We start from the raw sequence: 72,089 nt of genomic DNA, 5'->3' as shown, positions 1-72,089 counted from the left end.
ATGCCTGATAAGAATAAATTGAATATTATTGAAGCTAACAATAGGCGTAGTGGTCTGTAGTACCAACAAACAATGCCATCAATTATTTCAATAACGATCTTTCTCTGTCACATCATTATCAATGGTTAAAATGTATTGCTCTTTAGCGTTTTTAAATATCGTCGAGAGCTAGTCATAAACATCCTGAAATATCTAGATAAGAAAGCATCGCGGTAAAAGTAGTAAATATAAACCATGCAGCTATAAACATAAATATAATGTTCATGACATTGTCGACACGATAAGGCATTAAAATTGATCGAAATGCAATAAATATAACAATTAATAGATAATTTCCGACTCTGTGACTGTCGCCGTACAAAGTTGGATATATGCGACAATGCGCCCTTCGATCGGTATTCCGTTTTAACATGAACGTTTAGGTGCGAAGAAAACATTGTTGACGCCATTATATACTAAAATGCCTATATTAACCCGCCATTGGTGACGTGAATTTGACTTACAGCGTTGGTGACCCCGGTCTCACGCACCGGGGTTTTTGACTACGAGTTTATCTGTAATTTACGGTTCATGCTACTTTTCATTGGGATAGTCTATATAAAATTTGATCTTTTATTGTCAATAAAACATAGGTATTTAATAAATCAAATCTCTGTTATTAGCATAAGACAACATCTTTGAAATAACTAAAATTGTCAAGTATTTTAACAAAGTTTTTTTAAAACTCAAAAATAAAGCATCAATCTTAATTATTTAACAGTAAAATTAGGCTTAGTCAGTCTTATGACACTGAAAACATAAAATGAAGTAACATAAATGGTAATACTTCGACCAAAAAAAAAAAATATACAATACTAAAATCACTCATCTTCAACAGCCAAACAACTAGAGCAAGTTATTGGTACTACGTGCGATCTGGTTCGAAATTATCTGGTTCGAAGTCACTTCCAGATTCACTTTCCGATGACGTTTGTAATCTGTCCTCATCAGATACTGCTTCTTGCAAAAGAGCCTCGAGACGACACTGATTACTTTCGTAAGACATGCTGAAACAGTGTTCACAATTTGAACAAAAAACACGGAATTTCTTGTAAAATATCGATCAAATCTAGCAAAACGCTTACAAATAATAGAATTATATGATTAAACTATAAATTACAACAACAGCTATATCAAAATAAGTAAAATAAAAAAAATACACAATGACCATTTTACTTACTTAGTTGGTGACGCCGGTCTCACGCACCGGGTTGGGGCCAAAACTCAGTAACGTGCGCCCGCGTCGCTGTCGTGGGGTAGGGGTAGGGTAGGGGGCGCGAAATTAGGCAGCTACTCGAAACCACAGTGCAATTCGATAAACGGTGACGAAAATATTTAAGTTTCTTTAACTGCCCGGTCTCACAGACATATGAGGTCACCAATGGCGGGTTAATGCGTAATCTGATAGTAAAATGGAAAATTTTATGACTACAAAGCTGCTACATTATGGCATACCTACATTAGAATCCTACGAATAGATTCAGCTGGAAATAGATTAAAATTGTATTTATCGATTTTATAATCGAACCCTAACAAATTAAGAATACTATACTAACAGTGATGTTTCAGAGAAAATTTTGTAGGGTTAATGTGATAGTAGAAATCATTAAAATTGACTATTCACACGTTTTCGAAGGGGCATTTTAAGAAAAAATATCCGAGATAGGTATCCGAATTTACTGATACCAAAGAATTTGACTATTTCTTATTTATATTAAATGTTCATTAAACACAATATGTTTTTACTCAAAAAAGACACGTAAGTAGATTGCATACGAGTTACATTTGCAAGACACTATTCGGTATATAAGTCTGTAGTCCACTGAAACTTTATTCACGTAGGACGTGCAAATAAACACAGTATTTTTATCGCCACAAAGTACAAACCTTTATATAGTGGCCGTCGATTTCTTCTCTTTATCTTCAAGCGGTGTTCGCTTTATCATATATAAAAGTATTTTAGTGTCAAAGGACTATACAACAACGTGGTTTAAGGCAACCATTAAATTACTATAATTGCAATTTTACAGTCTACTGTCACAATCACAAACTATTCGTATATTTGATACATGTAATTTTAATTTTCGTTTAAATTTGTATTAGTCAAAAATTGTTCACTCTTTCAGTACTCTCAGGCGAAAATACGTAAGTAGGTACTTTTACTTGAATTAGGGAAAAATCCCGATTCGATAAGCAGCCATAAAACACTGACCCCAACATCATAAAAATCATGTCAATTCGGGTAAACGAATCCAGCCTTTAAAAACAGGTATCGTGTCTCTAAAAAGCTTGTTTTTCTCATGATTCGTAACGGTTGCATTGTTTTATGACGGTAGAAGGGTTACCAAGTTACGTAATATAACAATAAACGGTTTGAGGACAATAAATTTTAATAGAGCAGAAATTTATGAGCAATTTGCGGAGACATTTACAGCTGATGAACGAAAAACTTAACTTTCCGTGTCCCAATTTCTTATAAACATAAATTTTATCGGGCTTTGTTTTATTCGAGTTAAAGAAAACTGTTATTTTTTTGGCGGATCGAGAATCATTAACACGCAATTTATAGAAAACTTTTTATCATGTTTATCGAGCACAATTGTTTTGAATGGTGTGCCACGAAAGAGCTACTGCCACTTAAAAATATGAATAAGTAGGAAGGCATTATCTACCTGTAGGTAATGTACTAAAAATTGACTGTCACATATTGAAAATCACGTACTTGCTGGTCTCATATTGCGCTACGTGTTCTTTTTGGTCAAAATAATAATATATATTAATAATATATCCCCATTCATACCAACAAATATTATATAGTCATACCTAGTCTTAAAAATGATACCGACCGTCTTTTCATTAAGCTGGGAAAATAAAAACAATACAAATGAAAAGGGTATCGAATACTGTTCGCATATTCGACGTAGAAAATTTCCTATTATGATCCCTTCCCTAAAGCAACTACTGTATAGGGCCACATTTGTATAGCGATCGTCTGCCACACGGATTATAGGCATGAGACACTATGTATCGATAAACTCATTTTAATCCCGCGCGTTGAACAACTTTAATTCTTTTTGCAAGAAGTAAGTATTATTCTACCTTCGAAAAATGATAGGGAATAGAGCTAAAAGATGGATTAGTATCCAACATCAAAAACATAATAATTTTCTTATTTACACTTTTTATTTATACATTATGTACATGGTATGACACACATACGAATTTTCTAGCGATATATGCAATATAACAGTAGAGCTCATCGATACAGAAGGTATAAACGAAGTCACTATTGAAAGTCGCACACGTGCCTTTAAAAGCAAAGTGCGCACGTAGCTTCGGACTCGTTTATACGAAGCTTAAGGTATGTATTTTTAGACATAGTTTTATTCGCGACCAAGAGTGGAAATTTCAATAAAAATGCAAATTTTTCCTGAACAATTTTCTTCTCACTACCGTGGCGTCCGTTATTGAGTTCCATTGCATTATGCTAAGGCTGCCTTCGTTATAACGTAAATGTACTGTAATTTGGATTATCTCCATGTGGAAAATGTTTGGAAATTTGTTTGCGAACAATTTCGTTTCGTAATATTTATTTGGATAATCTTTCGCATGTATGAATTGCAGCAGCGTTGGAGGCAAAGATAATGAGAAATTGCGAGTCATAATATTTAAATTTGTTTCCATTACAACACTAACGATGGTATGAGCTTCAAATTTACAATTGGATATTCTATGCAAACACTAAACAACATCGTAAACAACTTTTAATCGATGTAATCTACGAGCTAAAAGATTTGCATTGTATTTAAAAGTTTCCGCCTGGTTGTTACGCGTGGGGCAAAAGAGGGTGGATTAAGGACGCTCGGAACGAGGAAAGAATACACAATTAGTTTTTCTCCTACCTGCTTCAAATACCAAAGCAAATATAAGTTGACCTATGATTTCATAAAGCGAACCAATATCCAATATAAACTTTAATACGGCTAAAAATCGGATCGCTTGCAGTGGGCGGATTAAGCTGGGGAATTTAAAGCGAAAAGGAAATTTGATAAAACCGGAACCAAGGACCCGGATCGATGAGCGGAACTTGGATCGTCTTTGTTCAAAAATCTTATAATTAGACATTTAGTATTCATGCTTGTTACAGCGAGAACCCTATTCTATTGTCATGCACAGGAAAGTTAATAGGTAGCTGGTAGTTTTTCAATCAACACTATATTGCTTATACTCGTATAGTAGTTATGAGCTATAAAAATTCATGATTACTTTTTATCTTGATTGTTGACGTTGATTTGTTATCTGTACGACCGCGACATACTGTATAGACGAGATACCAAAATAATTCAGCTCCTTATTTGGCGAATTTCAGATCTTAAATATCCTGTTATAAACAGTTTAAGCAAATATAAATCTTCTCCTCAAAGATATTACAAAAACCTTATTATAGTTGACACTGTGATATACAGAACTTGAAATTCCATGGGGATCCAAAAAGCATGCATATTTATGTTAAATTTAACCTTAATAATACCACTCTTTCTCATAAATACATGCTTCATGAGAACATTACGCGTTGAAGTGAACAAGCTTCCCTGTGTTTGTGTTTAATATTCCACAATATTCTCCTACCGCAAATATTATTCGGTGCGCTTTGAAAAAACGACTATATGTTTTGCATAACGTTGAAATTAACTGAGGCTGCGCGTCGTTGATAAATATAGCGTTACGGGTGGAGGCGCAAAGTAATAATGCTATCTAAATGACAAAGAAAATTCCCTATATATACGCATAAATGTTATGAAATGTGAATTTGAACAACTATATCGTAAAGCTGGATGGGGAATCATGTAATATAGGGAAATTTTGCTTCGTAAAATATAATGCTTTTTTTGTTTACGTTCCTTCTTTATCTACTTAGTTTATAATTTTCTTTTCCCTTACTTATATTTGATTTCATTCTTCATGAGTAAATTTCTGGTTTGAAACATTGTATAATTAAGGCAAGATTTACTTACCAACGACTGTAAATAAGCTTTCTGTACCGTATATACATAATATAGCAGGTAAAATTTCTTAATGCCTCGGAAGCGTTTCGGGCGCACCCTCTGTAATAAGCCAAATTCGTCCGTAGGGAGGATCTACAAGTGATTTAAAGAGATTGTCAGTTAATGATCCCACGTCGGCCACAAATTCAGCCCTTTCTCGGTACCTTCCGAGCTAATGGCCTCTTTATCTTCTTAGCCCACCGGGTACCGACCGATATTGGAGGCAGAATATAAAGTGTATCGACAACGACGCCTCGCTCTACCTCATTAAGCTTTTAACTTGTCAAACGTAACGGGAAATAAAAACGTACCGTTTTATTTGCATAGATAACTTAAATAGGATAGGCAGATTTAATTTTAATTCTTATTACTCTATTACAGGGTTGAATTACTTTGTGTTGATAATAATCAAATATGTTTATAGCTCCTTTAGTGAACATCGATACACAAATTGTATGATCGGCAATAAAGCGGAAACCATGCCTACGTAATCTAGTTATCTCTGATATTGTATATTAGCGGTGGAATACACTTATCTGAACAACACGACCCGTCGCGCCATTTTTCTGGGGCGCCTTACGCCAAAATATTGTTACTACCATGGCCGTAGCTACGAAAATATATACACCATTAAGTATTTTGTTTATGGGACCTGCTGTATAGATATCGTAATTCGCTCTGAAGTTTCCAATACCAACTTTATGTTATCTAAATTATTATCGAAGTACATAATAAATTTAAGTACCTAAATACACAAAGCATATTGTACCTACATTCCGAAGTCATTGAGACACATAAAAATAAAAAGATATAATGTGAGTCAGTTGCGAATTAAACCACAAAAATAATTACCTATCCAATATAAAATGCCTGGAGCTTAAGTACTTAACTTATGGCTTAAATATCTACATAACAGGTTCGCTACGAAGGTATCCGCGATCGGTCTATTGTATATGAATAGGAGACGTGTTCCGTACAATTTATTTGTGTCTGATCGAGCGTGTAAGATCGCCTTATTTGTTCGTCGTTCTTCCCACACCTTACCTGTTTCCAGTCTAAACGATTGTTAGAAAAAAGGCACATAAGTCGATCCAACAGAACGCTTTCGTTCGCGCGGCATCCAATAAAGTAATTCGATTCAAACGTCGTATATGAACGTTCTATGGCTTTTATGATCTGAATTAATGTCATAATTGCGGCAGTTTTGGATAAAATAAATCGATAAGACTGACTTAAATAATACCGCCCGCAGTTAACAACATAGAAATATTTTTCATCCAACGTAACTTGGCCCGTGCACATTCGTTGATCTCTATGCATTAAATATTGGTTACGTATGATTAAGGGTCTACGAAAATGGTTAACTAGTATCGAAATAAGTTATATAAGGCCATTTAAAATACATTTTTGTAAGCGATATATTTGATTCATGACAAGACGTTCGAGAAACGCATATTTTAATAATTCGTTTTAATCTTTTCGGATACCTACCTTTAAATCTATTTACTATTAATAGCACACGAGATATTGAAAACAAATATTTTAAGATGATGGCAGTCTGATGAAAATTTGCATAAGCTTTCTAGTTTCCAATTTATCTAATTTATTGCTGATATCAAGCTTGTTAAGTACGTGTTTAAAGGTTATTAGGAAGTTAAAAAACCATGCAAATAGCAATAAATTTACTTTCATTCTATTTTAATTTGGGTGGTAATATTCAAGAGTATATAAATGGTAATTTGAATCCATCGCAGCAATATGTGTTTCAATTTAGTTTCTAGTCTCTCCGGTAATATAAAACGAGAGCCTATCCAGATTAAAAAGAACCATGAAGCTTCCTTCTTCAGTATACGGCACGTAGCTATAAAATTCAAATGAATAGTCAAGCTGGGATCTTTTAAAGTTGGTGGAAGCGTTGTACATTTCTAGAGTATGTAGTAGGTAGGATGTACAATACATACCCTCGTATGTATGTGTAGTTAGGGAGGTAGACAGCGTTTTGCGAAATTGCAAGGAAGCGGTACCCAGGGGAGAGCGTCTGGACTAAACACCTCGTTTTTATTGTTTCTGTCTTATCTGTATCCCTATGAAAGCAATGTATACCTACTTATAAATATTTTTCAATGTACAGTACAGTGTATACTATTTAACCTTTATATAATATAAACATTTTTATTTTCTTTCTTTCTTTCTATTTATTATCGTCTTTTATAAAGAAATTTCACATTTAAAATTTTAATAAATTATATACTTACCTAATATGCAGCCAAAAGATATTACATTGCTTGATAATAAGAAAATATAACTATATTTTCTATGAAGTTAACATTTTCATCGTTTATCTATAACCCTAAGTAATTTATACCACTCTGGTAATATGCAATTCTGTATAGCTACATTGTACAATCTTAATGAAATTGGGTGTTTTATATTTAATGGAAGGAACTGCTCACAATTTGTACATAGGTACTCTCTACGCAGTCTTTAAAGACTTCTTCACCCCAAAATCATTAATAAATACACTGAGAAAACGTAACGGCTATAAATAAACAAGTTGCTGCTATTTACAACCAAGTAACTTGCTTCGGAGGGAGCCTGCAAAGTTTGTTGCTAAAATTACACAAGTCAACTTTGTTAACGTATGTTGGTAATATAAACCCACTAAGGTGGTCAAAAAATACGTATTAAAGGTTTGTTGCTTTTAACCTATTCACTCAGTAAACTTAACTAACCTGTTTACTATAATGAATCGTGTTACTCTGTTAACAATACCCAACGTGCTCTGCTGTTTTTAGCAAAGTAATTCAGTGAGTTCAAATATTTTGCTTTGTAAAACTAGCTAAGTAACACGATAATGTTAATCATATTTATTGGGTAGGGACAGCCAATCTACTTTGTTACTTCTACTCAATTAAAAATTTGTATACGTAGCCAAGTTACTGGGTACTGTCAATCGTGTTCATTGGGTAACTATAACTAAATATACTCTTTCTAGTCAATTAAGATTGGTATATTTAGCCAAGTTACTTTGTATTCTTAGGCGGGTTTATTAGGTAACCATAGCTAAAATACTTTGTTGCAAGTACTGAAACTGAAATAAAAACATGCACATTAATGAAATTAGCTTTATTCAGTACACGATACAATCATTTCAAGTAACATATATCTACTACTTACACTTAAATACTACTTTTAAAAATAGTACACAATTTACAATGTCAAGAAACGATACTGGTGTTCTGTGTTTTAATTTTCACAATAAGTCAAAAGTTTAGGCAAAAATTATAGAATAAGTAATCTTTTTGATCTAATAATTTTATTACAACCCAACAAGTAAAACCGTAATTTTTTTAAACATTTGAATTTAATCTCATTGAATCATAATTCACATTCGTTGTCGGGAAAATGATCATAAATGCTAAAACTTAAACATTTTTTGCACAAAAAAAAATTAAAGTAGGTACAATAAGCTCTTTACATAGGTATTGTTCGTTTTCTATTATAAAATGTTCTGGTTGAACCTCGTTACAAAATGTGAAAAAACCACACCCAAAACACTTTTTAGATAAAATGAAATGTGTCTTCACCCAAGGCCATTTTAAGTATTCCAGCAACTGATTCCAGGAAATGATTTTTATCCAAAAAATTGTCAACATCTAAGATCATAGACATGTTTGATGTGAAGATATTATATCGGAACTATATCGTATCTTATGTAATTTACATATTAAAGTAATAGGTATATGACAATATCTTGCTTGATATGAAGTAACTTACTAATTCAAATATTTTTGGCTTGATTGTGGGAAAGCTTTCAGTGATTTCGGTATATTGTCCTTTGGTTTTCAAAATCTTTTTCTAGCTGTAAACAAATAAAAAAAACGTATGTAAGTATACAAAAGTAATTAAACTAAAGCAGACAAAAAATTAAAAAAATACTGAACTCACCAGAAGGTATCCTTTGGGTTTTTTACGAGCCGCATATTCATTGTATTGAGGTATTGGAGCTATGGGTAACTCTTTTGCAGCAATTAGCCTCGTCTCTGTAGTTTCTTGCCACTTTAGTTCTACGGCTGTCCATGGCTCAGAGGAGTTTTTGAGCCATAATAGTTTGTCTTCTGCATCTTGCTCTTCTATAATAGTTTGATTAAAATTCATAATGATGATGAAAAGTTATTGTTTTTAATGTAAATTTGAATCTGCCTTGTAGGTGCTGAGGCGGCGCTTCAACAGACACGTTCGTCACTCGACTATGATTTGATAGAAATGGCTGACCTTGTGGGTTATGCAGCCAATTCCTTGTTTAATTTTTATCAAGTTACTCGGTCAAAAGTAGTATTCTCTCCATTGTTAATTGCCGAGCTGTGCTTATCTCCCAATACATAAGTTACTTGTTTGTTTTTAAATAAGAAACACGGTTATATATGCATCATAGCAAGTTATTTAATTCTAGCCAAATAATACTATGTCTAAATTTAAATGATTTACTTGTCATTCAATGATAATATAAGCTTGTTTATTTTTAACCGAACTCTGTGCAAATAGTAACCAACTATGGTTAAGACTAAAATTAAATAACTTACTTATCATTAAATAATAACGTAAGTTTGTCTATTTTGAACCTAATTCGGTAAAGGTAATATTGACCGAGTCGGTAATTTTGAAATAAATAAGTACTTTTTTAATAATAGCTAAGAATATTTAGCAATACTTGCTTGTATAATACTAGCAAAGCTTTAATGCACATTTTAAATATGTCTTGATTGAATGCAGCAGAAAATTTTTTAACCGAGCTAAATTGGTACTTTGCTAAAACAAAATTTTCTCAGTGTACCATCAAAACACGTACTCGAACCCAAAGTACAACCATTAACAGAATCGCAAGACATTATCTCGGTCCAGTTATACCCACTTTAATAGCGTGCTCCATAATTATTGTCCATGCAATTGTACATTCCTCTTCATAACGCTTTATCACATTAGCAATGCGAAATATCTGTATGAAATATGTTCATAACGTCCGAATCTTCCCTTTGTGCCTACTCTCATTACTCCTAAAATATAAAGGTGGCTATGAAAGGGGAAGAGTATTGGGGTCGATTTTAAAAGGGAGGGTTTTAATGTTTGGTCATCGCTCCCGCTTGACCGAAAGGGTAATTTCGAGGCAGACAACGAACGCATTTGCATCACAATGAGAGTCGGATCTCGAGGCGAGGGCTTCCGTTGTGTGGATAAGCTGCATTCATATACAAACGCGGTATATAAGCCGTCTGGTAAACTTGCTACTCGAGTATATTAATTATTCCCATAATAGCTGCTGCAACCAGAGTTTTTAATTGTGGCGTTGTCTTATCTAAGTTTTCTCATTTTATAAATAATTTAATGTCTGACGAAATTGCAAAAAGCTGGTAAAATGTACTCTCTTTTATACGTTATACATACAAGAGAAAAATAAGGAAATTTTCAGCATGATTTACGGCAGCAAGAAGATATAAATATCAACTAAATTAATTGGATATTGATGTCATCTTGTTACGAGTAATCTACGATGAAACATCTCATGTTTCTATTTATAGTGGGTACGATTTGAGAAATAATGTTGTCTTTCGTATTGCTTATTAATGAATACAGGTGTGATTGTAACGGAATTTAAGTTTAATAATATTACCAGTGTAAAAATTTGCATAATTAATTGAATTAAATCTCTACAAGATAAATACACACTTAATAAAATGACCGGTATATGGTACTTAAGGAAAAAGCTTTGGGTATTTTAGTATGGAAAATTTTAGAATAACAAATGTAGGCATCGCTGGATGCAACGGGCATTTGCAATGAGACGTAATAGACTGATATATTACTAAGCCGGTACAATGCATGCAGACGCGGATGCAATTGTCCCTTGCAAATGAACGTGGGCCACGTCAGGGACACAACACATATGAATATTTATATCGGGGCACTGTATTACATTATGGATCGTGAGATAATGGACATTGCAACTGAATTACATTATGTTCCTCCCAACGATTCCATGCAAATTTGATTTACAAGTTATCAATTTGTTGATTCGTTTCGTGTCATATTTATCCTTGTAACAACTGTCACATCCGATAAAAAATACTTCAAATTTTGTAAAACAAATAATAAAACACATAAAGAAACAATAGAGCCTCACAACAATACCAGAATGACATTAACTTTTAAAATAAAGGACTTAAAAAAGTAACAAAGATGCACATACAATAAGCTATTCAATCCTTTCCTCAAAATATGTCCGACGGACACTTCCTTATTGCCTCGTAAATCTAAGCGCCATACAATATCATAAATAACATTTTTTAATTGTCACACTTTAAGTCTACGTTGCTTAAAAACAGACCGAAAAATTCATTCAGAATTCGGAATCAAACAGGACTACTAGTTTACGAATTACGAGCAAACTGAGCGAAAATATTGTGTGAGTATTTTTTCATTTGTCATTGTTAATGCTTATAATATATAAAAAACAAATCACATTGTAATATATATATAGGTATAGTATGTACTATTAGTGGTATACCTACCTATAGGCATGTAGATTGTAGGTACGGTCTGTCACATGAAATGTAACATTTTTTTAATAGATGGTAGAGAATGCAGGTGTTTGTAAATAAAAATGTTCGTCTATTATGAAAAATATATTGGTAGATAATTAACGACAACAGAAATATCGTGAGCATAATATTTTAAAAGCTGTCAGTGCAACGTGTTGCCAGGCACAAACCCGCCGCTTTATAATTCCAAACTTGACGGCAAATTGGGGGAAACTTGCTCTATAACGTTCACCAGTTAAAATTACTTCTAAACTATTCCATACCTACACTACTAAGTAATTAAAAACGAATATATTTCTATCGATCACGGCGCCGAACGAATCGACAATTGTCGGTAATAACCATAGAAGTTAATAACTTAATCATCTATGTGTGAAAAACAAAATATCTGCATTTATTAAGGCATTAAATTAGAAATGGCTATAAGGTTGATTATTCTATGCACGATTCATGAATAATAATTTCATAAAGATACATTTTAATAATTGGAAACCGTCTGTGAAAACAAAAGACGGGCGGGTTAAATTTATGACAATGATCGATTTTGAGGTTTTTACAGTGATATTATAATTAAGTATAAAACAAAATAATCCGAATCGTTAAGGTTTTTTTGGGTTCGCAATTTAAGTTTCAGCGATAAATAACTAAACGGTAATCGAAGCTTTCAATCTACTCGCTTTTCTGTTATTTACTACCTAATTCTTCTGCGTTTTTAGATCAAAGAATATTAGCTTTAACTATATAGATCCTTAATTGCAGCAATTATTATAGAAATCAATTTAAATACCTACATCCATAATTAGTAGCAGGTCTATACCGGCAATTATGCAATGTAAACACTACTTGCAAATCTGGAGACGAAATCAAAAATTATGTTTGTTTTTAATATGGGATAGAGAAAATATAATATAGCCATATTATATGTATGTACCTACGTATATAAAGATTCCATGCTGATCGTAAAAGGTCGATATGATGCGGTGTTACAGTTACATTGACCCATTGAAAACTTATCTACCTTATAGGTAGGTATATTATGTGTAGATATGAATATTTATCACTTGATACAGAAAATATCTGAAGAATGTAGGCCAATAAGTCAAGCATTAAGGTATTAAGTGTAAATTATTGTTTTGTTTTTTGTAATAAAAATTCATGGCAAAGTAAACGAAATGAGACTATTAATTGTTTACTTTGATAAAATATGTATAAGGGCACATATAAAACCAAATTCTTGCTATTAATTAATTCATTGGATAGACTCCAGAACGTCTTTGGGATTGCGAAAGTCCATTGTTTATTCACGATACATTAAGTTTTTCACCGTTCCAGACATCCATTAAAATTCCACTTGAAATTGAAACTGAAACTTCAACAAGTCTCCAGATTTGTAAAATGGCGTCTACAAAAATTAAGTCGATCGTATAAAAGAGAAGTAATTTAATAGGATTGAACTTTGTCGTCGTCTACTGCTGACACTTAATTACATTAGGGCTACGTAATTGAAATATTTTTGCACGTTTCTATTCCAATAATGTAAAGTATCTTATGATATTACCTACGAATAGCTTTAATAATATAGACCTGTTTTTATATGAGTTCTTTTTGTTATATCTACTTACTTCTCATTAATTTTAGTACCTGTGTAATACTAGAAACGATTCATAATAATTTTTAATAAATGTTTAACGTAAAAATAATCGTAGAGTCGGTAGGTCACATAACACATCAGTTTTATTTTATCAACAAAGTCAATCTCTAAATATAACTGTAGCGTGTACATAATTGATTGTAATTATTATTGCTTTATTCAGAGCCTTATCGTTCTATTTGGGTACATGTAATTAACGTTGTATCGATAATTATATGAATAATTAACTAACAGTGGGTACTTTGAAAGAAAGCGACGTTAATACAGGTCAAACTGTCAAACGTTTCTTAATGGCTGCTTAAGTTTAGGGCCAGTAATTAAGGTCGTTGGCAACCTTCACGTAAAACATTATCTGTTTTAGAACTTTTCTAATTTCTACAGTTACTTTAAGTTTAATTACTTCGTGTCATTAATGTAAATTGGCAATCGGCATTGTTTGACTGAATACATTTAAAGTATTGACCGTTTTTTAATTAAATTAACGCAGGCCTTTGTTTCATTAAATGCCGTAATATTATTATAGTATTAACGTGAAAATTTAACGTTTGCACAAAACAAAACGAACACGCAAAACAATCCGCATAATAAAATGTACCTATACCTATATGAAAATAAAACAAACATAACGTAGTCCAGCTAAGCCCTTCACATGGCTAAGTCGTAAAGGACCGGAGTAAAATAAGTAAAAATAAAGGTCCAGAAGCGAGAGATGTTCAAAAGAAACTTTTGCTTTTTAACCAGTTGGTCGCCAACTTTAAATTGGTTTGTACCGTCTACGACCCTCACTGGCAGAATGGGAAAACTAGTACGTGAACTTTTGTCCTCATCTGAACATTTGCTACATGACATTGTATACAATATCCCTTTCGTGCGCTTCGTTATCTATTTCGAATTATATAACATCAGCGAAACTATACTTAATCAGCACGTATTCGTATTAAGAACTGTTTTTGTAGATACGTCCTTAAATTAGTAAATAGATGCAAAGAATTGATTATATTTTAAAAGAAATACGACAGTTTCGCAAGCCCTAATTATCCCTATATGCGCACCGTTTTTATTTAATCTTGGACAAAGATTTAAGAAAATAATAATCTATTCAATTAATTACTATAATTATCAAAATTGACATAGGATTGGTAAACAGATCACAGAATTCTATTTACAGTTGTTAATAGAGTCGTAATTTTCATTCGCAAAGACTAATATAGCTGAATGCATAAGAACGTGCACATAATTTGTTTGCTTAATACCGTGCCCGGTATCGATTTTCTTGTGAAACAGCAATGCACTTGGCGTGGTGTGCCTTTTGCCTACGTTGGAAGGCTATATTTCTCCTACTTTACGATTAGAATTTTTACTGAATATGAGAACAAAGAATTACTTTCCATTTATGTATCATTGCCCTTTTATCGTATAAAAATAGTTCTAGGCTACATAACATCTGTCGAGTTAAACGTAAAGGTGAAGGCTAAGGTTTTTTACTTTCATATTATCAATAAATGCATTTAATTATAATATACTTTGGTACAAATCATATTTATTGCAACAAAAACGTCGGACGTAGAGTTTCTTCCGAAGCTCGTGTACACAAATCACTCATTCGCACGCATACGATTTATTAATAGCCATTGATAGTAACAATGTAAGAATGACGTCTATAAAATCTAGAGGAAACTTAAATCATGTTTGATCTAAATTTAATTTTATTACTAATAAAATTCGCGGGAGACAATCCAAGGCCGTAAATGCTATAAAATTATTTACATAAGTAAACCCTTGCCGTGTTATATTGTTTATACCGTATATTAATAATGATTTATTGTTGTTATATCTGTTTAATGTGTGTACACATGGGTTATAAAATATTTTATGGGACACTTTACGACGGTGTAACCTCAGAAATGCTTTTATTGATATCCAAGCGCCGCCCCAAATTGAGCTCGTTAGCGAACGTGATAGTCTTTTAAATTATTAAATATAATAAACATTAGCCGATATCAATTATCATTACATTACACGATACAGTATTCTGTATATTACGTACATATTTTGCAACACATTATCTAAATCTTATCTATATTAATAAATTGCTTAACTTAGCATATGATTCTAATGAAGCGACAAGTTTTATAAAATTAACATCATACTTTGCAAAGAATACTAATTTAATATGCAACACTTAACAACGGATTTTAAAGATGCAATAAAAAAATCAAGCGTAGCATAAATTGTCAACTATATTACCTATACCTTTATTTTTATACACTAGAGGATATTCGGATATTCGGCTATCTTGCTTTTGATTTCTACACACTTTCCTTGGTAATTGAACTCATATCACACACAAAAACTAAGCACTTAAACTTTTAAACGTTCTGTTTTGCAACTCGAGGCGCACTGAGAGAATTCGCGTTTTACCCCTTAATACCTGTGATTATAGCCTTCACTACGCTTCATTGTTCAGTAATTACCTTAACAGTTAAGTTTTTACAAACTTTCATGCATGTATCGTCGTTGTTCCAAAGAAATTTATGCCGTATTTACTTTAACATTCGGTTAAAAATCGCCTTGGAGTGATATGAGGTTTCGTGGTGCAATGACAGAAATATTTATTACACCTCAAAGGGTTGAGTAATAGGGTGATGGTTTTATGGTTTTTCGTTGTGCAATTTTCTTGCATTGTATGCCATCGCGGTATATAGTGCGATCACAAACTGCACAAATTTGATCCTTTAATATAAAATATCCTTTGATATTTTTAAAGAATTTAACTTTGACAGTATGATTCATTGTTTCTTTCCCATTAAATTACGCAACTAATTAAACTTACAGCTCTATAAAAGTTAATTTAACATAAAATACGTTTTCATGATAAACTTCGAGATTTATAGGTTCATGGAGTTGAATCATTTAATGCAAAATTTTTACATTTACAAGAGATGGTGATGTAATGGAAAATTTATAATTCAGCTGAGGCAGATAAAATTAAAAACAGATTTTGTTTCTGTATCATGAACAAAATATCTATCATCATCGCAAAAATATCTCATTACTAGCAAAGTATCAAATCGCTAGTACGCAATATATCTTTGTTTTGGCCTGCAATTAACCACTAGACCGACAATAAAGTGCATTACGGACAGCGCATCGACAAAGCAGCTATTGTTCTGTCACACAACCCTTTCTCTCGAACCGGGAAATCTCTAAACATCTTAAAGATGCTGTAAAACAGGAACAACGGAAAGTATACATATTGTTTGTGCAACGGTGATTAGTAAGGTACGGTACCTGACAAATGCGAGGTGAATAAAGTGTAAATAAAGGTAATGTTCCCGTTATGTTTAATTTTATTGTGAGAAAAAAAATTTTTTAGTAATACGTGAATTGTTGCAGTGAGCATTTTATGATATTTTTTCATTTGTTCATAAATGCTTGTGTTCATATGGGACTATAAATGTCAATTAATAGATAAATTTCGCCAGACACGTAACTGAAACTCCAATATTATCTACGATTGCCGAAAAGAAAACTGAAAATAATGTAATATAATATCTACATTCTTGTATTTTGGTACCTATATATAGGTACTACAGGTAACAAAATGCAATGCAATGTTTGTAAAGAGCTTTATAGCGAGCTTACATGGCGTCCGCGTCGTTGCAGCTTGTCTATAGTTACAGGCAATGAATTGTTTATTATTTATGGTATTATTAATGGCGGTATAAACTCAATTAATTATTAATGAGCGCATTAAAGTTTATCTTTCGATTGCTCTATATTTGATGAACTTTAATTCACATATTTAACCATCAAGTATTATCTTCATTAGCACATTGAGGTTCGCTATGCTAAAATTTTAAACGTAAAACATAAGTTTTTTATTAGGTATATTTTTTATAGGTATCTACTTAACTGGTACGATGTCATGCAAATGTGTAAGCGAGACATTTTGGTTTTACAATTCTCTATTCGTTTATGCTCAGAAACAATCTCTTTAGCTTATCGTATCTTTTATTTATTTAAGGTACCTACCTAATTAAAAAAAATTGACTCGAGCTCCCTCTTGTTAGCAAAAGCTGAACTAGTTGCACATTTCGCAATGCACAGTAGCACCATCTCTAGGGGACTTTGTTTGTAATGAGCACTGAGTCCCTGCCAACCCCGTCTACAATAGAGGGATACAAACACGTTAGGGTGAAGCCACATGGGGATGTTGTTTGGGAGCGAACAACGTAGCTTTTAACACAGAAGTTCTAGTTTGTGCTAGATACTGTTTTTGAAATGACTATCTCTTATCTTGTATCTGTTTGCTTGCTTCACTAAGGTAGGTACTTTTGTCCTACAATATATTCAATATTTCAACATTGCCTTTGGTTTGGTTTCTTGTTTAGGTAGGTACTCTGTTTTTAAAACAGTAGAACGAACGTGAGTATTCTACGTTTTGAAAAACAGTAAAATCAAATACAAGAAAATATTACATTAGAACGAGTTTTTCTTGCTTTTGGAATAGAACTTAACAATAACATAAACACTATTTTCGCGTAATAAATAAGTAATCAGTACTAGTATAGCAATAGCATTATATTATCTGTGGCAGTACTAAGTTTTCCGCATTAATTTCATTCGACATTCGCTTTAAATATCGGGCGTGTAGGCGTTCCACTTAATCTGGCGATGGCCTTACATTATGTTGCATGAAATAAGTCTCGACAAAACTTTGTACGAACTATATTTTATACACATTATGTACTGCTTAGCGCTTGTAAAATAAAACGTTTATGAGCACGCGACTACACAGGTGCAACTCTGTTGTTCGGCAGTAAACTTATATGCAAGTTATTTACACATTCGAGTTAGGCACGTAGATTTATTAATAAGCAAGCAGTTTATAGGTCGGAACTTGGGATATATATTATGTGCATTTACGTTGCCTATTTTGTTACCTACAAACTATATATATGTATAAAATAATTATTTTTTGTTCATAGTATGATCTTAGACAATCGTAAATATCTGCAGGCAGTAGATACTTGCAATATTTGTAGGTACATTTAAATTTAATAGTTAAAATATGTTTTTGTACTTTATGTACATTGCAATAATTTTATTTCATTTACGCTATCTGTGAATGACTAAAGTACCTACCTAGTACCTATGCCTCAATTGCCATAATATAAGAATGACAGAAGAAGTAGGTATGCCTCAGCATTATTGTTCACCTTGTCAGTAATACAAGAAAATCTCGTCTCTTCTCAGTCTGATTATTACATGCACCTAGTTGTTTATTTTAAACTGAACACATCACACGAGAACAAGGTACAATACGCACACTTGATGAGTGCAAGAATTTATTGATATATTGCAACTCCTGACACACATTGTGAGACCACATTGCCCACACAATTTTCAATTGAGCTTGTTTCCGGCACCTAAGGTCTTGCTTCGAACATTCTCAATTCCCTTAAGGTCGAAGCAATTGTGCATTGTGTTGCTATGTTCTTGCAAAAAAAAATAATAAAAAAAAATATTTTTTCGATAATTTTATTAGTATGAGTGGCTGCCTATAACCTAAAGGAATTAAAGAATTAGATAGGTTAAAAGTTTTTACGATAGAAAGTTAGAGAGAAGACACCAATAATATTTAATTTCTATTTGTGACAGTTCGTTTTTCTTTACTAACAGTCTATGTCTGATTATCCGATTTTCCGATTAGGTACACGAATCGGCTCCGGTCCGAAATGAGCGTTCTAATGTAGATAGGTAGGTATATCATATTATCTAAGTAGATAGAATTATGTTTGTATGCATTTGGTAATACGATTTCACGACGATTTCATTACGATTAGGTAATCTAATCTAATCTAATCTAAACCTAATCGTAATGAAATCGTTGTGAAATCGTAGGAACCTTCCTATACCTACACAATTTTTTTAAGAAATCGTACTGTTAATGTGATGTTATGTTAGATAAATTTGCTGAGAATTATCTTAAAATTAATACGGCTGTTCTTACAACTTGTTTTATAATGAAGTGAATTAATAATAAATTATAATTCTAACGGTATTTAAAAGATTGTTTTAGTTATTGTAAAAAAATATTCCTCAACGAAATGTTAAAATAGGTTTGGAAAATCCAAAAGTGCACGCCTCATAATTTTTTTTAATAATTATTTATTAATTATTATTTTTGTTTATTTAATAACAATTAAACCACATCGAATCAGACCCTGAAAAATGAAAGGGTTCTATTCCTGAGCATACTCAAGCGTAAGAGAAAAAAAAGACTCGATTAGTAAAGTATTTTGGTCGCTATCGTGTTAACAAGAAAATCCTCCGCACATACAGACACACGGACGTCCAAGACAGAACTTTTTTAAACTGTTTTTTAACTAGTTTAAATAACAAAAATGACATCAAAAATATCATGAATGTTAAAAATAGTGTTTTTTCTTAATATGTGTGTGTATGTATTATCTTACAAGTGCAATGTATGATACATAAATGATAAAGACATTTTAAGTTTGAAAAATCAGATGTTTTGCGCGAAGTGACAGTAGTACCCACCTCAACGCTTCGCTTATGAGGCGTGCAAAATTAAGGCATTTTATAGAGGTTACCTAGGTATCTGATAATCTCTTTACAAAAACTTATTCGTAACTCTAATTTTAATACACAACCTATTTATTTCTATATTAACACACCTACATAATAGCTATTTAAGGACGAACGAAATGCTATATTTATACATCAGAATCTGAACCTGACAATCTCTACCTATGTACCTATGTATGTTAATCAAACAAAAGCGAAATATTACAATACCTGACCCATATTTTTAAACATACCTCATACCTGTACCTATTATATTCCTACCAATATAATATAAGAGAAAAAATTAATAACTCAATCAGACTTAATTAGGTATTCCCTCATAATATGTATACGTTACTTTATTTTAAAGAGTTTTCTCGTCGCTTTTGCTTTGTTTATCCTTATGCTCGAGTCTTCCATTGACCTAGAAAGCTAAATTTTGCATACGGACGTAATTTTGTGTGTTACTTTGTATAAACATTCGTTTTTTAAACGATCCATAGAAATGATTAGACAATAAATTGTCTCTACATCTTATTATAAAACTCTTTCGTGATACCAAATATTAAATCATAGTATTAATAACTGCAGTTTTTTCCACGCTTCCAAACTACGAATATACAAAAGTTTCAAACCAAAATATTGCGTGACTGAAATATCTACTAGTTATATAGGTATACAAAAGTATATAAAACGCATCTGAACACGTGTTTGTAAGGAAACGGGCGATCCGCACCGAATGACAATAGAGGTTTCCCTTTCAAGCGGAAAATTTACGTGATAAAAATTCTAAATCGTCGCGTGTGAAAAAAAAATGTGAAGGTCCAAAAATAAAGTGGCTGCGGTAGGTGTCATTACGGAGTCTTATGGCGGTTTTGTGTGGGGTTGTAAATCAGCGAGGAACGTGAGAATTGAATCATTATTATAGGCTGTGATGCCTGGGCATCGTTTACACGATACCTAGGTATCATAATGCGTTGTACGCACGCTTACGTCAATGTTATCGCGAATTATACGTGATTGAACGATTTTTATATGGGTATATAATGCCTGCTAACGCTGCTGGAGTGAGTCGTGTTGTGTGATTTATTGTACAACCTTATGTGAAATATAAAATGTATTTGTTATTTTTATTTTATGGGATGTAACTTTTTTTTCTTTTTAAAAATTGTAAAAACCTATGTGTTTGGAATAAATTGCGTTTTAATAAATTGAAATTTTATATTATTAATATTGTGGTTTTCTCTATAAACTAGGTAGGTAATTCAATATCGTTCTTCGGCATTTAAATGTTCAGGATCTCTGAAAACGTAGCGCGTTCATTAAACTGAAAACAAAACGACAAAAGCCTGTGAGGCTGTGACAAAAGCTCACGGTGGATATACCTACCTAACCACAATATAACGTAGGTAGTTAGGTTTATTTGCATGAAAAACCAACCGTGAATTATAAAACCTAAGTATTTTGATAATGTATCTAATATTAGAAATAGTTGGTTCTACAGAAAATAGGGTTTTATATTTTGTGTGTAAATTTTCAACAGCTTTTATATATTTTGTGAACAATTTTCCTGTTTTATAAAATACTCTAGTCTTGAGGCAAACAAACCGAGCCACTTTGAAGATTTTCAGATTTATGTAGAGCTTAATGTAGAGCAATTATTTTTTTAAATATTTTATTATGACAGTTATCTGTATCCCAAGATGACCTCGAGATCGATGCCGCAGATGCAGTAAGCCATGGTCTATCTTACTGGGATAACCAGTGACATAGTGCATTCACCCCACGAGAGAGGGCGCTTTAAACAAATATCTATAATCTGATATCAAAATTTCATCGGTTTATTTTATATTTATTGTGAATATATATTTATAAAAAAAAGCTTTTTATAAGAATATTGCTAGTTGACATTGAAAAATGAAAATTTAAAAGCGTTACCTAACAGAATATTTATATTCATGAAGGGTTGTAAAAATATTCTAACTTACATTTTAGTTCAGCTGTAATAACAGAGATGGCTCTGATTATAAAACTGTATCTTTATACGAAAGGTCATTAATATCACAGTATTATTGATTTCCATTTATGGGATATAAAATAAAAATTTACATCAATGTTTATCGATAAGTAACGCTTTTGAACTTACCTATACATAGATATTATTTTAATCGTGAATTAAAAACCAGTTATGTGCCTTAATTTAAATAAAATATTTTCTTGGAAGCTGTAATAATAGAACAATTTTTAATTGATTTCATAAATTAATAGGTAGTAACAAAATTTTACTAATTTGTTTTATTTAGTGTACCTACTCTCTCCTATAAAGGTTTACATTGCACACTGTACCAAAGTACATGCGTACCTCTAGGTATAGGTACCTACTGGAACTTCTATCAATACCGATAAAGCATTCCTATTGATATAGACTTTATGTCTTTAAAGCAGTTATCTCTACCTGATAGTAAGTCTCCAAGCAACAAAGCAAAAAATAATATTTAAAAAAAAAAAAAACTACTTACCGGTTTCGATACATCATCGTCAGGTATGTTTAAAAATTTATAGAAAGTAGGAATGTAATATTAAAGTAGATATTGAATAAATAAATAATATTTTATCATGAACGCCTCAGTACAGACACCAGAATAATTCTAATGCATAGCACTGTTCCTAAATTATTTAGGAACAGTGCTATGCATTAGACTAGCAAACCAGAACCTCCTTCGACAAAAAAAAAATAACCTAACATAACTAATTTTACTGAAACTACGCAATACAATTTTATTACTATACCTAAGTAATTTTTAATAAAAATTATATTGCATGTGTGAGATAATTTGTTATTATCATAAAACAAGTTCTCTTACGTTAGAGAAAATTTTAATACCTTCTATTTTTAACAGCAGTTGTTTACGCTCCACATTCTAACCAGAGTACCTCGTTGTTATTTAAAATACCATCTCATTTTAGCGAGTTCATACACTATACGGGTATAATTCTCGATATCTTATGACTTTGTGATAATTCAAATAATTGAAAATGGTACCTACATTACATTATTTTAACTACATCTTTACCTTTTTGCAATATAATATTTTATAGCATGCTATAAATTTCAACTTTTAAGTAAGGAACGATTTTCAGTGATCTCTCCAGACTCTAGGTTCGGTTCAGAAATCTTATTTGAAATTTGCAATAGGTACCTACATTTGCAATTAAATACGAAAGAATAATTGTTTATAGGTACGTAGTGCCAAAACATTTGCGCTATTTTTTATCATAATAAAAAATAGTTATAAATAATTTGATATGTAAACTATCTAATAAAAAATACATGTACATAGATTAACCTGATGTAGAATCTGACATACCTAATATGTTCTTGAGTTTGAAGAGGGTAGAAGGGCATCCATGAATTCTAATGTAAGTACCTAATAGATATGCTCTTATACGAATTGGCTAGCAGAATTTGATTTCTGAAAGTAAAGAGAAATGTTTATGAAATTTTATTTTATTCAATCACTCATAGAGCAGCGTTCATTTATCATTATGAAGTACCTATGAGTCAACTTTCCTTATAGATTTGCTCGATGAAATGAAGACATATGTTTGCAGAATTTTAAACGATCAATAAACAATGGCAGGCTCAATTCATAGATAAACTGGTCACAATTTACTTACACTTTGTATAGCTTCTCAATTAATGTATCGTGTAGTTTTAATACCTATCTCATAATCAAATTAGAATTCTGGCCAGCTAGCACGTCAGTTGAATTTCATACGCAAGCACGTAGAAAGAAGTAAACGAAAACACGCAGTACAAGAAGACGTAACGTTTATTCATCTAAGTAAGAAATACCTCGATAATGTTAAGTCTCATAAAATCACCCCATTGTTCGGTGCGACAACATTTCGGTCCATATCAACTATATTCGTGTGAACTCGAAGGAAAAATTACGAACATACTTTTTGTCATACAGCACCTAAATGTCGCGTAAATGTATTGAGAGCGAAAGTCGCTAAATTTGAGGCGTTCTTGGAGGCTTTTGAGGAAAGCCCGTAGCTGGTGTTATAGGCAATGAGACGGCCGGGAGGGAAGGCTCTATCGGCACTTTACACGCTCTACCGCAGCTAACCTCCGCCCAAATGTAATAACACGCCGCCTGCTCTCTGTTTCAATTTAGAAACAAATTGAAATTGTTTTTATTTGAATAATATTACTGTTACAACGGTTGTGTAGATTCAGAAATGATAATAATTGTATTGCTTAGTGCCCTAAATGTTGCTGCGAATATTGTTGGTTTCCGTTCTTAGGACGTTCTTACTCACAAAGTTATTATTATGAGTTTGTCATTACATCATAGTTTACAAAGATCGTTAAAGTTATTGTTTCTTAGCTTGTCAATGTCAATTTCTTGATTACGTAAAACTTAAAAAACCAGATTGCTGATGATGATTTTGTGGGATAGTATTATGTAGCGAGGTACCTACTAGTACATGACCTCTGATGATGACCACCTCTGATGAACTGAGTATAATATTATATACTGATTACAAATTTTTAACACTTACCTAGTACTTACTACTTACAGTTACATAGAAATAAATACCTACTTTTAAAAAAAAAAGCATAACTAATAACCATTAACCACCACATTGGATATCCAGCTTATTATAGTATTAATAGAAAACATTAGGTATGTGGCTCTACGGAAATTGCATGGTACCTTACACACTATTTTGTCTTCATTATAGTATTTATTGTATGACTAGTGAGTACACTACATGAATGAATTAAAACTAAGCTGCACATTGCACAACTTCAACCCGGTGGTCGCTCCTTCTCAAATTAAAGATGCAAATAGTTATTTTATACCTAATCGGATTTCGTTAATTAACAATATTTATGAACAATACCCATTCATAAAGGTATTTTGAATTCTCTGCGGTACGTTGCTGCATCCTTTATCGTAGGGTCGCGGGAGGGGAGCCGGAAAAATTGCACATAAATATTGAAGCTGCCACTTACACGTGCGCCCACCGCCTGACGATAGTTTAGTGTGGATACGCCTTTATTTTGTTTTTGACAGCTGTAAGATGGTACTTTGTTGTATGGTTCTCGTAGAATGATTTAATGTTTCGTAGATGCACGTGACTATGATGTTTTGTTTTTTGATTCAAGTAGTGTTAACGTTATAATGGGGTTATTAATTTACAATAATTATATACTATAGGTAGTATACATGACATAATATATTGTCAGAAATAAATGAATGTGATTAATAAAGAAAAAAGTATGAGATGAAAAGTACATACGTGTATGATGTCAGATGTCTACAAAAAAAACACGTTATGTTGTAAAAGTAAATCCCTCTATAATTAAGGCTGAGGCCGGAGGATGTGGTAAGATAGTTAATAAATAAGTAATGTAAGGTAGTTAAAATTTGAGGGATATACCTACTTATAATCGACAACACTATTAAGTTGAATTGTAACAAATGCTAAGATTTTTGGGAGAATATGCTGCTAAAATATGGCTGTCAATATATTAAAATAATTATTTTATTCGAACTTACCACCCCCACTATCACTCTCACAAATCACAATCTTTAGTATATTTTTGAAGTTACATAATTATAGATAATAATATATAGATTTTTTATTATCATTAAAATAAAACCTAAAATAAACTCTAAAAGTAAACGTTGTTTCTTTAACTCAATAAGAAACAAAACAGATTATCTGATAGATATGATATTAATATCTACCGAATACCGATACTGCATTCTTGCAAATATAAAATTTTGTACACAATTATATACCTACTATATATGTAGTTCTCTCAATCACATTTTAACCTAGAAGTAACAAATCATAGAGTTTACTGATGCAATCACCTATCCAAATCAAAAACTAAACTCCAAGCATGTCCATACAAAACCAACGCGCTAGTGAGGCACAGGCCCTTTTTCTTTTTCTTGTAGCAAATTTCGCAACAATCTCACTTATTATGCCACACAAATTTCCGCGCCCTCTGCCTCCTCTAGACGTGAAATTAAAATTTCCTACTTACCCCCTACAGGCTTGTACACGACACGAATTGCTTAATAAATATCGTTGCCTGCCTAGTTACAATCTTATTGCCTACATTAAATTATGTTAAGCTTTAATGTTTGATCAGTATTTTTACACTGATAGTGTTTGGATTTATTCAAATTAAATTACAACATATTTCTTATTAGAATATTTGTTTATGTTGAAAAGGTTACCTACGATAAGAAATATTGTTGTACATTACGTAAATATAATTGAATTAATTAATTAGCCTTAAATTTTACTGAGTGTAGTTACTTGTTTTTACATTAATGATAAGGAATTGTTTTTTTTTGATTTATACTAGGTATATTTATTTAAAATAGATATCTAGTTTTATATTGCCAACATTACAATGTTATTTTATTCTTGAAACGTTAAGTCCGCAATCGATTACTGACAAGCTTTGCATCGTTATTTCTTATAAATCTAATAAATGACTATTTTTTTTATTTTGTTACAGGTTAAAAGATGAACCTCGCTCTACGGTAAGACATTGATACCTATATAATTTTTGAAGCTATATATATATTTCTTCTTAATAAATATTCACATATGTTATCTATATAACCTTAATGGCGATATTTATGTACATTTTATAAATATAGTATTAATATTAATTTATATAAGAATCTACAGTAATTTTCTCATAAGTTTTCGACACATATGCTAATTCGACTCGTGCTTAAACCAGATGTACGAGTTTTTAATTTTATAACGCAATTTTTATGTAAGAATAAATCATAGGTAATATTTTGTGAACTGGGTATTTTGTAAATCTTTTTTGTTTGGGCTATTTTTTTTTTGTCATGGGTCATGGGTAACCATGATTGACAATGACTTACCAGGCACCAGGTCCTATGTAGGTACCTACTTATAACTCCTTATTAGGTAGAGCTACTCTATGATTATTATTAAGTAGGTACCTAGGTAAAGTATAAGTGTGAAATTTTATTAGTTCTTCTGAATTTAGTTTCCGGCTAATTTTAGTTTGTTTATGTAGGTCTATAAGCATAAAAATATTAATGTTACGTTAATGTATTAATATTACGTTACCTTTCCTAATGCCTTGTCTTAACTAGGTATACCTATTTAATCTAGACCACTTCTTGGGCCTTTAGTGATTCAAAGTACCTATACCTACAGAGCCAGAAAATAGTAACGGTCTATAGTCTAACCTACTACCGATATCATCTATTATAATCATTAAATAAATATTAACAAATCCTATAAAGATTCTTATAAGATAACCGCACAATCAAAAACATACTAATTTACATATAAAAATGGCAAACAAATATTTTAAGAGCTCTCAGTCCATAACCTTCTAATCACTTCTAATCCCGTAGATCAGTCTCAATTGACGTAAACATTCAATTAAACAATTGGGCTAATCATGAACGTCGACTATCTACAGTTGATGGCCGCTTAAAAGTGACAAAACAAGTATATAGAGAATTTAAAAGCATCGGTTCTATAAACTGCTCGTTAAATCTCAAAAGCGATAGTTGTAAATTTTCTCAGGAGTGTAGAACTTTTACGATGGACGTTGCCACACCCACCTCAGACTTTGTGGCAGTATGATGACTCCTATACATCGATCCCCTATAAAACGAGGCGTGATGTGCTGTCGGCTTTTCTTTTGGCTGATGGATGATATGTTAACGATATTAGGTACCTAATGAGAATATATTATATAGGAGCTAGTTAGTGTTTGATCATCGCGTCATGTTTTGCCTATGCTTTATTGCGATCGCTGAGATGTAATAGGTACAAACTTAATGATGATTAATAAATTAAGATTGATACATTCATCTAAATTTAATATTATATACCTACCTTCTACACAAAACAATGTACAGGCCTATAAATTCATATTAAAAGTCAAATTTATGTAGGAAGATATAAAATATTTAAATTAAACATAAGATTAATTCTAAGAATAAATAATATCTATTAATAGTTCGATATCTATCAATGATTATAATCTAAGTATATCTCACAGAACCAGACACAGAATACCGAAATATTTTATATTAGACTACTAGATAAACTTTACCAATCCCATAAGCAAATCATGTTTAGTGTCTGAGATAGTGATCTGTTGAGATATGTAGCACTAGATTAGAATTAATGTATTGACTCTATAAAACTTATAAGTCCAGTTAACCGTACACATTCTCTAATAAGACAATAATTTATGCAAGAACAAAAAATAACAAACTTTGAAGGTACCTAAATACCTACCCTTATTTTTTAAGCAGTTGATAAAACGCACTTCATATAATATTGCACATACATAATTGCAACATTATGATTATAAATATGTCAGCAGCTCGGAGCTCCTAATTGGCTGTGTTTCACATGAAATAAATAATTTCAGTAGTTTTATAAATTTTAATTAAAAGTGAAAATGAAGTTAAAAGGAAGACATAATATGAATAATTTATATCTTTAAGTGACGAAATATTACATATTTAAATTTGCTTCACATAATTATAATTGCCTCTAGGTAGAGTTTACAAATCTTAATACCTACCTATATATAAATCTCGTGTCACAATGTTTGTCCTCAATGGACTCCTAAACCACTTAACCGATTATAATAAAATTCGCACACCATGTGCAGTTCGATCCAACTTGAGAGATAGGATAGTTTAAACATGGCACGGGCGAAGCCGGGGCGGACCGCTCGCGCTAGTAGATAATATGTACCAACCCCTATTAAAAAAATTGAAGTGGATGGTTATTTTGTTCCAGCTTGAACTGTTTTGCTATTTTATTCTGTAGACTGAATGGTTGCCTAAATAAAATTATAAAAATTTATAGCATATTTTTACAATTAAATTGGTGCAATATAAGAAGGTACATCATCTAAAAAGGTTCATTTGCATAAATCCAATAAGAAAAACGTTGTTAACCTTCCAGTCAGTGAGCAAAGAATCAATTATAGATCAAAAATGGCCCTATCGTAAAATAAATGACCTAAAGTGTCCATATCGAAGTTTCTATACGTTTATGACATAAACATAACAATAACAACATAAACTCAATACTTATGCAATGTTCTACTGCCACACCGCTGTACCACCGACCTGATAAAGCTGAAAAGGCAACTTAAGCCTATAAAAACCATGCACTAAACTCACTTAAGCATTCAAAAATGTGTTAAATAAATAACATTCTCACGCTATAAACAATTTTATTGCTAAAATCATAAAGTTTGTTATTGCTCACGTGCGCGATGCGGTTACGACAGAAAGGCATGAATGAAATGAGTGAAAGAGAGAGATATGTTTGTAAGATAAAGAGAGCGAGCACCAGTTCGACCACGTGGCCGGCGTTACACAGCTAAGAGCAATTCTTATTAGGATTTTATTGTTTAATTTTATTGTTATGGCGCGAAGATATTTCTTATAACTTGCAAACAATAAAATTAGAATAAATTATAGTAAGCTCAGCTGCGAAGAAGTAAGCACACGAATATAAATGAATGTTTGGTTACATATTTTATTTGTAAACATTTAACATTTCTTCTGATATCTTCTTCTTTCTTTCTCTTTCTTATATTAGTAACAGTTATCTAACTTATTAAAATAACGTTCTATTTATTAAAAAAATAAAAATATCACATATTATCTCACGTCAATTTTTGCTATTTACGTACAATGCTGAAAATATTGTACCTAGTAGGTATATTAAAAGGACAAGTGAAATTTTAAAAGGACTGTACCTACCTGACAGAATATTATGGTTGAAAATTAGTTTTTAGTGTAAAATAAATCAAAACATTGTTAACAATTATCGCATTATACGTACCACATCTTTAAATAATTATCACCTGAATTTTCTTTCTTGTGTAAAAAAAATCAGGAATAACAAAAATATAATCAGATCACTTTTGATTACTTAATAATTAATTATTGAAACAAACCAAAATAAATAAAGTGAATACCTACATTAAATTTTGAATATTTAATATTTATTCATGTAAATTATCTCGCAAGTTATTAGATAGGTATATTAAGCATAAAAATAAATAGTAACGTATTAATCGTAATAGTCCATTGAATGAGTCCCTCCAAGGGGGGTCTAGAGTGCGTGAGTTAGTAACGTAAGATGTTTCTTCGGAAACATGTCAAGAGTCCCTAGGTAATAAACATACTAAAACCCCGGGCCACTAGGAGGAGCCCCGGAGTGGGGGGAGGGGGGAAATGGGTCCATTTTTTCATTTTTCGCTTAAATCTCAAAAACGGTACATGTTAGAGAAAAACTTTCAAGGAAAAATTGAAAGGCCATAAAATTATCTACAAGTTGTACCTGAATCATTTTTTCCTATATCCTACCGTTTCTGAGTTATACGCAGTAAAACATGATTTTGGCTCAAACAATTTCAACATCAATCGATCAAAAAATATTTCTTTCTTCCAAAAAACTCAAATGTGCAACTTGTGACCAGTACTGATAGATTGCTCTTAATTAGTTCTATAATTGGTAAAATAAACACATTCCTCCATGGAAGCCTTTAGGAGGAATCGATTGTCAAAATATTATATTAGGGCAGTTTCGAGTTACTGAACTTGATCTTTTTATTTTTTTTCTTCCAAAAAACTCAAAAGTGCAACTTGTGACCGGTACAGATAGATTGCTCATAATTAGGTCTATCATTGCTAAAAATACCAGATTCCACCACGGAGGCGTTTACGGGGAATTGAATTTTATCAGGGTAGTTACGATACATGAACTTTTTATTTTTTTTCTTCCAAAAAGCTCAAAAGTGCAACTTGTGACCGGTACAGATAGATTGCTCATAATTAGGTCTATCATTGATAAAAATACCAGATTCCACCATGGAGGCGTTTACGGGGAATTGAATTTTATTAGGGTAGTTAGTTAAAAAGTTCATGTATCGTAACTACCCTAATAAAATTCAATACCTCCTAAAGGCCTCCATGGTGGAATCTGGTTTTTTTATCAATGATAGACCTAATTATGAGCAATCTATCGGTACCGGTCACAAGTTGCACTTTTGAGTTTTTTTGGAAGAAAAAAAATAAAAAGTTCAAGTATCGTATCTACCCTAATAAAATTCAATTCCCCGTAAACGCCTCCATGGTGGAATCTAGTATTTTTATCAATGATAGACCTAATTATGAGCAATCTATCTGTACCGGTCACAAGTTGCACTTTTGAGTTTTTTGGAAGAAAAAAATAAAAAGATCAAGTTCAGTAACTCAAACTACCCTAATATAGTATTTTGACAATCGATTCCTCCTAAAGGCTTCCATGGAGGAATGTGTTTATTTTACCAATTATAGACCTAATTAAGAGCAATCTAACAGTACCAGTCACAAGTTGCACTTTTGAGTTTTTTGGAAGAAAAAAATAAAAAGATCAAGTTCAGTAACTCAAACTACCCTAATATAGTATTTTGAAAATCGATTCCTCCTAAAGGCTTCCATGGAGGAATGTGTTTATTTTACTAATTATAGACCTAATTAAGAGCAATCTATCAGTATCGGTCACAAGTTGCACTTTTGAGTTTTTTTGGAGAAAAAAAATAAAAAGTTCAAGTATCGTAACTACCCTAATAAAATTCAATTCCCCGTAAACGCCTCCGTGTTGGAATCTGGTATTTTTATCAATGATAGACCCAATTATGAGCAATCTATCTGTACCGGTCACAAGTTGCACTTATGAGTTTTTTGGAAGAAAAAAATAAAAAGATCAAGTTCAGTAACTCAAACTACCATAATATAATATTTTGACAATCGATTCCTCCTAAAGGCTTCCATGGAGGAATGTGTTTATTTTACCAATTATAGACCTAATTAAGAGCAATCTATCAGTACCGGTCACAAGTTGCACTTTTGAGTTTTTTGGAAGAAAGAAATATTTTTTGATCGATTGATGTGGAAATTGTTTGAGCCAAAATCATGTTTTACTGCGTATAACTCAGAAACGGTAGGATATAGGAAAAAATGATTCAGGTACAACTTGTAGATAATTTTATGGCCTTTCAACTTTTCCTTGAAAGTTTTTCTCTAACATGTACCGTTTTTGAGATTTAAGCGAAAAATGAAAAAATGGACCCATTTTCCCCCTCCCCCCACTCCGGGGCTCCTCCTAGTGGCCCGGGGTTTTAGTATGTTTATTACCTAGGGACTCTTGACATGTTTCCGAAGAAACATCTTACGTTACTAACTCACGCACTCTAGAACTTTTTATTCAATGGACTATAACGGTAAGAATATATTTATTATCTTATAATCGTGAAATTGTTATTAATTAAGATTGTTTTATAAAATTATACGTACCTAGTGTGCGAAAATAAACTATTGCAAAAAAATGTTACGCTGTTGCATAGTGCCATTCACTTTGACAGCTAGAAGTGCCGGAATGGTTTGTGATTGGTGGTGAATGTTCTGCACCGGATTACTATTGGCGTAGACGAGCAGAGTGCGGGGTAGCGCGGGGTCGGCGCCATTACAAAGAATGGCCGGCGGAATGGTCGTTAGCGAATAGCTTTTATCTCTTTCTAATATAAGCCACGCAGGTAGGAATTAATGAGACGGAGAGGGTTCCGGCGCGTCACCCCGCTGAGTCACTGCGTCTCGCTCGCACCCACGTGACACGTTTCGCCGTCTCGTACACGGCGCGCGGCAGCGGTAACGTTCGCCACGACGGGGAATTCAGAGTCGTAGAGCCTCATACGCGGGTCATAAACGATCCGCGGCCATAGTAGAGGTGCACGCGCGAGAATCGATCCGAATCGCCGGCGATAAACGCATCTCCCGCGAGGCGATCGTCGCGCGCCGCGTCGCCGCCGAGCGATGAGTTCCAAGTTCATCATCGATAGCATGCTCCCCAAATACCACCAGCAATTCCACCATCAGAACTTATTCGCGGGTGCTGGGGCGTCTCCTATAGAGGCTTCGCTTTCATCTTCTTTGTCGTCGTCGCTCTCGACGTCCCTGTCGTCGTCGTTATCTGGTGGCCTGGGGGCGGCAGCGCTGGGGGCCGGCTCACCAGGTGCCGGGAGCCCACAGCGCTCTTCCTCATCATCGTCAGCGTCGCCGGGAGCACCGGCGAGGATGTATCCATACGTGTCGCACCACCAGCAGTTCGGTGGATCGGTGCCGTTCCCAGCGGGCAGCGGCTTGTCTGCGGACGATAAGAGCTGTCGATATCCGACCGCGGTGGGCGGCGATCCGATGGTGAACTACGCGTTGGGCCAACACAATGGCGGGGCTGCAGTGTCCGCGGCTTCAGCGAGCATGGCTGCGGCTGCCCAGTTCTACCATCAGGCGGCAGCGAGCGCAGCTTCGGCGGCATCAGCGGCTTCCGTAGACGCCATGGGTGCCGCTTGCTCTCAGCCATCGGCACAGCCCCTGCCCGATATACCACGCTATCCTTGGATGTCTATTACTGGTAAATAGTTTACTTCTTGATTGCATGTTTGTTTTAGATTGTCGTAGAAGCAATTCATCTGTAAAAGAAATGTTTAGTTGTAATTGTTGTTAGTGTGTGAACTTTAATTTAATTTATTTCCGATAGCTTATTGTTTGTGTTCTTTAACTAAGTTTTTATGCATTGTTTTTTGTTGTTATAATAATTATTAATGTTATAAATATTATGTAGATTAATGTAGGAAACGATTTGAAGCATGTAATTTCTTGATAACTATATTTCAAATTGGATTTTATAAAACGGAAACGTGCAACGTTATTTATCACAAGTAAAGATGTGATTCGTGTTATGAATTCACATTTATCCTTGTATTACCTCAATACAAAAAAAAACTAACTTGTTATGGTAAATTCCACTGAAACATAAATATTCATTGGCATAAATTCGTTTGCTATATAAAACTGCATTGGTATGACCTATTAAGCGAATAGGTAATAATTAGATGTTACGTGTCATTAATTAGGTACCTATGAATAATCAATGGGTGAATATAAACAATATAATCTAATTAAAATTAAAAAGTTTACAATTGTCTTCACCTTGTTAAAACAAAACAAGTCTTATTTGAATATTTAAATATCGGCTCTACATATTTTTTATCAAATCAATTTAAAAGAGATAATCGTGGAATTATTAACTGTAAATTTATATTAAGAAAACAGTACAAAGATAATTAAGCCCATAAACATCATACTTTCAATATTATAATACCTATCTACCTACTAGGTAACGATTACAAAATGTAGCGCCGCCGTAGCCGACGGTGTAGGGTAGGTACATACCTACTATATAAACAGCACTAGGTACCTACCCACAATTTGTATGTAATATACCTATATGTTATATTTTATGAGAAATTTAATATGTACATAAATAAATAATTATATAGGTATGAGAAAAATCAATACACATAGATAGTTAAATATAAATACTTTTCATTAAATCAACAAAGTCATAATACCTATGTAAAATAATTATTTTATATAATTAGGTACATTAATTAATTGCCTTAATAAAACTTTTCAATACCTAAACAAATAACACATTGATTTACTGTTAATAAATTAGGTAGGTATAGTAAATCAATTAGGTATAAAAATATAGGTATATAATAAATAATTTGATGATCTAAGAATAATTCAATTGAATATTTACAAATCACTGTCTAGGTAGAATGTCTTGAAAAATATAAGAGTAGGTACCTAGGTTTAGAACGATAGTCATTGAAAAAATGTAGAGTCATTAAATAATAAAACTAATAATGATCACCTACATAATTGTATTTGATTATATTATGTATACTTACATAATAGGTAGGTCTATTAAAAAAAACTAGCACATAAAGAAAAGTAAAACCACAGTAAAACTGAGTTGATAGAAAAATCATCAAGCTACCTTAATACAATAAAGTACAATAATAGTATGTATTTTAAAACGTTAAATACTTTTCGCTTTCTATATGACCTAACAATCTAGCCACATGGCTATCAAGTCTAGCATCAAAGCAAACAAAACTAACCTAGGCCATGGCCCGTTAGATTTGCACTGCATGCGTTCACATGTGAGGTCCACTTTGTACTCAAAAACGGTACTCTATTAAAGTTTTACTGCTTGTACGCTTTGAATACAATGGTACAATTATTTTTTATTTGCGGTTTATTGCACTACTACCGTTCTTTCCTAAACTTTATTTGGGTAGTTTACAACCGGCCAATCTAATAGCGGTTGATTATAATTATTTTTTAATAATATCATTTAAACACTTGGGATATTTTCAAGTACCTAATATCTAATTGAATAGAGTTCTTGAGTTAAAAACAAATAGGAAATTATTAGTAGGTAGGTAAGTACCTACCTTAACAGAAACAATAATTTGTTAATCTTTTAAAATAAATTTTACACCAATTATTATTTATATGGGTTTGTATTTTGTATATCAATTAAGGTAAATAGATTTAACACAAATAAAACTTGTTTTTCATAGGATTATTAAATTGAATCAAATAACAGGTAGGTTCCTAAATATAAATTTATAGGTATGATATTCAAAAAAGCGAAATTTTTGAACGGTCACAAAATATGTAAATAAAACATTTGTGGGTTTATATATACCTAGGTAACGACGCGGCTCGGCAAATAAATATCTCTTAAAATACCCGAACATATGCCGATAATAATGTTAGAATTGGCTCTAGAATTAAAGCAGATAAATTTATTCAGTTCAATAAATAACAATCCATTCTCATAATTATTCCACTAATGAATGTCACTTTGAAAATATATACCAAAGTAGCTGTTGCGTATAATACGAACATTAAAAAGATTTATCTCTTGAAGGGCGTTTGTTTACCCACGACTCGATTAAATTATTATTTTTTTTTTTTATTCAAATTTGAATATTAAATTTGCTATCAGTAGGTATTAAATTCTTAATAACCGCAATCGCTATAATATTGAATTATTATTAAAGAGGTAACCATACATTTAATTTTATAGGTGGATTTCGAGATATTTGACTCATGAAAGGAAATTTGAAATTAGACTAACGATCTGTTGCATGATACAATTTTTAATTCGCATGAAATATAGTGTGAATATGATATTTTTTTCATCTCAAACGAGGCGTCCTTCCTGGCACATGTCCGCTATCAATAACATAGACATGTAAAGATCCCATAATCAAAGCGAATGTGCCTTCGTAACGCGCTCGTAGCTCACTAAAATATACCAAATGGACTATAACCGACTTGTTTCTGTTTTAAAATGGTCTCTTCACGTGATTTGTTACTAATGTAGGGTTATAAGAATTATTGCGGCCGTCTCGGTGGATTCAAATACGAATTATGTGGATGTGCCCAATACTGCGTCAGCGGCTGTAGATGCTTGACTCACTATCATTTTTTTTATTAAAGGTAATGAAATTTATTAATCATTTATATTATGATAGTGTTCATACTTTTTATGATGTAATTTATATTTTATGTCCCCCCACACCGTGTTCTAAATAAAATAAGAGCTCTATGTGCCGATATATCATCAGGTACTTTGTAATTTTAAAATTATTTACTAATATTTTGGAAGACTGTTATCGTTAGTATATGACATATAAAAATAATAAATTTAGTGTAACAATAACCAAAATATTTATTTTAGTACACGTAGGTTAAAAAGAGAAGATATATACTTAGTACACAATTATTTTTTATTAAAATATAGGATTTTGTAATAATATCATTATCAAAGTGACTCAATAGCAGAACCTCAGAATATTTATATTGAATTCAAATTTCATTCATTCTAATTTCTCACAACCAATGTTGAATCACAACTAATATAAACGTTGAATTTCTTCAAGCACATAAAAGATAGAATATTTCCCGCCAGAAGAGGTGATATACCGGTTACAAAGATGGGCCACTTGTATGCGCGCATAGCGCATGCGCGGAGTAAACATGGCCGACGCCGCTGGCCAATCAGAACGCTTCACCGTGCTTCCCATGTGATAAGAATGCTTCATAATTTTATTGATTGCCAATTTCTAGTTGTTAAAATTAGTGCAATAATGAGAAATTTACTTCGTCTCAATAAATGAATACAATTTTGGCTAATTAAAATAAGTAGATATCAAAGCAATTTCAAATGTTGGTAGGTACATAGGTAGGTAGGTAGGTACATACATAACTACTTATGATTAATTTATATTTATGTGTCTAAAATTCCATCCCATAAGGATTAATTAATAAATAAAATTTATCAATCTATAAATGATATTTAAAAACTTCCATTTTCAAATGCTCTACAATCAAAATTAAGCTAGGTATAGTACCTAGGTATATTTTCATATTATTCAACGAGGAGTTAACCTACATTATAATACATAGATATATCTAATCATCGTACCTATACTTAATCTTAAACTAATCAATAATTTTTATCAAATAGTGATAAGAAATAGTGTAAAAAATCCATGAGCCAAGACTGATATGCAGCCCTTATCTGATTTGTATGGCACTTCAAAAAATTAAATTTTAAACGGTTTTCAACGCGCTTATCTCTTGAGAATTGTGACTTTCAAGTACCTATCTGAATATCGGTTGACATTTAAAATTACATCGATGTTTTATGTTAGTACTTTTGGTTACCGATTGTGTAATCAATAAATTTTATGTTTCCGATTGGCATAATTCGGTTAATTTTAGTGCCTTACAAAACCGGAGTTGTTACTTTAATGCGAATTAAGGTACTTTAATCGTCCTGTAAAAGTTAGTGTCGCAGTACATTGATAAATAAATTATATTTGCAGCAAACCTTCACGTTTTAATCAATCTAAATTATTTAAAAACTCCTAAAATAAATCCTGATGAACATGATATAGGTATTATATCGATAATTATACGAAGAGATAACCTATTCGAAAATTATAAACGTAGATACCTATATCCCAGTAAAAAAGAAAACCCAACTCAAATATTAACTGCGACGATCACAAAATAATATTGAAAACAAAACAATCTTAATTAAGACTGCAAGTCACGAATCACGATTAAACATAATATATCGACTCTTTTCATATGTCTACCTACCTAAATCATGGTCTGATGCATCATGCAATGTTTTATATAGTAAACAAAATTCTTTTGTTCAGTGTATCGTATTATAAACTGTATTTGTTTACTTTGAACGAGCGCTGATAATTAAAAAGTATCTCGCATCACTTTAAACTTTTGAAATTTTGTGCTCTATTGCGTCGTATGAAACACGCAACACGCGCTTACTCTGCGAAACGGTTAAATGAGCTATGAATAAACTGAAATCGATAAATTATTTTTATTAATTCCAATACCTCTACTACTCCACCGCTGTTACAATATAAAAACTTATTGAAAACTAAAAAAAGTACCAGTAAAGCGCATATAAGAGTCGAGAAAAAAATGTTTATAACCGAGCGATATCATAATTATTGTAAACAATAAAACATGCTGTATCGGTGGAAAATCTCTAAAAAGATGAAATTGTATGACTTTATAATTGTCTTGATTATGTTGGCATTGTTAACCATAAACCGAGCAAAAAGTTTTTCGCTCGTAACATGGAAGCATATCTCATACTAACAACAAAGCGTTTAATTTGTTTATTTTATATTTTATCTAACGTACCTACCTACTCATAGAATTTATTTATTCGCTTACGTGATGTTATGATTATACCTACTGCTATAGAAAGTATATCAAAAAATGCACTTTATTTAATTATTAAATGTACAACAGCATGCGCTTACATTATAGAATCTAATTTTTATTGTCTAATTAATTTCATTAATTTAGGTACCTACCTGTGTGTTATTTAAATTAAAAATTGTTATTCGTGAAGTAAACAATGTTTTTGTTTTCATTCTTTTGATGTTTTTCAATTTTGTTATGCATGTAATTTTGCCGAAACAAAGAACTTTCTTTACGATTGATAATAGATTTTCCATTTCCAGATTGGATGAGCCCCTTCGACCGCGTGGTCTGCGGTGAGTTCAATGGTATTTATCGTTTCACATTTATTTTCTTTTAATTTTAAGATTATTTATTAGACATAGTCTGTATACACGAGATGATGCATTTTTTTGCCCTTTGTGCAATTTTTCGCTCGTGTATTAAGACTTCTACCTTCCGTAATATTTATTTGCAATTATTAATTTGACATGCTTTGTCGAATTATAAAAATTACCTATCTACTGTGTTTTTTGTTTGAAAACTGCTAAAAAGTGGCTTCGATTGCAGTATCAATTTTGTTTAACATTAATCAAATTTTCGATTGAACAACAAATGTTTTGTTTTTCGGTTTCTTATAATTCAGACCGGAGATTAGCCAGGAATAAGCCGTAAAAAATTTGATATCTGAATAAAAAACGGATTTGTAGATAATAGTTGTTCTGTAAATTATAAAAAACGACAATAGTAACTTTTTTAACGTTAGTTTTTTGCAAATGAAAGGGTTCTTTATCGCTTTGAAAACTTTCACCTTAAACAAAAGACTATTCTCTGCAATTCTTAACAAAGGATCAACTATTAAGGTAGCATAAACATAACATTTATTTTGTACATACCTATAAATAGGTATAAATTAAAATACATGTAAATCTGAAAAACCCTACAAAAATAAAAATAAAACTGATAAAATTCGAATTCATTCAGTCATTCTATAATCATAGAAACTTTCGTTTGCGGCATTTATTCATCTCCATTTAAAATATGGGTGTATTAATGTGAATAAATATACCTATACCAAAAATCTTTTTTAAACGTTGAAGACCACGCAATAGCCATTGTCAGTATCTGTTGGATTCTTCACAAGAGATTCCCACTACAGTAACTTTCGCCAATTTGTCCAACAAAAATAAACAAAGGCTTACGGCAATAGGGTTGCACAATTTCTCTTTTTTCTTAAAAATAGCAACGCTTTGTGCTTCCAGTGTTTACAAATAAGGTATAAGTCAAAGGGTTTTAAATCACGGTGTCGAAAGCTTTTAAAACAAGCTTAGAACAGGGGCTATTGTTTTGTTGGCACGCTCGCAAATTGCTTTATTACTCAAAGCTTTGCGGCCGTTACGCGAAAGTCGATATGCCCAAAATTGCAGACAAAACATTATTTGTTATCATATAAAAGTGGCCAAATCCAAGTGCAAGGGCAACGTAACGCAATACGCATTTGTAACGCACTCACAGTGCCAGTATTTGCATTTTCACGTACGGTTTCACAATAAAACTGTCTCTCGCGGAACATTTATTTGTTATGAAATGCCGCGAGTATGGCTCACAATGTTCCTTTATCTTCAATATATTACAATAATCGGGCAAACACAACAGATTACACTCTACAAGTTTATAAAAGTCGTTTTATGATGCTATAACAATTAAGAGCTAATCACTGTCAATCGTAACTCGACTGTTATAAGCCGCTAGAGCTGTGAAAAAAGTGTGCCTGCGAACAATAACATCTCAGAATTGACCATAAAGTGACGACCTTGCGGCAATAAAAATTTAACGAGTCAAGCCTGTGGCGTAGCGTAGTATAAACACTGCCAGATTTGTGAACGTGATCGTCATAGAAACAGCTGGTTCGACATGTGGCCGACGACTCCGCGTCGGCGACAGTTTCGCGCTTGTATCATAAAAATTTTAAAGGCTTATAAAGAAACCGTAATGTGTGATTTATTCGTTTATATACAGTCGAATACATTAAGAAAACTGTGCCATTTTATTATTTTATTGTACACTTAACGAACGTAAATGTCGAATTCAATATAATTTAAGAACACAGCAGCTTTCACATCTTTGTTCAGTTTACGTGTAATCTATTTCTCTCGCTCTTATTTTTTCACTGGGTAAGTAGAGCGGTCTGTGATAAAAAATGCGATATCGTGGCCGTGAAACATAGATAATGTATTTTGTTTAATTCAGAGGTCTTCGCTCTAGCAACATTCCAAATGTCAATGTCACTTACGACGTGTCTTACGTGCTGTGCGACTACACTCGGTTTCATTTGATGTTAAATCTTCATACGCTTGTCGTTCAAGGCTATAGTTGTTGTTGCTATTACACGAATTACGCAACCCTAAAAATAGTTTAGCTATATTAAAAATGCAATAAGGTTTGTGTGAATTCATATGATATGCAGTGCGTGAATATTTCACAGATTAAACAAATCAAGTACTTAGGTATATATATTATGGATAGGTCATAGCCGGTGGCCGTTGCCAATACCAACAAAGCGGGTATTATTTAACTACTGTTATTTTATATTTTAAAGGCATAGTTTAGGATTATTTTATTAGACATCTAATTGGATAAGGTATATTACTCAAAGCAGCGAAATACCCAAAATGAATCATTACTTTAATAAATTGTTTTTCTCCCCGTAATAGGTACCTAAATTGTCACAGTGAATTTAGATAATGATTTTTGTTATTTTGAACACTTTTTGTAGTCCTAAATAAATTTTGTTTTCATCCATCGCGTTAAGACGAGTTCCGAGTAGATAGAATGTATTTTCCATCTGATTATTTCGTGATGATTTACTAAATTCTTATCTGAATAGGCACTTCACGCTGCAATTGTGTGCTACAAATAATAATAATAGTAAATTTATTACAAATAAATATATAATGTTTTGACAGTTCAATGAAGTTTAGGAAAAGGGTCATAGTTGATAATCTTATCTTAAAAATAATTTCTGTTTGTTATTAATGGTTTTCGGCTGATTCAGATATTACATTCGGCTACATTAAGGGCTACATACATTGTTAAATAAACTTTGCAGATTAAAATGTTAACAAAATTTATATTAATGGAATGCTGTATACCTTCACCCTTAATCTCATCCGAGACAAGAAATTTAGCAGAAAACTCGAGCACATTTTCTTATATATATACACTGAGAAAACGTAACGGCTATAAATAATCAAGTTGCTGCTATTTACAACCGAGTAACTTGCTTCGGAGGGAGCCTGCAAAGTTTGTTGCTAAAATTATACAAGTCAACTTTGTTAACGTATGTTGGTAATTTTAGCCCACTAAGGTGGTCAAAAAATACGTATTAAGGGTTTGTTGCTTTTAACCTATTCACTCAGTAAACTTAACAAACCTATTTACTATAGTCAATCGTGTTACTCTTTTAACAATACCCAACGTGCTCTGTTGTTTTTAGCAAAGTAATTCAGTGATTTCAAATATGTTGCTTTGTAAAACTAGCTAAGTAACACAATAATGTTAATCATATTTATTGGGTAGGGACAGCCAATCTACTTTGTTACTTCTACTCAATTAAAAATTTGTATACGTAGCCAAGTTACTGGGTACTGTCAATCGTGTTCATTGGGTAACTATAACTAAATATACTCTGTTCTTTCTAGTCAATTAAGATTGGTATATTTAGCCAAGTTACTTTGAATTCTTAGGCGGGTTTAATAGGTAACCATAGCTAAAATACTTTGTTGCAAGTAATAATTCAAACGACACATATTAAGCTATATATTTTCAGTATAAGCTGACCTGTGAATGTTCGTAAAACCTATACAAGGTGTAAGGGGATATACACATCCGAACAGGGCGTGATGTACTGTTCAGTTTCATCAGTACATCACGCCCTGCTTAGATGTGTACCCCCTTTCTGTTACACCCTGTATACAATGTGAGGTCAGCTCATACTGAAAATATTTACCTAGTTCGATATGTTGTCATTTGTACCATTATTAATGCAGTGGGAAAAATTTTGGCATGTCGGAAAAAAAGCCAATGAAACGTTCATGTAGGAAAACAACACTAATTTTGCCGACACACCAAAAACTTAGAAGAAACTGAAAGAAAATTATGCACATTAATGAAATTAGCTTTATTCAGTACACGATACAATCATTTCAAGTAACATATCTACTACTTATACTTAAATACTTTTAAAAATAGTACACAATTCACAATGTCAAGAAACGATACTGGAGTTCTGTGTTTTAATTTTCACAATAACAGGGTGAAATATAAATCATGAGCAAACTTTTAAGGAATGACTCAGACTAAACCTGAACAACTTTAATTAGGTATAGGACCAAATCCAACATCGTAAAAGAAATATCAGCTGTTTTATATACAAAAGTGGAATTATCTACTCTGCCAAAATCTACGGAACAGCTGATTTTATTTCGCGATGTTGGAGTTTGTTCTCTAATGAAAGTGGTTTAGGTATGTTTACATAAAAACAAACAACCATTATGGTAATTTAAGCAAGTTAATACACCTAAATTGTACTTATAAATGTATTTGATAAGTCAAAAGTTTAGACAAAAACCATAGAATAAGCTAGGAGAATAAGTAATCTTTTTGATCTAATAATTTTATTACAACCCAACAAGTAAAACCGTCATTTTTTTTAAACATTTTTAATTTATTCTCATTGAAACATAATTCACATTCGTCTTCGGGAAAATGATCATAAATGCTAAAACTTAAACATTTTTTGCACCAAAAAAAATTTAAGTACAATAAGCTCTTTACAAATTGTTCGTTTTCTATTATAAAATATTCTGGTTGAACCTCGTTACAAATTTGATGTGTAGATATGCAGATATCATATCGGAACTATATCGTACCTACCTTATGTAATTTACATATAAAAGTAATAGGTATATGACAATATGATGCTTGATCAGAAGTAACTTACTAATTCAAATTTATTTTTGGTTTGATTGTGGGGAAGCTTTCAGTGATTTCGGTATATTGTCCTTTGCTTTTCAAAATCTTTTTCTAGCTGTAAACAAATAAAAAAAAAACGTAAGTAAGTATACAAAAGTAATTAAACTAAAGCAGACAAGAAATTCTAAAAAACTTAACTCACCAGAAGATATCCTTTGGGTTTTTTAAGAGCAGCATATTCATTGTATTGAGGTATTGGAGCTATGGTTAACTCTTTTGCAGCAATTAGCCTCGTCTCTGTAGTTTCTTGCCACTTTAGTTCTACGGCTGTCCATGGCTCAGAGGAGTTTTTGAGCCATAATAGTTTGTCTTCTGCATCTTGCTCTTCTATAATAGTTTGATTAAAATTCAAAATGATGATGAAAAATTATTGTTTTCAATGTAAATTTGAATCTGCCTTGTAGGTGCTGAGGCGGCGCTTCAACAGACACGTTCGTCACTCGACTATGATTTGATAGAAATGGCCGACTTTGCAGGCTACGCAGCCAATTCCTTGTTTAATTTTTATCAAGTTACTCGGTCAAAAATAGTATTCGCTCCATTGTTAATTGCCGAGCTGTGCTTATGTACCAATAGATAAGTTACTTGTTTGTTTTTAAGTAAGAAACACGGTTATATGCTTCATAGCAAGTGATTTAATTTTAGCCAAATAATATTATGTCTAAATTTAAATGATTTACTTGTCATTCAATGATAATGTAAGCTTGTTTATTTTTAACCGAACTCTGTGTAAATAGTAGCCAACTATAGTTAAGTCTAAAAATAAATAACTTACTTATCATTAAATAATAACGTAAGCTTGTCTATTTTGAACCTAATTCGGTAAAGGTAATATTGACCGAGTCGTTAATTTTGAAATAAATAAGTACTTTTTTAATAATAGCTAAGAATATTTAGCAATACTTGCTTGTATAATACTAGCAAAGCTTTAATGCACATTTTAAATATGTCTTGATTGAATGCAGCAGAATAATTTTTAACCGAGCTAAATTGGTACTTTGCTAAAGCAAAATTTTCTCAGTGTATAGGTACCTACGACAAAACCTTGATATTCATAGGGCTATTAAAAAAAGTCTCGTTAATTGTTGGGGTGAGTAATACGCATTTGTATCCTTGAGTGAGAACTTTTATTTTTAATACAATTTCCGTTTAAAGCCTTATTAACCGACAAAAATTATTACCCGCATAACATACTAAATTAAAAAAAGTAAAGATACAATTACGAGCATATCTTGCAATACTTTTAATTAAAATTTTCTCTATAAATTGCCAATAAATATGAACGCAGTTCGTTTGATCATTTATTTATGAATCGGTTGGTATCCACGTTCCTTCGAAACTATTTAAAACACTTTGAGTGAATCCATATATAAAGCAATCTATAATGTTTGTTTATACGTGCGCGCACGCATGTATCGTTATCTTTTCAGACTATATTTATTATTAAAAATTTTCAATTCCAACGAAAACTGTGTGGCAATAGTAAACACTATAATAACTTACAAAATTGAAAAGAAAGAAATAGTGTTAATGGTGTCTTAAAGAAGTTAATTAAATCGTTTGAAACGGTATTAGATATTATTAAAATAACGTAGAGATAGACTTTTAATTTCACGTATTTTTTAAGTTGGTTGATAATGTTATTAGCAATTTTTAGTAATTAATAAACACTCAATACTGATAAAAATGAACGGTAGGTAGGTACCTATTGATTTTCGATAAGAGGTTGCTATGCCGATGTCTGTATTAAATTATTAATTCCAAACTTAACCAAAGCCTGTATGAAATGCAAAGTTGGCGATGACGTTTTTGCAATTTTAATTCATATCCTGTTGACATAAAGGCTTAATTTTATAACCTTAGAGCAACGTGAACTATAGTTTAAATATTCACTTAATACGTTTTTCACTCGGAGCACGTTGCGACGGATGCATTCAACAGGAGTCGCATGTACCTACCGGCACATGTGTTTATTTCATGCTTTTTATTATTTTACCGTGTATTTTAAAGATGATTTGATTATCTTGTTCGATGGTTGCGCATAAACGTTAGCAAGGCTATTTATGTAAATAAATTACGTACACACCCTCTATTAAACCGTTTTTATGTAAACACCTTTATGTAACAAATCGTCGAGTATTTTTAGGGAAAACACATTTTTGTTGTAATATTGTATGTTCGCTGCTTTATTTAACATTATGTAGACTACCCTTATTAACAGTTAATTATGTGATGACAAAGTTGACATGAAATTTTTGTCATGTAACCCATGCATCGTATGACTTTTTTACCTATATCTACTACATACCTATAACAAATATTTAAATTAAAAACAGTGTAGTTAAACAGTTTACCTAGCCAAATATTTTACAATACAGCTACTGTACCTACTCAAAGTTTATGTTTAAAAGGCTAAGCGACTAAATAACTTCCACAATATTCATATTCATGGTTCATTTCAATCATAATTTCAATATTATAATAGAGTCTATTTCCATTCTATAGAATCAACTCATTTGTTTCTTACCCATAAATTTAAAGCAGTAATTGTAAAATGTATTAATATGTTTAACGTCATTTGTAACCGCGATGGGAATTAACATATTATTATTATTTCGATTGTTTTAATTCTTGGTAAAAGTAAATAAGATATGTATAAGAAAAAAAAAGTAAAGATCGTGACTAGAATATCTAAACAAAAATGTTCTTATACAATAAATAGGTAGCTACGGTAATTTTCTTGGCGTGTAGCATTCTGGAAATTACAAGATTGTCTGTTTTATTAATTAATATTATGCTCAAACCTTTATAAATTATTGAACAAGTATAATTTGAATATTAAATATCATATTTTCATACAACTTTGTGTATGCAAAACGTTTCTCATACAGAACGCTTTGAAGTCAGAGAACTGATTCAACAACTGTATGGATGTATAGAGGCATTGTTCAATAGTACGTCGAACTTCCAAGGCAAGAGCTTAACTCGCTACGCCATGCCAAATACTTTATGTTAATTCTGATACTGCAGTAACGTCTGCCAGTTTGAATTTATTTTATTCGTCTGCTTTCAGTCGATATCGTTATACTAATGTACTGTATTTCAGACAATTTATTAAGCCAATCCAAACGGTACGTTACATTAAGTATATGAAAGCCTTAAATTTATTTGCTTGTCGTTCAAGCTTTAGCAGAAGCTGTTAGTTTAGGATTCCGCACGAACTCGGGGTCACATGTTTGTATTCACAGTGTAAATAGAACTCTAGCCTAAGTCTACGTCGGGAAAGGCCTGGACGCAACGATAACAAGCTCTTAGTGACGTGGAGCTGTCGCTCTTACACTCGTACGGGCGCTTACAGATATGCAACAAACGTAATTTATATCTCCATTAGCATTGTTTATTTTCAGATCGTATAAAACGTAGAGTGCTTAGTACCTACCAACATTCACAAGATTAAAGGTATACATAGGTATACGAGCATAGGCTCGTTAAAAGAATCCAGCTAAGTTGATCCAACGTAGTGCCATTAAATCGAATACGCTTTGTACGAGTGAAGGATCAATAGAAAGTGGTTGTTGATGTTAGTTTACAGCGCGCTCAGCGTTTCCTCGGAGTTTGCATAACTCGAGGGTAGTCTCAATAAAAACAAATTGGCTGGCCGCTGACCAGAGGCGAGCTTTACACACGTACGAGGAAACCATGCGACATTCTTGAAGGTGATTTACTGGCATTTCATGTAACTCACTACAAACTATAAAGAAAATAACATAAAACTGAGTTATTTTAATATTATATGACTTAATTTCATATTTCAGTCGTGCTCGGAATTCTTGAGAATTCGTAAGCTAAAGGCAGTTTCTTGGATACAAACATTCGCTTTATATCATCCGTATAAAATATTTATGCAGGCTGTACATAAAGGAGATTAATGCGGCTACCATTATCTATACCCATCGGCTACTTTTAAAAGAAAAAAAATAATTTCATCCGCTCGAGATCCCTAAGTATATAAACAAGTTCGAAGGCGCCAATCAAGCACGACACAATAAAACAACACGGAGCCGAAGTTATAAATAACGAGATAAAGGAATGGAATTACATTACAGGCTGGAGGCTCTATGCGGCTCATGCGCATTAATCTCTGAGATACAATCGTGCGGCGGTAAATCTGATACTATCTTGATATACAAGTGGACGTTTTCACCTTCAGACAACGTTCGCGGGAAACTAGTCGTTTTACTTGTATACTGTCTGTACTTTATTGCTTGTACACTTTATCTGGATTTGATTAACGTTTCTTTATGTATTTTGCTATGCGTAATATAATATATTCACTTTCACTATTACAAACGCTCGCGCTAGGATGATATACTTACGCTTTGTTTTATATTGCTATTTTGCGATGTGCTGAAGAATCTATTTCAACTTTGAAAATAAATTCGTTTGCTCTATTAACACTTAACTTTTTATTTTGCGCTATTTTACGCGCTCCTCATGAAGTTATTAGATAAAAATTTGAATATACATTAAATATAATACGCTGTCTTAGCTTATTCTTTTTTTATTTAAGACTAGAAATGCCCTGCGGTTTCACCCGCATAGATAGCGATATCGTTACAGTGAAAAGTCTACTATAGGTCCGACTATAGGTTTAATTTTTAATCACATGAAAATCACCTTTACCCCGTCCCGCACTACGGCCTTTTTTTTTGTTTTAGTGGGGAAATCTTTCATATTCGGATTTATGTCGGATTCCTACCGACCAAAAAAACCCCACTGTGTTCCGTCAAGACGCATATCCCATTGACCACCGAGCGGCCCGATCGGGCCGAGACACAATAGATTTTCTATTGTGTCTGTGATCCGAGGACTGACGGAATATTGGTAGAATTCCTCCGTGACCCCCGCACTACGGCCTGCTCGAACAGTATACCTACTATTTTCTGTAGATTGACACTTTTAAAAATTCGTTATATCTTTTGAATGGAATATCCAATTCTTTTCATTTAAAAAGTATTTTGCTGGTATTGAAACAGTCTATAATAAAACATCATTTAATGGGATAAGGATTAATATATGTGTATGGATAACATGGTTTGATTACTGTCGGCACTTCTATTTACTTTGAAAACGTAAAAAAGTTGTTGTAGTAACATAACTACTGAAGATGGACATATGGTATCGCAAACTTTCTTGTAGATATTGATCCATTCTATAATACCGTAGAACATTTTTTTGTTCTATCTTCAATAGATTCCGCAGCGCACGCGATGACAGAAGTTTTATTGAGGATTTTTTTACACCTTGGGTTACATTATTGCATTTTTGGTAAGGATCTCTAATTTTTTTGAAAATGCAATATAGCCTATGTTGCTCAGTAAAGATGCAGCTTTCTAATGGTGAAAGAATTTTTGAAATCGGTCCAGTAGTTTTTGCGTGAAAACCATACATACATACATACATACATACTTACAAACTTTTCCTCTTTATAATATTAGTATAGATTTCATTGAATATGAAAAGGACATGTCACATGATCATAAAACCTGTGTAGACAAAATTAAACAATAAAATTATTTTAATTAATCGCCCCGCAAGTAATTTCACTTAAATTAACAACAACTTAAATGGCTAATATATTGGCACTATCGCACATATAATGTAAAAAATCTTTGTTAAAATTACAATAATGTGTGTGGTTTCGTCCAATTAAGGCGACGTTGAAGTAATTTTGTTCCCACTAATATGTAATTAAATCGTTATTTTATTGGCTTAATTGTACGAAGCGAGTATTTTTGACGCGTTCTCCTTTTGAGGTCGGCCGTCGCCTACTGACTCACAAACTCATTTCGATTTTTCCCTTTCAATAATGAACGCAAGTTAATGGCTTTATCTAAAAGAGCACATTATCATTCCGGTCTTGTCGCAGCGCAGTCGCCGTGAATTATGATTTTAATCTAGACTTTGCTCGTATCGCATAGATTTTATGGAAATTAACCGTAAGGAATTATAATTGAGAATTCTTAATTAGTACGCCGGTTTAACCACCCATGGAGAATTAAAACCATTTTAGGTTATTTATTATTTTGTACTTTCACGCTGCATCCAATTCTTGTTTGACATCAATGAAGCCCACGCTATAAAGTCCAATGACCAATGTCATACGTTGAAATAGATAGCCTCGGAACAATATAAAAAATTGAGTCTACATATTTACTAGTTTATATCGTACGCCAAAACTGTATATGCATTTGTAATTAAGCCTCTCATATTAATAAGTAGCTTTAAACTTTAAAGTTTAAATCAACACGATTTTATTATTATTCAAGTCGATGTTTCACATTCATTAATTCCCATTAGCCTTACCTATAACTCAACGAAAACGTGATATAGAAATGAATAAAGATATATACCTATCAAATTTCAAAACTAATTCAGAAGGCAGGCCGCAGCCCGCAGCCCACGCTCTACCGACAAAGAAATAATTAAAACGGCATACCTACTACGCTTAGCATTTAATTCCTGCAACTAAACAAGATTGTACATACAACTTCTCAGTACTCGCCGACTGAAAATAACACATAAATATTTACATTATTTATGATATTTGATATCTCGAGCAATTCAATTTGGAGAAATGTTCAAAACTATGTGTTTATTTAGCCATTTAATGGAAGCGACAGATCTAAATTTGTAGTTTGGTGTTACCCGTGTGTTTGATATAATTTGATATAGCCCTTAGAATTCAAGCGGTGTAGTGTATGCATGTTGGAGGGTAGCGCAGGCACCGGGGCAGCTAGGGGAGAAGGGACACAGGGTGCGTCTGACATTGAAGTAGTGCCAATAACAGAGGTATAAATAGCGGGGGCCGGCGCTACGTAGGGCGTTACATTTGTACGAGATCGGAATATTTTGTTAGTACGCTCGCTATCTCTAAACAACGGATTACAATGCGGGAAGGCTCGTCGCTATAAGATCTGTATGCTTGATCAATTGTTAGCATTATGTGAATCGATCGCGCATCAATATCAGCTTTTATAATAAAATACAAATAATGCTTGAAACTGGAAATAAATGTTTAGATTATGTTCATTTTTATTTCTGCATATAATTTATCGTTTATAGCGTCATGATTTTTAAATAATTACCTATTATAATTGGGATACGTAGGTATATATAATAACAACATTTAAATATTCTATATAGATAATTACATTAAGGCACAATGATATATAAATCGAATCATTAAAGGTTATGTCCCCATTCAACGTACGGTTATTCTCGGATAAAAGGTGAGATCACGATTTACGATCTTTTAGCCATCTGCCCTGACTACGTAAGATGTTTTTATTTACGCGTCTTAAATATGCGTAATTCAGTTATTTAAAACTTCATTCTTATCGACGAATTTAGAACGCTTTTGTTTTATTTACGTAATATAATTAATAAGACTTATCTATTTATTATAGTCTAGAAAGTATTTATAATTTGAATTCCAAAGGCATTATACAAACCTTAGACAATACTCTAGCTAGCTGAAACGATGACCGGTTAAGTATCAAAAAAGTCATAATAAGAGTAATAAATACTCCCCTAAAAATCGAACACCCTCGAAGCACCTATAGAAAAATGACCAGAATAAATTGGAATGGCAGTGGCAGTCGATAAAACATTCAGTTTATGGGGTGTCATATTTACATTCGGGAGATATCGCATGGGAATAGCGAGGTGCTTACCTATTACTGAGATAATACAATATGTTCCTAGGATTCACCCTTTGTGTTTTGTACGCACTTGTATACGCACATGTAAATTTATTTATAAGTAATTATATACAATGGAAGTTGCACAATCAAAAGGAATCAGTTTTATGGCATGTTGAAATTGATCCATTTTCTCAGATTGTGATTATTATTAATGCTATTAAATTTAGATTATATATTACCCTATGCAAGTATCGTTACTACGAATAAAATTTAACCAAAAACAATCATTATTTTAAATAAAGTTTCTTTGTTTACTTTAATTAACACCTACACCATCAGAAATGTATATGTACAGCCCATACACAATTACTTACCTTTTTTTTTTTTTTTTTTTAAGTGGGGAAATCTTGCATAGATACCCACGGCCTCCGGGGAAGGGGCCGTGGGTTTTGTCGGATTCCTACCGACCAAAACCCCACTGTGTTCCGTCAAGCCGCATCAACTACGGGGCCACGGGTATGGTAGAATTCTTCCGTGACCCCGTCAGCGGCTGCCCGTCGCCGGGCCAAAACAAATTGTGAGCCAACCAGCTCTAACCTCATGGGGCGGCGTGAGCGGAACACGTCTCACGCCACCACATCTCTCCGGACGATGGACTAAATCCCCGCTCCATCGCCCGGCACACAATTACTTACCTACATAATGATTACTCAAAGGTATGTAAAGGTTAGGTAGATAGAATTGGCTAATCCAATTACGGGAGCACTTCAATTACACGAAGCTTGTTTATGTGCGCGAGGGTGCTAATCGATCGCCAATAAATACGGATTCGACTTATTGCTCCTAACTCCTAAGCTCCTGAATAATTTTATTCACCCTACACGTGTACACCGCAACCTAAGCTCAGGATTTATATTTTCCTGCTTATTTTTATTAGGTTAATTCCTTGTTAATAAAAAATTGAATATAGGTAAATCAAAATTCAAAATTACCATTCAACATCAACACGTCCAAACGATCATGCAAAGACCATAAAAGCCAAATTAATAATGCATCGCGGTTTGATACCCAACATGTAAAACATATTCTTTGATGGCGGTAACTTAGCAGCAGGCGGGCAAATGCCTTATATAAAAATGCCCACGCATTACACTCAGTATTTATATAAAACAAGCACAAACACCCTTTAAATTGCAGCTGAAGATTAGTCGGCGCAATTTTGGCGCGTTACGAGACTAGCGATTCCACCAAATAAAATGTTTAGGGTCATTCCGGCCGACAACGAGCGAAACCAGCTCTCCGAAATGCCGATAGACCTATTTCACCCCACGCCCCTTAGGGAACTATATGGGTACGCGGCTATCATAAATTTTGCCAAAAATTTGCAATCCTATCTCCCGGTCCGGTAGGGGAGGCTTAACATTAATATTACTGTTTGTTGGGTAATTTTGCTATAATATGCATATACCTATTGAATAAAAAATCCCTACTCATGTTTTTTATTACTGACCCGCTGCTAGATGTATATGGTTTTTAGGGTTCCGTAGCCAAAATGGCAAAAACGGAACCCTTATAGTTTCGTCATGTCCGTCTGTCCGTCTGTCCGTCTGTCCGTCTGTCACAGCCGATTTACTCGGAAACTATAAGTACTACAGTGATGAAATTTGATGGGAATATGTGTTGTATGAACCGCTACAAAAATATGACACTAAATAGTAAAAAAAAGAATTGGGGGTGGGGCCCCCCATACATGTAACTGAGGGATGAAATTTTTTTTTTCGATGTACATACCCGTGTGGGGTATCAATGGAAAGGTCTTTTAAAATGATATAAAGTTTTCTAAAAAACATTTTTCTTAAAGTGAACGGTTTTTGAGATATCAGCTCTCAAAGTCGTAAAAAGTATGTCCCCCCCCCTCTATTTTTATAACTACGGGGTATAAAATTCTAAAAAAAATAGAGGTGATGCATGCTAATTAACTCTTTCAACGATTTTTGGTTTGATCAAAGTATCTCTTATAGTTTTTGAGATAGGTTGATTTAACTGTAATTTATTATATTTGCTGCTACGGAACCCTTTGTGCGCGAGCCCGACTCGCACTTGGCCGGTTTTATTATGAGATGTATTTTCCCTTTTCTCAGGGAGTTTTCCTTAATATAGGTATGTGAATTAAACTAAGCCTAAGGCAATGTATTTAAACTAACATGTTTCAAAGTTCTTGTTTGGGTATAGTATAACGAAAACAATTGGAGGGATTGCCTTGAGGTTGGATTAATTTTTAATTATAATTACGCCGTAGCAAATGGCGACCGCTCAAGACACAGGCTGAATGCGTGAGACAAGACTTAATCACTAGCTTTATAACGAGGGCGGGAGAGAAATTATACGCATTCTTGAATTATAAGGGATCCATAATTGCATTTCAGATCTTTATTAGAATTTCAATCAACTTCTTTATAAACGTTCAATCATAATTATCTTTTTGTTTAATATTGCTGTAGATATTTCTAACTATTTCGTCTCAAGGCGAAAATGTTATCTAAAACGTTTTTTATTTAAGACTAATATTATTCATCTATTTTCTTTACGTTTGAAAAGTTAACTCATAACTTTGATATGTTATTTAATTAGTCACGGTATTAATTGAATTTGTCAAATTAATTACAAACCGTAAAGATAGCAGATACTGCCTATAAAGTAAACTAGTGGTTAAACGTACGCTCATCAGTGAAATATAATGTTCGTAGTGTAGTTAACAGGCACATAAGGGACCATCGTCGTTCGTCGCTTTAGTGCGCATAACCCTTGGAATAAAGCATTTGTAATTAAAACGCTCTAAACAGACGATTATGTATGAAAACGACACTCTTGAGTAGTATATGAGTCAAATCTACAGGTGTATGAATAATAATCGTGTCATAGAGCGCTTTATCAGTGGACAACGCACCTGTTCTCGGATGAGTTAGGATATATGGAGGTACCTGGTACTCGTAGTATTAGTGTTTTTTTTTGTTTGAGTAGAATTAATTATTAAATATAAAAAAAATATTGCGAGGAAGGTAAAATGTTTTTGTAATACATACTTACCTAATAAGCTATTTCTCTACTTGTTCGAATTAAAGCATTTCGTATAATTGATTCAGTATTATCGTCTTTCTTGTATAAGCTTGATATTATAAAATTTTTAAATAAAAAATGACACAATTATAACCACAATAATATTAATGGATTATTGAATTAAAATTAATTCATTATTTTGCATAACAGCTGGCGTCCTTATCGCCGTAATTGAAAGTATATTGTTATCTAAATTGTTATTTTGCAGCTAACATTTAATCAATAAATAGGCAGTAATTTTTAATTGCGACTGACCAATAAACGAATTATCCATAGTGGCATTCACATTGAGAATCGGTTTGTGCCCGCATTAAGTTCCAATTAAGGGAATTTATGTGTCTGGGTCGATATAAACCTTCATAAATTACGCAGTTGAATTAATAAGCGTACAATAGAGCAAGTAATAAGCACGGTCGGTGGTGACCGCCTGAGTATACAGGCGAATTAAATTTGCATGTTAGCAACCCCATAACACCCTTAGATACGCTTTGTCCATTGCAGGCCGCCATCTTGTATAACAAATGCACTGGGGTGATTAATATCAGCTGCGTTTTATGTTTAGAAGATTTTAATCGCCTTAATATTTTAATATTCTGAAACCGTAATTAAAAAATACGATATATAAATATACAATAAATAATAATTACAAAACGTTTAAGAGTATGTGGGTATTCTAAATAACGTGGAAGAAAAAATTTTTTTAATAAAACTCTGCGAAAAACAGCACTACATTCGTGTTATGTATTCAGAAAACTTCACAAAAATCTTCGAATGTACGAACTTGCCCCAAGCATCTTTGTTCTAGATCGTTTGTACCATCAAGAAGTGCATTACAAAATATGAAAATAAAGGTAGGGAGGAGTTAAATTATAATATATTACATAAACGTTTCTCCCTTTTGTTTTTAAAAAGTGTTGCGTTCTCTTAGAATGGGGCGCGAGGAATATTCAAATTTGTGAGTTTGTAGGGGAGGCTAATTCGTTTTAAATTACGTTACGATATTGTGTTTTGAGTTGAAATATAGTAGAGGGCTAGGATAGAATATTACATTGGTTCATCCCTCGCATTTTAAATGCGAAAGTATGCTATTGCAATTAATACAAGATGATGCTAACAATATTTATTGCACATAAAACTTAATTGCTTATAAACCTATGCAACATACTCGCTTGTGTTCATACCTATATATGTGTATTTTAATCATATACAAAATCACTGTATAGCAACAATTTCAATAAAAATCGGTTTACTAAAAACAATTAAAGGACTAACCTAAATGAAACGCATTAAAATTAAATTATTCAAAAACCACTTAGCATTATTTACGACTTCATCAATGACCTGGTGTCGCAGACACATTTGGCAGTAAATTTATTGGGCAGGGTAACCTATTAAAAACTCGAATTTCTATTACCCGAATCTTAAAACCCCGAAAACGGTTGTTAGAACTTTTAAAAGACAGATGTAATGAATGACAAATTTTTAAAATTCCTTTTTTAATTTCCCAGATGAATCAATTTCCAGATGCACCAAAACCAGATTTTTAAAAAGTATTGTTTTGTTTCCCGTATTCTCATAATCCAGATCTTATTATACCAGATTCTCAGAATACTTTTTTTTGTTTCCCATCGTACCATTTTCCAAATAAACTATTGCCAAATTTTCATTATCTTTTTATTTGGTTCCCATATAATCATATAACAGATAAACTATTGCCAGATTTTCATAATCTTTTTATTTGATTTCCATACAATCGTGATTATACCTTTACTATCGACTGAAAATAAACATTGTCAGTAAGTAAATTTATTGTTTTACTTGTCCATTACAGACCGGTTTTAGTGTCAAAGTCGACTCAGTAGGTTAGGTTTGAACTACGACCCCCACGCTAGAACTGACTCGCTATTGTTTTACTTGCCTATTACAGAAAGGTTTAAGTATCAAATTCAACTCAGTAGGTTAGGTTAGGTTTGAACTGTGACCCCCCATGCACGAGCCGAGCGAGCGAAGCGAGCGTGCCGCGGCAGCGGCCGGCGAGTGCCAGAACCGACTCGCTATTGTTTTACATGCCCATTACAGAAAGGATTAAGTGTCAAATTCGACTCAGTAGGTTAGGTTAGGTTTGAACTGTGACCCCCTACGCACGAGCCGAGCGAGCGAAGCGAGCGTGCCGCGGCAGCGGCCGGCGAGTGCCAGAACCGACTCGCTATTGTTTTACATGCCCATTACAGAAAGGATTAAGTGTCAAATTCGACTCAGTAGGTTAGGTTAGGTTTGAACTGTGACCCCCTACGCACGAGCCGAGCGAGCGAAGCGAGCGTGCCGCGGCAGCGGCCGGCGAGTGCCAGAACCGACTCGCTATTGTTTTACTAGCCATTACAGAAAGGTTAAAGTGTTAAAATCTATTCAGAAGGTTAGGTTAGGTTCGTGCTGCGTCCCCCTGGAAGGATTACGTTTTGCTGGATATCGTTTATTTGAATTTAAAAAATCTGGACATTGTTTGTCTGGATATCAATTAACTGTATTTCAAAAATTTGTGTTTTAAAAATCTGGCTTTCGTGCATATGGATTACGGTCATCTGGATTTTGTGCATTTAGATTTCGTATGTCTGGAACTCATTCGTCTGGATTGTAAAACGTCGTACAAATAAAGAAATGGGCAAATGAAATTCGGAGTTGCGATTATATGGCAAACAAAACTTCGAAATTTTAAAATTCGGGGTTATGAAAAAATGTCCGAACGTTTTCTGGATTATGATATTCGGAATATTAAAATTCGAGATTAAGATAGGTAACCATTGGGCAGGTGTATTAATTAATTACTTATTAACCGAAATAAATAATACAATAATTCATCATTTGAGAAAGGAAAAGATAATCTAGAATGTTAATAAAGATATAATAATAAATATTCGGGGAAACCTTTTGTGATTCTTCTGGCGTTAAGGGAAGGAAAATTGCGTAATTCCCCAAGGGAGAAACGGAGTAGGCGACAGCTGTGAAGCCTAATGTCCTTTCTATTTATCTGCAATCAGGGAGCCGTAGGTATGTAGATAGATATGTCATAACGTTTATTACGATATATTTACGATATGAGATCAAATACCTAACATTTTCGACACCGAGTACCTACATACATGATATTTATTCACGACATTAACATTTATTTTTTTGTAATAAAGATTATTTAAACTAGATTAATTTGATTCTGCGTGATCTTCTTACATAGTAACATGATCTTATCTTCTAACATTTGAAATACATATTTGATTGAATTAAAGTTAATCCATATGACGAATATTAACGATCATTGAAATTATAATCCAAAGAACAACGTGATTTATCGGCTATAAAACTATTGAACATACTCGAAACGAATTAATACTTTTCGATTGCTCGTCGACTTATATTGCGTAAGCGATGACAATCTCTGTTTTATGAAGGAAACCTCGTAAATGTCTATTAATATGAATGGGCTCCAATTACTTTTACGATTCGCGTTTTGTTGGGAGAGGATCTACAAAAAGTTTACGATCTCCGCGCCCCCCAAACTGTTTGGCTTTATATCCTCGGGTGTGAAGTCATTGAGAACTGGATCGAATCGAGGACGCTCTGCACCAACGGCAGATGGCACACGATCCCATTGATCCGGACCTTTCATATAATAATAAAACAAATATGTCATAAAGATAGATCTTAGAGTAAACCAAGGCTGAAAGCTGGTCCTAGACGCCTTGTATACAGATTTTGAAAGAATTAGGTTATGTGAGTTTTTGTTAGAGATCCAATTTGCATAGATATTCAATTTAACCTTATTAGCAAATTGAATTTTGCTTTGTTGAAATATTTTCAGTAAAACATAAAATGTACACAAGTAATGCAAATGCTTTCTTTAGTTAGAAGCTGTCCCTAGCCAAAGCTTAAAATACGGCATTCCAAAAATACAGAGCAAGCTTTTATTTCAGTTTCAAAAGAAAAACTCCGCTACAGCTATAAATGTCCATTTGAATACATTCTAGTTCGTTTTAAGAAACTTGTATTTAATTCGAATGGATACTTTTATTCTTTTCAAGGTAATTTTTGTATTTATTTCGATTCGCAGATAATATTTAGGTAATATGTAATACAAACGCCAAACGATTCCAAATTACCCTCATCACCACTTGAATCCGCCGCTTAACGCATAAAACAAACAAAATCGGAATCGGAACATCTGAAACGTACAATAATAGCCATTCAGTGAATCAGAATGTGCTGATCCGAACGACTATAGGCCAATAACAGAGAGCCGACTTCCTGCGCTGCGAGTCAGTGCCGGTGCGTCTATCACACTATACGACCCGTTCAATGCGTCTTACTCTACTTTTATCGCTCGTATCAGTCATAAAATGCTAATGAACGAGCACTTCGGACCAAACATCCGAGCGCAAGATTCATATGACGGTATAAAACGTAACCCGAAGTCGACACTTCGTTGGAAACGTAATCGTAATCGCCCATGCGCTTTCAAAACATCGCGCGGGTAACACGACCGCCTCAATGGCCGCTAAGATAGCTCGACGTTTCTCAAAGCTCTTTTAACATGCGACCGATATTAGAGGAGGAAAATGTGTGCTGATTCTCAACGGATATAAAAAATCTTTAGGTTAATTGCGACAACCGTTTATATACGATAAACAAAACGGGATATATTTACGCATATCAAAGGTTTCATGTCAGAGATGCATGCTTGTTACTTAAATAATATTACGTGAATAACCTCTTTAAAAGTGGAATGAAATAATCCAAAAATACTTTACTAACAAAGCTCTAATACAAATTACTCGGATAAATAAAATGTAGCACGTCACATCTGCTCGTAGTAAGTTTAATAATATTTTTAAAAATTCATATGGATCGATTAAGTTACATGTGGTAGGCGAGTTTGAAGTTAATCGATAATATTGTGGTAGGTTAGGATTCTATTACCATGTATATATTTTATTGATATAAAATAGTGCTTATTGATAATTCCTATGTTTGATGAGCAATACTGATTTTGAACACGAATTTTATAGATATAAACATCGTCAATATCACTCAATAAAATTAAGTAAATAGCTCATAATCTTGTGTGAATGAATTCGAATTCTACTAAATATTTATAAGTATTAAAACGCAACGGATATTGTTATATTGGTACGTATCCTTCTAAAACAGGTTGTTAAAGTCAATGAAGTAATTCCACATTTTTTCTCGGAATTAGTAATAAGGTTGGTTGTTTTTATCTTTTTAATGTTAGAATTTAAAAAAATCATACCTACTGAAAGACTAATGAAGTTTATTATTTTTTTTTATCAATTGCAACTCTTAACAAAAACGCCTTACACGTTTTTATCGACTCTACATATTTTAAATTTTCATTGAATGATTTCAATTATTATTGATAAAATTTTCAAGCTACACCTTTAGTTCTCGGTGTGTGTTCACCTTAACAATACGCGTTAATCCTTACAAAGGTTCATAAAAGTCGCTTTAACAATATTTAGTTATTCTAAAATGGTATGTGACATATAACACTGAGCGTAAATGTTTTTTGTGACTCTTGAAATGCGTTATCGTTGAATGATGGAGTCATTTTTAAAAATAAAACCCGCCTCTCCTCGTGTCACGAGAATAAACGACCACCTCGCATTACTAAATTATCAAAATAAACTTTCTTTACACAGCTTTCGTAGGTGCGCTCGGGCTTATTTTGAGCACGGATTAAATAATATTTAATAGGAAATCAAGTACGTTGTTAAGAGTAGCAATTCGTTGTTTTAAACATCCTGTTATTACATTAACACGTGGTAAGTTAATGTAAACAAAGACGACTAAAAATTCGAGTGTAAGGCATTGGTTTCCGTTTATCCGAAATAGTGCTGAGATGGCTTTGTGTTTACGATAAGGGAATAGACGTAACGAGCCATTCTTATTTATGAGATCGTTATGGCTATTCTGAATAGGAAAGGTTACATTGCTTTTATCTCATTCATTATTATTTAATGATTATTAAGTTCGCATTAATAGATACTCATGTAATGTAAAACAAATCAAAGGAAATAACTTCGGATTACAGTAGGTACCTACCTACTCGGTAAAAGTTATGAGAGCTTTCTGTACATAAAGCTGACGTATTAATAATTTAATAGTGATACTACGAGTTAGTAAATACTTTCATTTATCTTCAGTCCCTAAAATTTAAACGCAGATTTAAACACTATTTTAAATTAACAACTTTAAAGTTTAAAGAAATAGACAAGCACTTTTAAAAATCAAAATTAATATGTATTTGCTATTGTATATAAACTATTTTGTTTATATTTCGTCATTAAATACCATTGCAATAAAATTCTAAAGCGAATTTAAAACATTTTAATGAAAGCGTCTTCAATTACAGCATGAGAGACAAAGTTAATAATTATTCCATTGCAATGGGCGTCAGTCTGCAGCACGTTTTATTTGTGAAAATAACTTTTCCAGCATATAGCACGAAAGAAGGACCCCGCTACTGCTATTGATTTTTTTCAACAGTTTTATGTCTAAGGGAATAGAGTCGAAAATGTATTATTTTGACCGGCAGTGGACATATTGCGTTTTAACGACTGCAGCTGGTCGCATGAAACGACTATTGCAATGCTGAAGGTAGAGATTTTTGCGAATGTAAAGCCATAGTAAAATGTATATATAATTTGGGTTTTTATTTCATGATAAAGTACTTTTTAATTATACTTAATTTTACTTAATATATCCCGACAAAATTATAATGAAAAAATAATACCTTAGTAGAGTCTCTACTTAATTCCTTTGTAGAGTCTACGTTGCCAAAATTTAATTAAACATGCCATAGCCTTATGTGTATTTTAAATACATTATTATGTCTCTTAGGTAAACAACTACATAGTTGAGACAAATGTAAATAATTTCCAATTAAGACAGTGTGACATTCGCGCATTAAACATAAACAGTTGCACCTTGCATCAGCTCATAAGAAAACAGTTGTAAAATATGCAAAATACTGTTAATTGCTGTCTTAATTATTACTTAATTATCAAATACTTAATACGTTAATATGCAAAATGGACAAGGGAAATAGTAGGTAGGTACTGTATTTTGTAAATTGTATGTATGAATATCTATTCTATTAAATTCACGTTGGTGATAATAAATTACCAATAAATATGAATTTGAGTGGGCATTCCATTGACAAACCTATCTTTTTAAAAATAAAATACGTATAGTATAGTACCTATCTATTTGATAAAACAAATAATAGTATAGGTAATATAGGAGCAAGATTTTGGCTGCTCTATAATATTTATATGGTCCATACAAATATGAAATTAATGCTGAAGCATTAATAATAATTATTAATTACTTTGAGATAATTTCTGTATAAACTCATCAAATTACGTATCAATACGAATATAATAAATCGATTCACGTAGGTAAGTAATCATAATGGAAACATTCAGACTAATTAAATCGAATATAATGTGTCATTCTAGATATCGCATGACCCGTTTATCTGGGATAAAGTCATCAATTTCAATAATAGTTGTCATAACAGCACAATGTATAATGTAATAGTATAATAAATAGCATTTATAACTATAATAAATGTGCAGTGATCTACAATCCAGTGTCCACTGTTCAGACATAGGCTTTTATTTATAATTAGGTTGTCCATAACGGCAGTTCTTATCAAATTATATTTCTTAACTAACTCGGTTATCGCATTATTAAGCTATGCGCAGTTTTGCGTTAATTTAGCGCGTTGATTATTTAATTAAATAACCATGTTTTCAGTTTCAACTACCGACCAAATTATAACGGTGCGTATTTTGTAGAGTAATGTTATGCCTTGTTAGGTAAGGAAATGATGAAAATTTTAGTAAAGTATTATAGCAGTTATATTGCATCATATATTTTATGTATGTGCGTTTATGTACCTCCATACGCATATATATAATGTGTAACAATGTCGGTGCATAAGTGCATACGATGTAGTTGGTGTGAGGCAATGACCCTGTTAACATTAAATCAGCCTGTCAACACTTGTTAGTTCGTTTGTGAGTTCATGACGTGTTCATATTGGTATAAGTAGCTATATATATATATGTTACGGCTAAAGGTAGGTGAGAACATAAACTTAAGATTAGCCGGCTAAACTTAGGTTTATTTTCGACGAGGTGTTAATGTTAGTTTGTTCTATCTTTAGCCGGCTAAACTTAAGTGTAACCGCAGGCCCGTGGCTAAAAATGTCGGGGTGGGTAGATTTGGTTACTATAATACATGTAAGGAACAGGGCGAGTGTTTTCTGGCACTTCGCCGGCTGCTGCCGCAGCACGCTCGCTGCGCTCGCTCGGCTCGTGCGGGTCTTAAGAGTTCTAACCTAACCTAACCTAGCCACCAGCTTTCTGCCCTGAGTCGGGGTGGGTAGATTTGGTTACTATAATACATGTAAGGAACAGGGCGAGTGTTTTCTGGCACTGTGCGGGCCCCTCAAGCCCTCCACCGGCCCGGCGCTAACCAAATCTACCCACCCCGACATTTTTAGCCACGGGCCTGCGGTTACACTTAAGTTTAGCCGGCTAAAGATAGAACAAACTAACATTAACACCTCGTCGAAAATAAACCTAAGTTTAGCCGGCTAATCTTAAGTTTATGTTCTCACCTACCTTTAGCCGTGACATATATATATATATAGAAACACGCCTTAACTTAACAATTTGTAAATGGCCCTACCTATTAAGAAATAAAGGATAGCACAAATCAAGTTCTACGTTTTATTTGATCAAAACAAATATCTCATAACTCTAAGGCTTAATCATAGAAGTTATGAAAATTAAATCCTATAGGTAGTAGTAATAAAATAGATACTGTAATACATTAATTACGTAAGATCCTTAACAAATTACAATACCTACTCAAAGCTTGTGCTTTCAAACGTTGAGTTTATTAGCAATAGCATTGTTTATGAATATGATATCATCGTTCGCCTTAATAACAGTGAAATCTCAGTAAATGAAGTATCGATTTTAATCTCCGCTTTTCTCCATTCCAAACTGTATCGTTTCGTTATATCAGAAAATATATTTATATTACGCTCACAATTCTCTATTAGTATTCAGCATCAAGATGAATACGTGACGTCAACCAGGGGCAGATCAAAGATCATTCTGACATGCTACTGTACATACTTGTTAGGTTTTGAAAATAGGGCTGCTTCCAATCTCTTTTGGACATAAAAAAATGTTTATTTTCATCCTTAAGGAAAATAATAATAAATAATATAAAATATTGACTCATATACTATAAACAACCTAGGTTCAATTTCTTAATCTTATTAGGTAGGTACCTACCTATACTAGATAATATAATTACAAAAATATGTAATAATTCAGACGCAAAATTGTACAAACTTGTTTACAGGTATAATTATTAATTACCTGCTTCAAGTAAAGTCTCAGATGAATGCACCAAACAATAAAAAATATTAAATGCATAAAAAATAATGTTGGGAAAAAAAATTCCTACATGCAACAAAGTATCAGAAACTACATCGACAAACTTTATAATTTTAAATAGCAATGGTTTATGCGAATAGTTGTTAAAAATGTATTATTTACGTTTTTCATTATTTATGGAGCATTTCCAGACAGCCCTGTTCGCATGGCAATGTCCTTCGCAAAGCGGAGCACAGAACAACATTGTGATGATTTAACTGGCGCTCACAACGAGCAAAAATAGTCCTTTCCGACTCGAACAAGCTTGAAATATTAGCTTTGTAGTCAAATAAATTCCCATATCTCCACTTACGGCCCTTTTCCTGCCCCCGTCCTCGCTAGAAAACTCTATTTACAGTAACAAGTTCACACGTCTAATAAATTTTGGAAAGGCGTTTCTCGCGAATTAATTTCCGCTCTTGTTAAAGGTACTCTATTGTTTGAAACATAATCCTTTCACCCTAACAAAATAATTTTTACAGAGGTATTTATAAACTTGTACTGATAATATTATTTCATTAAGGATGCTTTGTCTTCGATAAATATATTATGATGGGTATATTATAATCTCATAACTTTTTTGGGCGTATAAACCGTTATTTAAATTCACATTTACATGAAATTAACGTGTATGAAATATGTGTGTAATAATAGAAACATACCATAAACGTAATTAAATTACCTAATTTAAATGTGTAATGACTGAACTTAATTGGATTTATATTGTTCATAAAAAATAAAGTGTCTACGAAATTATCTTGATAATTTAAAATATTCTTAATCTTTAATTTGATTATGTACAATCACATTTTTATTGAATAAATTAACTTTAACCCATTGAGCCCCGAACGGCCCGATCGGTCCACGACACAATAAATTTTCTATTGTGTCTGTGATTCCGGGGCCTGAGTTATTAAAAAAAGGCTCAAGCTAGAATTAACACATTAGGTACTTTTAAAGAAAGAAGAAAATATATTGGATGATTATTAACCACTCTACCTACCGGGATTCTCATTTAATCGTTGGAGAGAGAGGTCGTAGAATTATTTCTTCTTACATTAAAATTTAAAATTAAATTAGGTTACCTACTTACCTACTGTACTCACGTGTGAACATTAAAAATTGTCCCACCGTGGTCAACAACAATAAGTTACAGGAATCGGGTCTCATAACATAATATTGCCTTTAGCCATTCCAGGAGTCGCTTAGCTTGCTCCATAAATAACCCTCTTACTGGACAAACGTTGATATAATTCACATATGACCCTTACGATCCGCTGGGCTTACATTAATCAAATAGTATAAAACTGGTTTTATACAAAGGTGGGCAGGTTATACAAAATTAAATAAAATAATAAATAAGCGAGAACATTCTGTGAGATTTATTCGAAGAAAAAAGGGACGCAAGAGCCGGGTCTTGTCGCTGTATATTATGTTCGCCTGTGTCGGCTCACGATATACGCCTCTAATTAATGCTACGACGTTATCTTCCAAGATATATTGTCTTTGCGATCCTTTTAAAATGCTCTCTTAAAATTCTGAGATTAGAAATAAATAAAACAAGTGATGCATAATTTCAATAAAATATAAGTATCAACGAATAAACATTTAACTTATTCCATGGGATTTAAATGTAGAAATAGTTTAGTTCTTGATTTCCTTTCGAAAAGCTCGATTTAAACTTGCAAAATCGATTCCCTAAAAAAAGATCGATTTAACAAACTCATACATGGAGCAAATTCTCCAATCTACAAAGCTTTCGAAAATAATGGAACCCAGCTGACGGTGGGTAGGGAGGTGTCTTCGCCTGTTGTCATGGCGACCGTGCGAAGGGTGGCCAACCTGCCTCGCTAACACATTACAAGCGCTAACAAAAAGCAAATAAATCCACCCTAACTTGCAAGTAGAATTGGACTCTATGTTCTGCATCGGAAGGACCTCTTTAAAATATAGCTCGTTATCATTTATGACCTTTCTCTTTGATTGTTTAATCGGGACGCGTGTATTGTATTTTGGGTTCCATCTTTGCTTTTTAAATTTAGAATAGCTATCTCCATCTCATTTACTCGCATCACAATCTATATTTATCGTCCTCAACCGCACTCTATAATTGTTCAATTTCTGTTTATGACATTTTAAACAGTTTTTGAGTTTTTGTTGAAATGACCGTCAGCAATAAATGTAAAATTGAAGCAGTAAAAATGCAGTTACGCTAATTTATTGCTCATATAAAATGCGGTTTCCAGATTCTGGTGGATAAAGTGATTTATTCATTGCATATTTATTTCAATACTAAAATTGCGGATTACCCGTACCGTGTAAAAATATGTTCAATTAAAGTGTAACTCAGTAAACGGTAATTTTAATTAACGGAAGTTGTTTCTTTAAAAGACATCCTTTGTTCTTACATTGTAAGATGTAAATTCATGAAATTAAATCAATTTTTTACTTATATGCATTGAATTAATTTTCCTTTTAATGTTTTTCTTTCTGCTACTGCAGATAACTTACCTTCTTGCTTATGCAAAAAAATATTATATAAGTAATCTGTATGAACGATAATTCTGCTCCCATAATATTCTGGGAAAAATAAATTAACAAAATTCTGATATTATATTGATCAATATGAACTGATGGGCATAATAGGTATAATATGAGTGATATATTTTTAGATCTGGGGTGTAACAAGATTGGAAGTGTAAAGATAGAGCTACATTATAACAAAAAAAACGCACATCACATTATATGCAAGTATATTGTTTAAAACAAAATAGCTATGTAAATCCATTAGTCACGTCTGGGCATCCTAAATTGCTACCTAAGTTATTCAGGTAAGGCTCCGTACACACGACCGGGCATTCCAAAGCGCTTCGTTCGCGTTGGTCCGCGTCCGCTATCAATTATACACGCAGGGAAGACTATTTATCTTACCTTATTTATTGAACAACTCAAAAACCTGTCTGAGATCGGTATTCTTGAGGAATTTTTTCACAGTGTAAACATGGTTTTATGTATATTATGTACCATGAATGTGATTAAATTAATTTTTGATGAAGGAAAAATAATTTATAGATTGACCGGTTAGATATACAATTAACTGACTTTAAAGTTCTTCGTTTAATAATATTCGTATATACCTAACTATTAACTATATACCTAGAAGTTAATCGAATGATATGTATAAAATCTCGTTCAAAAAGGTTTAGCGTTCAAAAGTGGTGGCGGTCAACTATCTGTTTGTGAAATCAGGTCCACACTAAAATCTTCGACCAGTTGCTTTTTTTAAAGTAAAGGGTTAAAACTTTCACAGATTCCAAGAAAACGTTTTTATCTCGCTGTACACAAAGAGACACCTTACAAAGCATTAGAAAGTTGCGCAACCCTTCCTCACCCAGACGCCTTATAGAGCTTTCTTTTTAGAAATCTTCTATTGTGATTTTTGGACCATAAAATGAATTTAACCCTTTCCGTTACTTTTTTAAACAACACCTTTTTGGGGACAATCGGCGACTAACGGACCGTGCATTTGTTTACGTTGCTGTCAAAAACTGTCAAGTCGTAAATTTTTTTACGTCAAATCTAAGCGTATAAACTTAGGCATTCGATCTACTATGAGGTTGGTCCCAGTAGCGGATACTCTAAAATTAACTTTTATGTAGCCATAAAATATTAATGAGACATTAAATTCAAAGAAGGTTTGGAAATGAAATTTAATGGTTTCCCAAAGCCTTTGCGAATCGAAGCCAATAAATAATATTCTATGATATATATAGCAGTAATAAACGTTGTACCATTCAAAAATGCTAAATATGTGCTACTTATGCTAATATTTTTTGTTTGCTTAGGTATATGTATTTGTAGAATGACATATTAAATGGATGTTATTTATTTCCAGGTCCCAATGGTTGTCCACGGCGGAGGGGTCGACAGACTTACACAAGGTTCCAAACGCTAGAACTAGAAAAGGAATTCCATTTCAACCATTATTTGACACGCAGACGCAGGATAGAGATCGCCCACGCTCTTTGCCTCACAGAGCGACAGATAAAAATATGGTTCCAAAATCGACGTATGAAGTTAAAGAAAGAATTGCGCGCTGTTAAAGAGATAAATGAACAGGCGCGCAGGGAACGAGAGGAACAAGACAGAATGAAACAGCAGCAACAGGAAAAACAAGCCAAGCTGGAGAGCCAGCATCACGGGCACCACGTGACCCACCACCACGACCCTATGAAGATGCCCATAGATAAGGGCTCCGGCGATATTCTCAAAGTGAACAAGGTGCCGACGTAAGACGCCCACGCCCCACGCATCGTGTAGCAAAATCCTGACTGATACTGTATCATAGTGTGAATACATGAATGGAAGTGTTACGTCCATGAGGACTCGCGGGTTGCGTTAGTCGATTCGTATTCACTAGTTTTATGTTTTGCGGCTGATTTAGTAGGAGTGTCGCCTCGTTGTGGAGGTGTTTCGTGACTTTTATTGTATTAATGTTCCTTTAGTGCGAAGGACTTGCCTCGGTGTCGTTCGCTGGTGGACAGGCTGGTGATGTGCTTTAAGCATTTATTTTGTTGCCATAACCACACCATGTATTGCAATAATATTTTACTAAATTTTACAAAGGTGTAAGTGTCGCTCTAAGATTAACTATTTGGAGTGATTCTCGGTATTGTTAGTTAAGATTATGAATCTGTGAATCTCATAGTATTTATTACAGCAGCTACTCTTAAAACATTATGTTATTTCTTTTTATTATAGCTATTATAATATTATGTACATTTTGATGTATATTTTATTTGGCCGCTGCCCGTGGTCCAGTAACGTTAAAAATCATCACCACTTTTTTGTGTTATTGTAAATTTTGTTGTATTTGTCAATCGGTTTCAGAAGGTTATTTTTATTTTTGATTGTGATTCAGTTCCGTTAGTTAAGTTCAGTGATTATTGTTGTTTATTTGATCGCGTAAATGTAATATTCAATTATCTATAATTATTATTACGTAAATTACTAATTCCATAAGAACGTTAAACGTATATTTAAACAAAAATACGTATCAAAGTACAATTCCATGTGTAGGATTTTGTCGTAAAATCGTTTTTATTAATCTTTCTTGGAAATATGCAATATTTTTTGACGATAAACATTCTACCTATATAGAAAATATCGAGTCCAAATTAATGAACAGGTTTCGATAATGAATACGACGTATTGTCCAAATAAGTCAGCAGTTCAAAATTATATACGTAACATTGATACATATAATAAACAATAATGTGTACTAAAGTTAAATTTTACATGTATCTTTAAAGTTGAATAGGATAAGTGTAATATATCTTAAACGTAAGTTCGACTTTTTATGAAGTAATCTAGGTGTCATTTATACGATCTCCTCGTTCGTATTCCTGGGGACAGTTTGTTCGAATCACATAACGCAGAGAGCAACGGCATAAAGTGTATTAAAATTATTTTTTTTTTAAACAAACGTGCTTCCAAAATACAAAATACATGTTTCAGTCACAAATTATTATTAGGCAAAAGGTTTTCTTTTCCATTCCTTTTTAAAAACTATACAATAAAACTTAATTTGCTTGTAATTCATATTGTGCCAAAATAAATTAATGACTTATTCATCTCTCTCATCATCTCCTTAATTCGCATCCCATTTAAGCATTAATATTTCTTAAAACGTAATATCAGAACAAATTTAGTAGTAAAAATTAGTGTTGATAGTCACCATTATACGTAAATTATTGTCAGGGTAGAAATAATAAAAATTAAATATAAAATAATAGGTATGTGTCGATATGAATACATTTGCTTCATTTTTATAATCATCTCTTAAATCAACTGTCCACTGTTTATACCATAATAATACTTACGGTCTATACATTTTCCTTAAATGACGACTAATATCGTGATATCATGTTATAGGCGTAAGAATTTCCGAATCGTGTTTTCAATAATTCCAAGCCATCGTAGAATAAAACTGATATAATATAGGATTAATGATTCACGCAATATAAACTATAAAATAGATAAAAAAAAATATTTTAAAACGTATTAAAAGGTTCATTTTTATTTTAAGTTTTCCAAAGGAATAATTTTATAAAACAATCTGTACGTATTATTAATATTGAATGTATCGGCGATCGATATATGTGCAATAGTTTTATTCATATTGGTTTATTCTATCGTCGTATTTGGTGTAAGGTTGTCGTTAGTAGGTATATAAAATTAACAATACATATTCCATCTTTGAACGTGAATAAATCGAACAAAATGTACTTAACTTTGGTATGTGTAGGCTTTATAAATTATTATGCATAGTTGTAACTACCGTAGATACTGATAATTTTAAGCGTATAGAACCGGTGGAAGTATTTGATTGAAAACGCTTAATTGCATATTTAGTCTCGTTAACTACAAATGGATGAGAAGGTTGCTTATTAGAACAAGGGACGTACACTGAACAGTGAACACGTTACACACCGATACTTGAACAATTACAACGCAACGTGTGTATACGAACTGTTACAAAATTGTTATCACTTATAGATAATTGTGTGGTTGTTTTTCCCTGTATTGATTTATAACGTAAGAATTGTTTCATTATTTTTGTGGGATAGTGCAAATTAGGAGAGTTATAATATGTGGAATGGAGCCTATATGGTTATTATTAGTGACTACTCGATCCTTTCTGGTTTCATATTCAACAACATAACAACTTGAGGTGTATGAGTAATGAAATTTGTGTGTATGTACGTCCAATGATTTATGTTAGGTTTTCTTTATTGTTTCTGCCTCGTAAAGAACTGTAGATAATTCACGAGAAACAATGAGCAATTTGCTAAATAGATTATATACGACCTCCATCCGTCTTGCCATATACATAGCTAGAGTTCTCTAGACCTTAGGTATTATAGTGCTTATATAATACCAATACCATGTCATTAATTGTTTTTATATGTTAACATTTTTGTTCGCCTTTCAAAAATATTGTTTGATATCAAAATATAAAGTTTGGATTTATAAGGTATAAATTATTTATTGCAATATATAATTTGTTTTGAAATGAAATGAAATGAAATGATGATGTTTATTATTTTTGATGGAAATTGTCCTGTTTTATGTTTATGTTAAAGTTATAAAGACTTTCTTTGTGTAGGTTATGATAAATTTCTTGTCTTTTAAATGTAGCAATGTATGTATGTACGTATATCTATATTTTTGAGAATAGTAATGAAATCGTCATTTAAAAATAAGTAATTGTAAATAGTTGTCGAAGTTTTTGTCGCGCATTATATTTTTTGTTCATATTATGTTTATGTTATGTATTTATGTAATGAGTGCCGTACACGGTTCGCTAACAATTAAATAGTGACATAAATAAATTATTATTTTATTGCCTTTGTTTGACTTTTAAAAAATACTTGAATAAAGTACAAGAAAATAGAGAAGCATTTACGTTATATTGTCACTGTACTAAAAATGTATAAATATGATTTTAAATTGTCCATTTGAAAAGAGAACCGGCGTACGGAACCATGTGACTGTGTCGTGTTAATATAAGCAAAATAGAGGGGTGATTGTATATTAAACCCGCATTCAATATTGTAATATTAATTTCGAAGATTCAAGAGAATAAAGAGTTAATAAAATAACATATAATCTTTCTATTTTACATTTTCCCTTATGTGCTATACCTTCAACTATCCTACAACATATCCTCTAATCCTACACACGTTGTAACAACGTATCCAATTATTTATAAATTATTATCAATAAGTGGTTAAATTCCATGAAGACGTTCATAACATATCCTTTGTGGAGGTGATCAACATGATCAGTGCCTATGTGAATTTTACGGTGAAAGGTTTAAAATATAAATAAACATTTGAGACATTGTAGAGTAATTAAATTTGGATATCACGAAAATTGCCCAAAGAAGTGCAATTATGTGGATAAAATAATTTGTTTGGCTTATTCAATTCAAAATACTATAATTATATATCTAGT

The 72,089-nt window shown here is 32.6% G+C and overlaps 1 protein-coding gene and 1 long non-coding RNA gene across 5 annotated transcripts; one reads left to right on the top strand and one right to left on the bottom strand.

Moving 5' to 3' along the window:
• Positions 1-8,436: 8,436 nt before the first annotated feature.
• LOC149908422 (uncharacterized) lies at positions 8,437-9,334 on the bottom strand. Its single transcript, XR_016456727.1, has 2 exons — positions 9,033-9,334; positions 8,437-8,946 (listed from the first exon to the last, which is right to left on the bottom strand). It is a non-coding gene; the product is annotated as an uncharacterized LOC149908422 (long non-coding RNA).
• Positions 9,335-32,752: 23,418 nt separating this feature from the next.
• On the top strand, positions 32,753-71,741 carry LOC149908421 (homeobox protein abdominal-A homolog). 4 transcript variants are annotated; one of them, XM_090101886.1, is made up of 3 exons: positions 32,753-33,446; positions 38,968-39,000; positions 67,966-71,741. In XM_090101886.1, the coding sequence occupies exons 1-3, from the start codon at positions 32,849-32,851 to the stop codon at positions 68,361-68,363; spliced, it is 1,029 nt and encodes a 342-aa protein (XP_089958012.1). In that variant the 5' UTR covers positions 32,753-32,848; the 3' UTR covers positions 68,364-71,741. The 4 variants fall into 4 exon arrangements, with proteins under 4 accessions (XP_089958012.1, XP_089958011.1, XP_089958010.1 ...); XM_090101885.1 differs by having other exon boundaries at positions 38,968-39,012; XM_090101884.1 differs by having other exon boundaries at positions 38,953-39,000.
• The last annotated feature ends 348 nt before the right edge of the window (positions 71,742-72,089 follow it).

Source organism: Colias eurytheme, chromosome 5 (genome assembly GCF_061535395.1).
Source record: "Colias eurytheme isolate Ceu_HAF_F1 chromosome 5, ilColEury1 Martin Lab GWU primary, whole genome shotgun sequence".
NCBI lineage: Eukaryota > Metazoa > Arthropoda > Insecta > Lepidoptera > Pieridae > Colias > Colias eurytheme.
Note: the sequence above shows the minus strand (reverse complement) of the source record. Positions and strands in the feature narration are given on the sequence as shown.

What these genes read in the sequence shown, in the direction of transcription:
- LOC149908421 (XM_090101883.1), top strand. Translation starts at nt 32,849, where the DNA reads ATGAGTTCCAAGTTCATCATCGATAGCATGCTCCCCAAATACCACCAG. An exon ending in TCCTTGGATGTCTATTACTG is followed by an intron (nt 33,447 to 38,952) that starts GTAAATAGTTTA and finishes GATTGATAATAG; the next exon opens with ATTTTCCATTTCCAGATTGG. An exon ending in GGTCTGCGGTGAGTTCAATG is followed by an intron (nt 39,013 to 67,965) that starts GTATTTATCGTT and finishes ATTTATTTCCAG; the next exon opens with GTCCCAATGGTTGTCCACGG.